This window comes from Motacilla alba, chromosome 15, assembly GCF_015832195.1.
Source record: "Motacilla alba alba isolate MOTALB_02 chromosome 15, Motacilla_alba_V1.0_pri, whole genome shotgun sequence".
Lineage (NCBI taxonomy): Eukaryota > Metazoa > Chordata > Aves > Passeriformes > Motacillidae > Motacilla > Motacilla alba.
Window position 1 is genome coordinate 4,413,361 of NC_052030.1, and position 70,347 is coordinate 4,483,707.

General features: G+C 50.9%; 1 protein-coding gene across 4 annotated transcripts; it reads right to left on the bottom strand.

The window, feature by feature from the left end:
• Nucleotides 1-1,327: 1,327 nt before the first annotated feature.
• Nucleotides 1,328-46,055, bottom strand: TBX5 (T-box transcription factor 5). Of its 4 annotated transcripts, XM_038152735.1 has the most exons (10): nt 43,396-44,367; nt 43,119-43,200; nt 38,076-38,251; nt 36,612-36,706; nt 33,978-34,097; nt 32,732-32,879; nt 30,587-30,739; nt 22,210-22,301; nt 12,060-12,286; nt 1,328-3,499 (listed from the first exon to the last, which is right to left on the bottom strand). In XM_038152735.1, the coding sequence occupies exons 3-10, from the start codon at nt 38,220-38,222 to the stop codon at nt 2,922-2,924; spliced, it is 1,560 nt and encodes a 519-aa protein (XP_038008663.1). In that variant the 5' UTR covers nt 38,223-38,251; nt 43,119-43,200; nt 43,396-44,367; the 3' UTR covers nt 1,328-2,921. The 4 variants fall into 4 exon arrangements, with proteins under 4 accessions (XP_038008663.1, XP_038008665.1, XP_038008664.1 ...); XM_038152737.1 differs by lacking the exons at nt 43,119-43,200; nt 43,396-44,367 and adding an exon at nt 45,779-46,055; XM_038152736.1 differs by lacking the exons at nt 43,119-43,200; nt 43,396-44,367 and adding an exon at nt 38,397-38,426.
• Nucleotides 46,056-70,347: the final 24,292 nt, after the last annotated feature.

Sequence of the window (70,347 nt, forward strand, 5' to 3'; positions counted from 1 at the left end):
CACCCTTCCAAGAGACTGATTTTTCAATAAACCATCTTTTAAACACCTCTTCAGCCAACCCCGTCTTTCTGTGTCCTGAACAATCCTGCTGCCTTTCTGTGCCTTTGCAGGGTGTCCTTTGGTGTCCCTGCCATGTGGGACAGGCTGGGGACACCTCCTCAGCTCCTTCCTAGGCATGGCCATGCTCTTCCTGCGGTGATCCTGGCCAGGCCGGGGACACCTCCTGTGCTCCTTCCATGCTCTTCCTGCGGTGATCCTGGCCAGGCTGGGGACATCTCCTGAGCTCCTTTCCTTCCATGCTCTTCCTGAGGTGATCCTGGCCCAGGATGGAGACATCTCCTGGGCTCCTTCCATGCTCTTCCTGCGGTGATCCTGGCCAGGCTGGGGACACCTCCTGAGCTCCTTTCCTTCCATGCTCTTCCTGAGGTGATCTTGGCCAGGCTGGGGACATCTCCTGGGCTCCTTCCATGCTCTCCCTGCGGTGATCCTGCCCAGGCTGGGGACACCTCCTGGTCTCCTTTCCTTCCATGCTCTTCCTGCAGTGATCTTAGCCAGGCTGGGGACACCTCCTCAGCTCCTTTCCTTCCATGCTCTTCCTGCGGTGATCCTGGCCAGGCTGGGGATACCTCCTGGGCTCCTTCCATGCTCTTCCTGAGGTGATCCTGGCCCAGGATGGGGACATCTCCTTGGCTTCTTTCCTTCCATGCTCTTCCTGAGGTGATCCTCAGCAGCCACACAGAGCCAACTTTTCTGCTGGGCTTCCCAACTGCAATCTCTTCATTGCTCTGGAGCTGATTTTCCCACCGGGTTTCCAGTTCCCAAAGCATTTTCCCTCCTTCACCAAGGCTGGGACACAACCCCACAGCTGCCCTGGGCCAAACACCACCAACCTCACTACCCTGGGAACAGGGTGGAAGTTCCACCTCATTGGGCATTCCCAATGCCACCCCAGCACCACCAAGGTCACGTTGAAATCTGCCTTGATGGGAGAGTGACCCCGGGAGAGCAAGGCCCTGGGGGACCCAGGCAGCTGTAAGAGCAGACAAGGCCACAGCCCCAAACTCAGCTCAAGCTCAGCCCATCCCTACCTTCCCCCCTGTGGTGTTTCACCTCCTCTGCTACAGCAGAAATCAATAAAAATTCAATTGTAGGCATCAAGTAGAAACAAAAAAAAACCCAAAAAACAAAACAAAACAAAACAAAACAAAACAAAACAAAAAAACCCAAAACATCAAAAAAAAAACCAAACAAAAAAAAAGCAGCAGGTAAAGTCGAAATACAAACTCAAAAATACATTAAAAGTAGGTGGGCACTCCCTTGCTATTGAGAGTGTGTGGTATTTATTAGCCATAAATTGGCACACAAAAATGGGAGAGCACAGCTAGGTTGGGATTATGTTTTTCTCCTTAGCTCCATGGCTTTGGGCATTAGTCTGTGTTCCCTCCCAGATCAGAATTCCCCCACATTCCCAGAGGCTGACACGCAGGTATAGCTTTTTAGTTAATTAGAATTACTTTTAATTAAAAATATATGTAAATTATATAGAGTGTGCACAGCTTGGAGAGGGAAAAAAAAAGAAGAGAGCAAACTTCCATTTCAATAAAAATTTGAACCTCTTGAAATCAGCTGCTTTTGTGACATCCTTGGAGTTATTGGAACTCCTACATATAAATAAATAGGACCAGGAAATTTTACACCTGAAATATTCTGCAATAGACATTTTTCCTTGCACAATTTTGCTTTTCCTTCTCTTTTTGCCTCCACCACTCCCAGCCTCTCATGATCACTTTCTGCCCCTTTTAAACACATTTATTTAATATCTCACTTCACACACCCAGACTGAAATCCCTTTTTCTTTTTTTTTTCTTTTTTTCTTTTGGAGAGGAAGCAAAGGAACACAGGAGTAAATGAAAGCCTGGGATTACAAACAAGCATCATCATCATTTTGGTGAGCAAACTTTTTCCTCTCAGCGTCTGCATCCTCTCCACCCTCTCCCCCTGTGGCAGCTGGCTCAGAGCCTGGCTTTCCACACGCTGCTAAAAATCCAGCAGGACTCAAGCTGGGGATGTTTGCAAGCTTGGAAATAACCCCATGCTTCTGTCAGAGATGGCTGAGGGACCAGGAAAGACCAGGAGATGGGAAGGGAAGAGGAGTTAGAGAATGACAAGTGGGAAAAGAGATGAGGGAATGGTTTATGGAGTGGTTCCTGGAGAGAATTTTGGGGAATTTGTGAGGAAACACAGCTCCCTATGGGAGTAATTTCACTCTTGGGACAATGCCTGGGTAAGGTAGGTACTGAATTTATTTATTTGGGGGTTCTCAGTACCTCTTTCTGTTGAAAAGTAAAGCTAACACTACCTAAAAAAAAAAAAAAAAAAGAAACACCACTCCAAAATTCATCCTTGGTAAAAAGGGCCGGTGTCTTTTTTTTTTTTTCTGAGAAAATGGAAAGAAAAAAATATATATTATTATTTATTATATAACATTGTCAACATCAACACCACAAAAAAAAAAAAAGTAACATCCTAATTGTTCTTGTTCAAGCATTCTGACCGTGGTGAGAAAGGCAGCAGGAGTTTGGTGTCCCTTGGCGAACAAAAAGAGCAGAAGGGCAGGGGAGGGACAAGGGTGGTGGCAGCAACACAAACTGGGAGGGACCATGGAGGGACAGAAGTGTGCTGGGCTGCTGGCTTTTCTTTTGAAAGAAAAGAAAACAAAGGGGGGTCAGGGCAAGTCACACCGAGGCCGATGACTTCCAGCCGTGGGTTCAGTCAGTGTCCGTCCCTCTTGAGTGCTAGCGGTGAACATTCACTTCAAGGAGTCTTGCAAAACACTTTGTTATCAACAGGGGGATTATTTTCCTTTTCCTTCTCCCGTTTGCTGGGATTTCCCTGTGGCTCTGGCATTCCCTGCCCCCCGGTTAGCTGTTCTCACTCCACTCTGGCACCATCCCCATGCCGTGCACCGAGTGGTATTGGTGGGGCGACAGGGTTCGAGGCACGCCGTGGGAATACAGGAATTCCGCTGGCTGGAGGCTGCTGGGAGGGGACTGGATGCCCGTTTGAGGTCCACACTGCCTCACGATGGGCTGGTGAGAGCTTTGGTGCTGGAACATACTGTGGGTGTCTGCGATTTGGGGTGATGTGTGGTTGGCCACGCTGCCCAGGCGGGGCATGAGTGGCCCCGAGGTGAAGTGGGCAGAGAAATGCTGGTAGGGTAACCTGTCCATGGGCTGCATGGCAGACACTGTGCAACTGCTGTACGAGGGCACACTGGGCCACGTGTTACAGCTGATGTCCTCCAGGCTGGGCACGGGCTCCGTGGGCGGCGCCGAGCTGGCGTACATGCAGGCCTGGCGCTGCGCCGACTCAGTCCTGTATGACGTGTTCAGTCCCTGCTGCTGCGGGTAACTGGACCTGTAGAAAGGGTCCTCGTCTGCTGGAGAGGTTTCCATGTAGGGCTTCTTGTAGGGATGCTCGGTGGTGGAACATTCCTCATCTGTTGGGAGAGAAAAGTCCTGGTAGCTACCAATGATAACGTGCCCGCAGCTGAACCTCCCTCTCTGCAGTCCTGCTTTTACCGAGGACAAGCTGACACTTCCCTTGGTGTAAATCCCCATCATTTCCCTGTAACTGATCTCATCTCTCCTGTGGAGCCAAGCCTTGCACTTGGCCCTCTCTGCTGGAGTGACGAAGGGATTAGCCAGGAGCTCTGGGAGGAAAATCAAGATGCTGAAGGGATCCTGAGGTTTATCTTGGTCATCCCCTCATATACTCCCCATCTCCTTCCTGCTGCCACTTTTACCTGAGAAATAACATCTGCCTGTGACCTCTGCACCTACCAGGATCCTCCCTCTCCCCCAGGAGGCTCAGAGCTGATGCTGTCAACTCGAATCCTTTACAACAAAATATTTCCATGATAAAATATAAATAATAAAAAGAGACAAAAAAGGAGCTCATAATAAAAATCCTCCCGAGAGAGCACCAGCGATGGCACGGTTGGAACAATCAGCTTTGGAGTTGGACAGCCCTAGCCTTCAGCTGTGCCAAGGCAGCTGGGCACATAAATCCACACAGGGCTGTGGGCACATAAATCCACACAGGGCCGTGTGCTGGAGCCAAGGGGAACAAAGGAGAAAAGTAAATTTCACAGCTAGAAACAACAAGGCACATCTTGCAAAGCTCTTTGTTTCCTGCAGCATCCCAGGCCAGCAGAGGGAAGGAGATAAACAATTTAGGTGAAATCTCCAGGGTGAGGCCAAATGAATAAATGAATGTGCACTTATTTATTCATTCACAGGGTCATCAAATGAAATCCAGCTCTGCTGGAATGGATGGCAAAATTCCCGGGGATGAGCACTTCACCAAGAGATTTTAAGGACAGTGTGGCAAGGGAAGGGGAGCTGTTCTGACATGGATTAACTTTGCTGCTGCTGCTTCAAAAACAAGATTTCTGGTGCAGGCAGGAAAACATCCCACTTGGTTAGAGCTGTCCTGGCTGCACCCTTTGAACAGGCATCAGATTTGAATGCAATTTGGAACAGGTTACCCTTTACAATTTTTCTCCACCAACATGTTTTGAGCTGTAATTTTTTTCACCCCCAAAATACAGTGGGGAAATAAACCCCAAACAGTTTCACAGAAAGAAGGACTGAGAGCATCTGCCCCACAAGAGACACAGAGGTGTTGCTGCCAGGCTGCTCCAAGGGGAATGCTCATGTCACACCTTCAGGAGGGGCAGGTGGGCAGTGCAGGCATTTTTTGTTTCTTCTAAACACACACATGCACATAACCCTTATTGCCCTAAAGAGCCACGAGGGCTCTCCTGGAAGCTGTACCCTCTCTGCATGTAAAATAACCTCTTGTTCCCACCCAGGGGTCTTCCAAGTCCATCTGGAACAGCTGCTGCTGTTCATCTTGGTGCAACAATGCCACAAAGAACAGGTCCTAAGGGACACCATGGGGACGTCCCCACAGTGGCCTTTGGCTCTGTGAGAGCATAAATTCAGCTGGAAAGCCACAGTCCCATTTTGTTCTTCCTGACAACATCCAAGCCTGGCTCCTTCACCTCAGCAATGCAGAGCCCTGATAATCAACTTTCTCCTCTGCCTTCCCCGTACGTTGGGGTGGGAAGCAGGATGAGATAAACGAGCAATTCCATCCCATTTTTGAAAGCAGCTGAAACAATGAGCAGGGAGATGCAGGAATGTGTCATCCTCCTCCATCCAGCTCAGGTCCAGTTTATGTAAGAGCAGGGGAAAGGATGGGGTCCCCTGAAAGCCAAAAGCTGGAGGCACAGGTCTAACCTCTCTCCTGATCTCAGCTCCATGACAGGAGATACATCTGGAAGAACAGCCCGAGCTGGAGCTTTTATGGACAGTGTAAAAAGTTTGGATTCCTGACCCACCGCTGAGTAATAAGAACACTGGGGCGGAAAAACAATGTCTTGTAAAATGCAGCATTGTTCTGCTAATAAAGTTTTCAGTATTAAACCGCATCACTCTGCTGGCACCAGAAATCATTGGCTTGGGGTTTGACTGTTTATTTTATTTTGATTTTTTTAAATATACAACACAAACCAGTCAAACTCTGTTTTTCCATGGTGTAAAACTGCCTGACTTACAACCTGAGCTTGCTGATTTTTCCATTTAGCCCAGACATTTCACTGCCTGCCACAGCCCAGCTGGGCAGAGCCACAGTGTCACAGAACCACTTCCAGAATCCATCACAGGTGAAGAGAAAAAACAAAGCCAACCCCATAAATGCCCTCTGTCCTTCTGTAAGCTCTCAGGATCACTCTGCTGGTCCCTCTAGAGCCAGGTTCCCTGATGTTTTATGTGGAAAGGGATTTTAAGGTGGGTAAGGATCTTGTTCCCATCTCCAAACAGGACCTAGGCACTAGCAAAGGATTCCAGCCTGCCCTAACAGCTTCTGCCTGTCCTCCTGCCCCTCTTCCCAGTGATTTTCCTATTTATGGAGCCATGAAGTGCTAGAGAGGGAAGAGAATGGTCCATGTGCATCCTGAGATGGGATGGTGCAGAGCAGAGAGCCTCAGCTGGTGCTGCCTGAGAGATTTACAGCAGTCCAGGCTCTCTGGTCTTGTCCCACCACTCCTCACCGAGGAGATCAGAGCCAGCACCAAGCGGCTGGAGGGCATCCCCAGGGTGTGTGGAGCAGCTTTAGGGTGAAAGGGGACATCTTCAATGACAAAAGGAGCACAAGACAAACAGGTCTCTCGTGCAATGCCAAAGGCCGCAGCTTCAATTCATCCTCACGGGCTCTGGAGCCTGGACAGTGCAGCTCAAGGGACAATCCTGTCCCTGAAGGTCCTCTTACCTCCTCCTGTCAATGTAGGCAGGACACTGGGGATATGTAACTGCCTGCTCAGGGTTTCATTCCTGTTGTTGGTTCCCTGACAGCAGCTCCTTGTCCTTTTCCAGGTGCCACTGAGCCCTCAGAGGAGTTGCTGGCTGTCCTGGGAGATATCCTTACCATCCCCGCCTGTTGCTGCTATTCTTGGAAGCCAAGGGTGGTGATCAGCTCTCGGGAGCAGCCCCTTGATGCTGCACAAGCCTCAAAAAGCAGGAGGTGCTGCCAAGCAGGGGGAGCTGCCAGCACCAGGGAGAAGCAGCTCTGAAGTGAATCCAAGGAAAACGGAGCCTGAAGAATGGGGTGGAAACTGGCTCCCTCACAAGGAATTTGATGATCTATCTAATGAAGGAGCTTGAGCGAGAGCATGAGCGCTTCCAAGATTTCCGGTATTTACTACTTCCAGCTGGGTTGTAAATACCACGCAAATGGCTTTTTAAATGGAATTTTCCCAATTCCAAGATTCGGGCCATGTAGAAGGAAATGCAAACATGGAAAGCCTCTGGACTTCAGGGTGTGCTGGGCCTCCCTCTCCCACCTGGTGTAAATCAGGAGAGCTCCTTCCCCACACATTACACTCATCTCCCCAGGGTGGAAGACAATGAAGAATGGGACACGACTCCTTTGGTTTTCAGAGCTCACCCACATTTCCAGGGTGTTACAGGAGGTTCATACTTTGTGAGGGACACACAATGGGTGATTATCACTAACTCTGCTGTTTTATCCAGTCTGGATTCCAGCATGGATCTGGCACCAGCCTGAAGAGCCAATACCAGGGTGCAAGAGTGACAAAGGTTATCCAAGAAGAAAAGAACAAGGCAGATTCAATCAAAATGAACGTCTCTAAAGGGAAAATAAGTCCTAAATCCTAGGACATGGGACGTAAGACATGCCAGCCATTCCAGCTGTATCTCGCTGTTTGTGATATGGCTGTGTTGTATTGAACATGACAGAGTTGTGGGACAGGGACAATCCAACCTCCAAAAGCTGGAATATTTTTGACAGGCAGCAAGCTGTCTGCACTCCCTGCAGAGGCACAGGAGGCACCTTTGACAGGAGAGGGGGATCAGAGAATGGGTCAAGTTGGAAGGGACCACACTGGGTTATCTGGTCCAACCTTCCTGCTCCAGCAGGGTCATCCCAGAGCACGTGGCACAGGATTGTGTCCAGCAAATTCTGGAATATCTCCAGAGAGGAGACTCCACACCCTCCTGGGCAGCCTGATTGGAAAGAAGTCCTTCCTCATGTTCAGGTGGAACCTCCCAGGCATCAGTTCCTGCCTGTTGTCCTGCTGCTGGACACCATGCAGCAGAGCCTGGTCCATCCCCTGGCACCTCCCTGCAGACACTGGTAGACACTGATGGGGTCCCCTCCTAGTCAAGACTGGCCCAGCTCCCTCAGCCTTTCCTCTTAAGGGATATGAAACTACAGCACCACAAGAGTGTGGCTGCTCAGCAAGAGGTGGGTGCACCCCAGCTCCCTGAACACCTCCTCCCCACGCAGGGAGTTCCTTCCTCACCCTCAGTGTCCCACAGCCACCCTGCCCTGGACTCCACCGCATCTGTCCAGCTGCAGCACAGCCCGAGCCTTGGCCAGCTCATCTCATTTCCAAACATCTGGGTGAGCAGCGTGTCCTCCAAGGAGACCTCCCATGCCTGAATTGTGTCCTCCAAGGAGACCTCACATGCCTGAATTGTGTTCTCCAAGGAGACCTCCCATGCCTGAATTGTGTCCTGCAGATTCTTTGAGTGAAAAAACAAAGCTGGGTGGAATGTGGGAGAAGTTGGTTCAGTCAACAAAGAGGTCTGTGCACACTGACTGTGCCTGTTCTTGAGGAGAAGGTGGAACGGCATTGCTGTACCAGCACCGACCTCATCAGAGCAGGAAGGAGATGAAAGATAAATCCTTCGGCAGGGTTGTGTCCAAGTTAGGGGGCTGAAGGACACGGTCCTCACTGGTTGGAGCCAGTGGATTCTGCCACGTCCCTCTCCTCCCTCCGAATGCCAACTTGACAACTTTTATAACCTCCCCAGGGAGAGGCTGTTCCAGTTGCCTCCTGTTCAGCAACACAGGCATCCCAGAAATCTGCCAAGTGGTTGGGATTGTGTAAGGCTTGGAGGGAGCAGAGGTTTAGAGGGATGACTGTTTAGTCCACAGGATATCTGAGAGAGAGAATAATACAAGGGAAAACAAGGCCCAGTATGCTAACTGGGATGTGGGGCTAAATGAAAGATAGAAGGCAAGCTGCCTGCTGGTGAGGCCTTTTGGGCTTCTTCAAGCACAGTGGGAGAGGGAGAGGTGGAGAACAACCAGAAAAAAAGACAAAGCTCCAACTGCTCTTTGTGTCCGCCTAAAAATCCACATCAAGAGCTGAGCCCACTCCTTGATGAGATGCAGGGTTGGAGGTAGTCCATCCTCTGAAGACCAGTGACATTGTCAGGTGCCATCAGCAATCCCAGTGTGGGGCTGGGGTACGAGGCAGGATGATTCTTGCCATTCCCATTCCTGGAACAGCAACCCCATTGCGGTGCACCGGTGTCATTCCCAATGCTGTGACCCTGCCCTCCCACCTGCACACGAGGGATCACCAGATTAGGAGCTCTGGGATGTGTCCTTCCTTCCTTCCTCAGCCAGGAGAGCATCACCTCCATGAAGCAGGGGAGCCTTCAGAGATAACATCCCCTGGCAGCCCTGCTGCTCTGCCCTAATGTAATTCCATATCAGATCTCCACAGCGAATCCATCTTGCCTTGACAGCTAAGAACAACACTGCCAGCCACAGAGAATTATCCTTGTCTTAGGTCACCAGGAAAGCAGAAGTTGAACAAGGTTCCTTTGAGCTGGGTGAACGCAGACCTGTCCCTAACTGAGTCTAACCCAAGGCTTGGCTCTGATTGAAGAGGAGGCAGAGAAAGTTCAGGAGATGTCAAAGCTGGAAGGAGACTGGCTTGGAATTCACCCCAGAAGATGCAGACAGCAGCTGGTCTCAAAGCCAGCTGAACTGCCCTCTGCCCCCGAGAGCACTTATGGGTAACCACAGTCTTGGGAAAGGAAATAATCCACTTGAGATAAATCCTAAACTGAGGAGGAGTCAGTGCTTGGGGAGTGGATAGTCCAACACAGTCAATAAGATTTCCAGCCCAGAAAATGGACAGAAGGACAGTAGGAGCAGACAAACTTCTGCTTTTGAGTTTTCTGAGGGGGTGAGGCTTGATAACTGTTAAGCACAAAAGCAGGAGAACTGTGAGGGAAAACTCAGAAAGGAGAGGCTGGAACAGGAAAAAAAAAGAGGAATATCATACATGGGATTATTTTCCCATGTCCAACAAAGATCCTTGCTGGTGCTGGAAGGAAGTTCCACGCTCAGTGACATGAAACCTTGGATCACGCTCTGATTTATCCAACCCGAATCGCTCATCTCTAGTGAATTTTTTTTCGTTTTAATTAATTTCACTTCGCAAGGAGCTGCTTGGCAGCTCAGGCTGGCTCTCTGGTTCCCATTAACTTTGTGTTTCTTTCCTCTAAGCCCTGGTGGCTGTTTTCGATTTACCAATGGCACAGGGAGGGGAGAGAAGAAGGCTCCGGGAGGAGAGCAGAGGCTCAGGCTGTCGGGACACCCAGCCTCGAGGAAGAAGCCGCTGATGTCGGGCAGGACGCTGCTCCTCTCTTTGATTAAAGCCTTTGGTGGCTTTGATAAAAGGCCCTTAACTGCTTGTGCCACTCCAGGCATGGCAGAGATAAGGAGGGGCCATCGGCCCGGCAGACAAGGCCTGCCTCGGCCTGTCCCCCGCGCCGGGCCACGCAGGCCGAGCGGGGCCGGGGAGCTTTATTCCAGGGCTGATAGCTGTGTCTTTTGTGACAATAAGAGGAAGTGAGATAACTGGGGGATTGAGGGAAACCACCCATGGAGACACCACTTAGCGGGAATCCCAAAACTGGAAGGAAACCTCTGTTGATTCCTTATCACGTTACAATGCAGAGGCGAATGATGAATTGCCCCGCGGGGCAGGGACACGCAGCAGTCAGGGATTGTCCCAAGGGCTGGTTGTCATCTGGGCCAGCTTGTTTTGGTTAGTTTTGGAAAAGGGGGAAGAGGAGAGGTGAGAGCTCAGCTCCCAGGACAGAGGAGCTGAGACAGGACTCCCAGGAGCTGCAGCTCCCAGCGCTGAGGAGGGATCACAGGGATCACCTTCCACCACCAACAGTGGGACTTTGCAGCACCCAGCACCTCACCCCCAGAGCAGTGCCAGGGTCAAACAGGCCACACACACCCTCTCTGACCTGGGGGATACTTTGGGCACGTCCTTATTCCCTGCCGTATAGCCAGCTCAAAGCCAGCATGCCCATTTCCAATCCCTGCTCTGGCACGTTCTCTGTGAGCACAGTCACCGGGTCAGCTAGAGGGGACAGAAAATGCCATCTGTTTTCCATTGTTTACCTCAATCTTGGGAAAATATTAGGATTTCTCAGGGTTTTGTTTTTTTTTAACTTTGCATACCTGTACACAACTCATGTGCTCCTACAGTATCTGGGGGATTCACCAAGGACGTGGGAGAGATTTCCACTGCCCTCCTGCCTCCTCTGCCAGCACTTCCCAGCCCTCCCTACCTTAGACTCTCTGTCTGCACATCCCAGTGCTCCAGGGGTTATGTTGCTAAAAATAATGACATGTGCCTTACTGATAGGGTCGTGCAGGGAAGTGGGAAGGGCTCTACTGGAGGGAGAAATTTCTGCTGCCTTGGTGCTTGCTGCCTTCTGGTAGCTTCTCCATAGAGGAAATCCCAAGAAGAGCAACAGGTTTGGCAGAAACCAGCCTCTGCCCACCCCTTGTTGCATCCAGCCCTGGAAATCCCCTATTTTTTTCCAAGTAAAACTGAGCTAAAGCTTTTGCTATCTCAAGTCCTACAAGTGGTGCTGCATTGAAGCATTCCTGCTGCTTTGGGAGAGGAGGGCAGAGACCACAAACCTCTCATAGCCTGCCCAGAATGATTATTCCAGCACTATCAGGAGGCTCTTCACGCCAGGACGAGCTGAGCAGTCACTGGAAAGCCCTCACAGTTTGATCCCTAAAGCTCTGTCAAAGCAGCTCAGTGGCAGCAGAAGGGAAGGACCATGGATATCATAGGTCCCTTCATATCAAGGCACCCTTCATTAGCCCGAGCATTTCTGCAGACAGAAAACTGTCTCCCAGCTGTGAGACAGGCCTGAGTTGAAAACTGGGCAAAATACAAACTGTCAAGGTATCTCCACTTGGAGATTAATCCTGTCTGAGGGGCTGCAGATAAGTCATCTTTATCTCCAGCATCAGCTATCTTTCCAAATTAGGATTCATTGTGGGTGAAAGGCACTGCCAGCCCTCCAAACAGCTCATTCCCAACCCGGCAGAAATGGGATTTTAGAGTTTCCAAGCCCAGCCTGGGGGAGCTGCCCGCAACCCTCATGCCTCACTCATCCTCCAGCATCATTTGTTGTGTGCTATTTTTGCCAAAAAAATCAACTATTGGAGGAGGGAGACAGAGGAAGTATTTTCTCACTGAATATCTAAAATACTCTCTTTCTTTCACTTTGATGTTTTTCTGCCCACAAAAGCAGTTATCATTGGAGCTGTCCAAGGGGAAACATCAGGAAACAATGCTGACAGTCATGTTGGGAGGGGGGAAAACAGGAAGCAGGGAGCAGGCAAGCTCTGACCTTTTCTCTTGGTGCAGTGGTAGATCTGGCCGTGCTCCTGGGAGATGGGGTAGGGGTTGGCAGGAGGCAGCAGGTCCTGGGAGGTGCTGGACACCCCGTTCTCACACTGGTACTGGGAGCCCAGGTTGGAGGAGGCAGAAAGGACCCTGGTCTCGCCGCTGAAGGGGCTGTGATTCGAGGACACTTTTTGTCTCACTGTGCTCCTGGGAACAACCGGGTACTCCTTACTACAAGCAAAGAAACAGAAGAGAAACAAGTCAGCAAAGCAATCAATTAATAAATAGAGCAGAGGATTAATAAATGAAGGCAGCACATTAGTGTCATGGAGTTTGTTTTGGCTTTCAGGGAAATGGAGATATCCCTCCCAGGAGCCTGCAGCCCCGTCACACTTTATCCATGCAGAACTCATTATTCCCTTTCCTTTTAGTCCCCTTAAATTCAAGCCTTTTCAAACCACCACTATTTTATACCCACATATAAAATACATAAGTGCAGTTTCAGCAAAATAAACAAGATTTCTATTTACATATTGTAGCATTTATAAGCTGTATACTGTTTGTAATGTATTTGCAATATGCACGTGCATGGAAATAGAAACATCATTTCTGCCAAGCTGACTTGGAAATTAATTAAATATTTAGGTCTACTTTTTTCCCTTATAGTAGTTGTCCCCATTCCTTTTGCCTGGAGTCTGTCAGCCTGCTTGTCCTGGATGGGGGATCCCTGCAGCACAGACCAAGCTCAGAAAAGAGAAATAAATAAATCACTGAGATTTGACGTGCACCAGAGCCTCAGCAAAGCCAGGATGGAAGGGAAAGCCTGGATTGTTGTCTTGCCCCCAGATCTGGTTTGAAGTCAGGATGCTCTGCCAACACAGGCTGGAAAATCCCCTCTCCTCAAAGACTCTACTGTGTTTTTTGGAGATGTTTCTCCAAACACATCTGCAATGTGGCAACCCCAAAGATGATTCCTGCTCTGCAAGGAGAGCTGAAGCTGAACAGGGGGTCTCAGACACTTCAGGTGAGGTAAAAATCTCCTCCTGAACTCAAAGGCTTCCTAAAATGCATAAAGATCAGGTAGTACATCACCCCAAAGTGTCGCCAGGCTCAGAGCAGCCACAAAGTTCTAATTCCAACACAAGTTTTTTCCTCTGAGTCTGTAACCGTTGGACCAAACTGGTTTTGAGGTACCCCCCTCACCTGTCCAAAATCATTGTGCTCAAGATCTTTAAATGCCATCCACAGGTTCACCTGGCCTCTTCCATGCAGAGGAAGAGCTCTGAACATGCAGTGACATCCCTCAGGGAGGATCTATCACTGTAGAACTCAGAACTTATTTACAAAATTTAACAATAGCAATCATATAAACCTACACCAGCAGGGAGCTTTCATCCAAACCACTGCTGTGGTGACTGCCAGAAATATCAGCAACTGAGCTGGAATGGAAGGGAAATTCACCCAGGAGCTCAAACCCAAAGAAATGTGGCTCTGGTTGGGCCATGAAAGATTTCCCAAGCCCAGGAACTGGGGGCTTGCCAAGGAAAGCCTGCTCCAAAGGTGGGGTTTCATCCCCTGGAAGCAGCATTTGCTCAGAACTAAAATCCAGGCTGTGCACAAGGAACAAAAGACAGATGGACTTAGAGGAAGCAGAGATTTATCCCTCAGATAATCAGGGCAGCAGTGGATGCCAGGATATGTATTGGGATTCAGAGGACCTGCCTGTGGACACCCAGCACTTAATTCCACCAGGAGATTTAACTGAAGCAGTATTGGTGGCTTCTGGGGAAGGTCAAGAGCTGTGGCCATCAAACTTCAGACATGATCCTCAGATCTTCTGGGTTCGAAGGGATCTCCCAGTCCTCCCAGGTGATAGTTTTGAGCTGCCTGTTCCACCTTCACAACGTGATCCTCAATGAAAATTTTACCAACACAACACCCCTAAGCTGCATCCCCACCTTGTTTCCCTTCCAAGGAGATCACCTGCAAGGAGGTGACTCCTGGATGTTCCTCCTTAGCTGTCCTTCCTGAGGAGAGGCTGCATGGGTTGGCTGGCTTCATCTCTCTTTGCCCACACAACCAACATCCAATTCCCAAAAAATGACAGAGCCTCGCATTGTTTCCCAGTGGGAATGTGAGAGCTCCAGTGGAGGAGAAAGAGGGACATCTCATGGCATGATGCCAGGCCATGTGACACTTAGGAACATCTTTCACTGGTAGATTTGGCCACAGTGAGTAAATCTTGGATGAAATCCTTGAGGAGTTTTCCAACCTCAGTGATTCTAGAACTCTTTTCAAAGGACAACTCTTTGCAACGTGATCTCCATGGGGGTTTCTAACCATAAATTCTCAGTGGACCCCATAAAGACCCTCGCTGTGCCAAGCCCCACACAAACACAGGGCAGCCATCCCCACCCCAGATGCTTCTCACCCAAACCAACAATTTTCTCTCTTTCAACAGAGAGCAGAGAGCAGGAAAAAGTGAACAACCTGATTAGGGCTTTTATTTCTTGATGAAAAACTATCTTCCTAGAATCATGAAGGTCAGAAGAGATCTCCAAGATCGAGTCTAACCTTTGATCGACACATTGTCAACTGAACCAGAGCACTGGGTACCACATCCAGTCATTCCTTGGACACCTCCAGGGATGGAGACTCCACCACCTCCATGGGCAGCCCATTCCAAGGCCTGACCATCCTTCCAGTGAAGGAATTCCTCCTGGTGGCCAAAGTGAAGCTCAGCTCCTTTCAGGCCAAGGAGGAGCTGTTTGTCTGCAACAGCAATACTTGAACCCCAAGTGCCAGAGCACAGGGGTGTTGGGTTCCAGTTTCCTTCCAGACTGCATTTCCCAGGGAACAGGAGACTCTCCAGGGCCAGAAGAGAGGACTGTGGTGCTCTGGGGAATGCAGCAGGAGCTGAGAGGAACACAGGAGAGGGAACAGGTTGGAGTCACCAAGTTTCCAAACAGCAATTCCCGGGAGGAATAGCAATAACTTCTCTCCAGACTGAAATATTTCCATTACAGTCAAAACACGTTGGGTGCCATTTTTGCCAAAAAAATCAGCTACTGGAGGAGGGAGACGAAGGAAAGTGTTTTCTCACTAAATATCCAAAATATTATTTTTCTTTCACTTTGATATTTTTCAATTCACAAAGGCCGTTATCTCTGTAATTCTGCATATTCCTCCTTACAGGAGCTGAGCTGAAACAAATCTTGGTATCTTCCAAAGCAACAATCATCTCAAAATATTTCTATTTTTTCCAGAGCCCACTCAACATGTAAAGTGCACGCCTATCATTTCTAAAGACTGAAGGACAAATTAAAATCTAGCAAATTCTTTTATTTTTCTTAAAGTCACTATTCCCAAAGTAGTGGTTGTCATCCTGAGCTATAGTTTAATAGAATGAAAGGTTTCTGTCATATCCAGAAATTTTGCTGTCCAAAAAAACCCCAGTAGCAAAGTAAGAAGGGGGGAAAAAAGCATTAAAGCTTGACTTTAGCAATGTAAGAAATTGTCCACATAGCAAGGATGAGGTTGTTGATGCTTCTGGGCCAGAACATTACTTTTACATAGAATATTAATAGGCTTCTTTCATTTTTGCATTAAGAATTGCAAAACTAAAATAAATTTCTTTTAAAAGTTGATTGGGAAAAGAATTTACAAGGAAAAAACCTGTCCCTGGTCTATTTAAAGTCTGTTGGAGGCTAATAACGAATATTTAGTTACTATATTAGAATAGCAGAAGGGGACAGGGAGAAGCAGCAAAAGTGCTGTGTAATATTTTGGTTTTTGTAAAAACTTGGGCAAAGAAATCATGGATGATGTCCAAAACTATCGGTGCTGAAGTCTGGACTCTGTTTTTGCCTCTCACTTGGCCAGAGGTTTCCCAAATCCACGGGGCTGGACAGCAGCTCTGCAGAACTTCCCAGTGGCACCCACATTCCACTTCAAATTCCTCATAGAACTCCCACCCTACAGATCAGGCCTGGCAAGTGAATCCCACCTCTCCCGGGTGGAATTGGAAACTCGCTCTCATTTTCTTTCATGACAACTTCCCCTTTCCCTGGCCAAGTGATGCTCTCACCATGACAGACTCGAGAGTTCTGTCAGATCACTTCTGCCACAAACTCGTGGCCAGCAAAGAGTTCAAAGGAGCAAATTCAAGATGATTCTGCAATCTCAGAACCAGAAACCTTGTTGGCCACTGCAAATTACTAATAACTGAAAACATTATAAATACAGACCTGCACAGAGCAACATCCAGTTCCCTTTCTTGCTTATTACTACACTCTAAGAGCATCAATTTTTTCCATATATTTTCATGTGCAGATGTGAAGTTTCCTGATGCACCAGCCAAGGCATAGTAAATGAAGCTGCCAGACAAAACCCTAGTTAAAAACCTCTTCAAAAATCCACAGTTTAGAATCAGGGAGCTCCTGCATTGAAGCATCCAACTCCTACTGGCCCTAAACAAGTTATTTTAGAAGATGGTCCTGATATTTCTGCAACAAAACATTGGATGCCTCAAGGCATTCCAGAGCTGCTGTAGCTCATGGCAACAAGGCTTCAAAAGACTTATTAAATATCAGATCCCAAGGATCTGTTGGAGGTCAAGGTGAAGCATGACATGGGAAAGGATTTCCTTTCCATATTTTTACAGCAGCCTTGGAAATCCCTGAATTGTCTAAATCTTGTTCACAATATCAAATCTTGGTCTAAAACCTGACCCAAGGTTGAACACAGGGATTCCTCTCCACTCTTTTCAAATTTCAAGGAGGTTTTAACTCCTCCTTGGGCAGTCCCAACAAAAGGACAATTATTTGCCACCCCATCAGCGCTGTCCCCTCTATCCAGCACAGAATCAACCCTGAGTTCCAGATGTGCAAACACAGCTCAGTGGCTTTGGGGTTTATAGTTCCCAGGCCACCAATTGTTGTCCTTCCTGCTGAGGCTCAAGAGGAGGGAAGAAGTGGAAGTCAGCCATAGCAGACACAGCAAAAGGAAGAAGGGGGGGAAAGTAACTGGAATAAACAGATCATCTCCCAGTGAAAAAAATCAAACCAAACCCAGTTGTCAGTGTGCATTCATTTCAGCTGATTTCCAGCATAGTGAAATAAAATTGAACCCCTCTCAAGAGGCTGTCTGGAAGGGGATAAACTAGAGCAGGAAAGTACGTGGTAGGAGAGGAATTGCTGAGGACTTCCTGCAGTCTCAGCCCCTGATTAACCACAGCCCCTCTCTGCGTGGGGACTGCAGAGCAGCCCACAGAGAATAACACCCGAGACTGGATGCGCAGCAGCACCAACCAAAACGTCCACTGAGGAATACTGGAGTCTGTTCAGTGCCCCATTCTCTTCCAACACAGCAGATGGCCTGACCTTCCTGCCAGGACCTGAGGGGCTCCAAGATCCCTGATTTGGGATGGGAATCTCAGGCAGCTGAACAAGGCCAAGCGCTGATGCTGTGCTGGGGTGAGGGCAATCCCGGGATCAATCCAGGCTGGGGATGAAATGATGGAGCTGCCCTGGCGAGAAGGGCTTGGGGGTGCTGGTGGGCGAGAGCTGGACATGCCCCAGCACCCAAAAAACCTCCCATGTCCTGGGCTGCCTCCCCAGCATCATGGGCAGCAGGACAAGGGAGGGTTCTGCCCCGTGCCCTGCTCAGGTGAAACCCCACCTGCAGAGCTGCCCCAGCCCTGGGCACCTGGAGCTGCTGGAGCAAATCCAGAGGAGGCACCAGGATGGTCAGAGGGACGGAGCAGCTCTGCTGGGAGAGCTGGGATTGGAATTTGTCTCTGGAAAAGAGAAGGTTCTAGGGTGACCTACAAGAGAGTTGGAGAGAGACTGTTTACTGGAGTGACAGGAAAAGGGGAAATGGCTTCACAATGACAGAATAGGTTAAGATGGGATATTTGAAAAAAATCCACCACTGTGAAGGGTGGGCAGGCCCTGGCACAGGGTGCCCAGAGCAGCTGTGGCTGCCCCTGGATCCCTGGCAGTGCCCAAGGCCAGGCTGGACAGGGCTTGGAGCCACCTGGGATGTGGAAGGTGTCCCTGCCCATGGCAGGGGGTGGGATAAGATGGGCTTTAAGGTCCCTTCCAACCCAAGCCATTTCATGATGATCCTGTGGTCTGTTAGCAACTCCTCTGAGCAGTGCAGCCCAAAGCCATCTCTGCAGCCAGCCCAAGAACCAGCAATGAATAGAACCACGTAGAGACTAAGAGCTCTCATTAGCAGCAAATAAAAAGATACATTTCTCCAGAAAAAGACGCTGGAGTAAGAGGAGCACACGAGGAGCTGGAGAATGGATGTGGGCCAGAAGCAGCACCTCATCCCTTTGTGCTGGGCTGAGCTTCTGCTGATCAAACCCTGCTGCTGAGATCCTTAGAGGAAGGTCAGTGACAGCTACCCTGTGTTTCTCGAGTGGCTTTCTCACTTCAAAAAAGCTGTGAAAAAGTGAGGTCTACCCAGCTACCTTTTGGATTTCATCTGAATTCTGTCAAATTCTACAGAACACATTCCAACCAGGACCAGGAATATTTCCTGGGGGGTGTGTGCTAGAGGGAAGCATCCCCTCCACAGCAGATATTATAATGCAAAATCTCACACTGAAAACATTTCAGACAGAGGGTGACTCCTGGGAGATTTCAGATTTCCCAGAACCTGGGAAATGGAAGTGGATTAAAGATGCAGCGAGAAGACACAAGAAGAACGTGGTGGTTTGCAGCAGACCAAGACTGATATGCTTGAGTCAGCCTGGTGCCCATCAGTCCAACAGGAGTTTGGAATGCCAGGGAACACCAGAGCTCATCCGTTTCTTCTGCTGGCACCCCAAAATGCACTGTCATCTCTGTCACGCTGGCTCTGACTCATGGAGCTGATTTTGCATCCTCGGTGCCTGGCCCTGTTTCTGCTCTTGATGACACATGGGAATCTCTGGAATAATTCCTTTAGAGCCAAGAGGATTGCTGTGGATTAATGCCAAAGGCAGCAAACTGGCTCGTGATCCTTGACAGAGAAAACGCAGCCGCAACGTCAGACCGTGCTGTCGCTCTTCCCTGTCATGTGGAGCATTCTGGACTTTTTTGTCACTTTTCAAGGTCTCAGAGTACCCACTGAGGGAGCCAAGAGCCATCATTTTATGGCATCATCATGCCCCTTAAAAACCTTCACAACAGAAGCTTCAAGGGCTGAACTGCATTAATTTACAAAATTAATTAAATTACAAAGTATCCAGGGCCTTCCAGACTACCAGAAGCTCCTCAGCTTCCAGAAGAACCACCACAGACAACAGGAGCTGCAGTTGAGCAGCAAGAACTGGTTACAGGGTTGACCAGAATTGCTCCCTCATAGTGCTCCAGACCAACACACGTAGTAAAACTCACATCCCTCTATGCATTTTCCGTCCTTTAAATGTTTTGGGGGGTATTTTCCCTAATCAATAAAGTAAAAAACTCAACCTCATGCTCAGAAATTTGAAAGCTTTGATAAACCTCCTGTTCCCAGAGGGTCCATCCTACCAAAGAGACTGCTGAAGGCACCTCTTGTGCTTCAGGAAGGAAAGGCAGCCGGAGGAAAATGAACATTCACTGGAATTTAGATCTCTCTGGAGCTCGTGGCTCCTCTTTTGTAGTGAAATCCTCTGCTGTTGAAAGTCTTCACACCACTCCTGAATGAAGTTCTACCTGGACAGCCTTATCAACATCTTTCTGGGAAATAAGAGGAAAAAACCAATATGGGAGGCCCTGGAAAGGAGAAAGCCATGGAGAGGGATGGACTCAAAGCCATGGTGAATGTCAGGTCAGAAGTTTCTGGTACAAAAGGCTCTGCACTGTTATAAAAATGTGGGGGTTTCCAGCTACTTTTTTCATAAGGAAGGAATAGCACTAAAAATGCATCCCACCATATTCTCCAAGGGCATAAATGGGCATCATTCCCCTAAAACCAGGATAGACTGACTGGTCCATCATGGGGAAATAACGTCATAAACATACATTTATACATTAAAATATATAACATATCAATTTAGTTACATTTTAATGTATATTTATATGTTTAATCTATATAAACCCACAAAAGACAGGGCATAGTTCTGCAACATTTTCAAGCCTGAATGGTTCTTTATCTCATAGACACAACCTATTTTTAATAGCTACAATTTATTCACATATATAACTGGTTTTATATATTTTCATATATAATTTCAAATATATTCATATATCTACATAAAAAACCCACAAAGGTGGGCACATATTTGCAACCTTGAATGGGTCTTTATTTTACTATAATCATCTTATCCTGCCCTCCCTTAAAAAAAAAATGCCACCTTTGTAAAGGCACACAGCCATTCCTCTGCTAAGTTATTAAAATGAGCATCAGAAATTATCCAGTAAAGGCAAGGATTTTAACCCTTACAGCCCTGCCAGGCCTGAGTGTGTGTATTTGTGTATTCCAAGTGTTTCTGTTCCCTGGATCGCCAACCGCAGTCCCTGCATAAAAATGCCAATCAATTTTTAGCACGGGCTCAGCGTGGCTTGATGCCATGCTCTTCATATGGCACTGAGCCCTTTTAAGAGTCCTCCCTGTTCCATCTCCTCCCTCCTGCTCCAAAAAAAACCCCCCCCATGAATCCAAACCTTCAAATCTTTCCAGTGACTGTAATGAAAGGGTGGTTTGGCAGCAAAAAAAATACTGGCTGGAGGGGAGAACACATCATCACTCAAGTTTCAGTAGAAGCTGGGAGACTGGCATGGCGTGGGGGGAGCTATTTCAAGGGGTAGTGCCACCATAAATAAATAAATATTGACAGATCCTGCCAGGATCTCTTGGAAAGGGCAGGCAGGGAACACAGGGCACATTCAGGAGCCCACAGAGATGATTTCGATGGAGCAGATTAAGTGCTGCCTATACCTTTTTTATACATCTATCGCGGCTTTTCTGAGGCTGAGTCTGAACATGTTTGTACACAGGAGGACATTTGCCCAGTTTGGGTGGGTTCCAGGTGCGTCTGCAGGATTGCAGGAATTAGTTGGTGCCTGACAGCACAATTTTCCTGGCTATGGAGGGCCACGCTCAGACCATCAACTACAACAATCGGAAGTGACCGCCTACAGCTGGCTTCTGGGTGGCAGTGGGAAAAACCCTCCCATCAGAAAGTCCCAAAGCAGGTCCCTCCAGCAGGAGCCAGAGAATAAAGGATCTGAGTGGCTCCTCCCCGCCTGGAAAACGCTCTATTTGAGAATCTGCATCTGTCTTAGTTAGGATCGTGGGTATGGCATCATTCCTGCAAAACATTTGTACCAGGAAGCAGCCTGACACGCGGAGAAAGTTCCAAGTGAAGGGAAAAGCATGAAGTTAATTACCAGCAGGGCCTGACATTTAGAAAAGGACATTAAACAGGATTTTCAAATAAGATTTAGGCTTGGTTTTCAGCTTAAGTACTTGCAGCCAAACCTGAGATTTCTAAAAGGTCTCGTCAGCCATCTGGCCCTGGAGATCTCAATATTTTCTAACCTTTCCTTCTTCAACCTGAAACCAGCACACCTCTGCTCCTGCTCTGCACATCCAGAGCTGAGCAGGCAAACACTCCCCTCCTGCCAAAGCCCCTCCAAAACCAGTAACAACAGAGCACGGGACTCTCCACCACGACCTCCAGAGTAAAAACCCTACTCCCAAAACAAGGCCGGGAGCTTTGTCTTTAAAGCGCTGTCACCTGGGAGAAAGGAACACTCAGGAGTTCTTCCACAGTAGCCTGGTGGCCAGAGCTTCTCCCAGCTACTCCAAGTTTTTAATGGGTCTACGTCTACGTGCAGCCTCAGAGAGGAGAGTTTAGTACAAAACTAAAGGCTGTTCTGGATGGAGACATGTCTGAAAGAAATGCAAAGTCCCTGTGGCCAAGACAGCATCCCACAAGTGAGGTCCTGCCTCTGCCACCCAGCAATCAAGGAATTCCCCTGGGAGCAGAGGGTCCAGGATTTTGGCCCCATGTCCTGGGAATAGTTCAACAAGCTGATGCAGAACACCCGTGCAGATGCCAAGGCAGGGAGTGGCACCATGTCCTGGCTCTGGCCAGGCCACGAGGGACGTGCCAAGCGTGGCCCAGGTGGCTCTGGTGACCCTGGGAGGGTCCCCATGAGGGTGGCACACTTTACCTCTGCATCCTGGACATCCTGTGGAGCTCCATGTCATCGCTGCCACGGAAGCCTTTGGCAAAGGGGTTGTTCTCAATCTTCAGCTGGGTGATCTGAAAGGGAGGAAACGCAACGGGGTCATGGCCAGTCCAAGGCATGGCCTGGGACAGAGGGGACAGTGGTTTTTAAACCCAAGGCAGGTGGGATGGGAGGGAAAATACAGCTTGCAGGAACTCCAGTCATCCCTCAGCTCAGGCACTGACCACTCCAGATGGGCCTTTCCCTGGAATGCTCCACAGGAAAAATATGTCCTGTCAATAGCCTCTCGCTTCTCCCAGGCTTGTCCCATAACTAACATGTGGGACTGCTCACACACATTTTGCTCTGGAGAAAGTCTGCTTTCTGAGAGTTCTTACTTTCATTTTGCTGTTGGGACAGAAAGGCCTTCACTGCTCTGAGGACCAGGGATGGAAGTTGGGTCTGAACAAATCCCAACAAGTATTTTCTCATCAATGCACAGACAAGACCAAAGCCTCACCTCCCAGACCCTGCACCTTCTCTCCCAGCCCAGTGAACCTCACCCTTTGGGTGTTTCAGACCAGCTAAATGTGCTCCAGGCGCTCTGCATCTGCCATCCTGCCCCACAGCTGACAGCACTGCATGGAGTAATTACCTAATTTACTTTGAGGGCAACTTCACCTGTGACCATCAAACCCTGGAGGATTTTTTGTCTTCCCATCACTTCCAGTTTGTTCACTAAGTGAGCTACCTTGAGACCCTAAAGTTTAGCCAAATGAATCCCCTCAAACTCAACTTTGGTCCTCTTAAAGCATCTAAATTTCACATTTGAAGCAGCTTCTAGACAGACCATGCCCTTACCCAAAGGGACTGTGCTGCTCCAAGAGGTTCAGTCCCCTCCTGCACTACTCCTCCTGAGGGTTTTGGTGAGCAGGGCTTGTCATTTAAGCCAATATTCATCGTGGACCAGCAACACCCTCAGCTGCTCTGTGGATTTCGTAAAAACTCCCTCTGCTGTGCCAAATCTGATGCAAATGCTTTGGTGCCTAGGCAGAAGAGGACTGAGCCTGGACCAGGTGTGATATTGCTGCAAAGCCCCAAAATTTGGGCAGAAGAGGGAAAAGTTCCCTTTTTTTCCCCTTTTCTTCATCACTGCCTGGCAGCCTGAGCTCTCAGCAAGGAATCAGGAGAGACTCTTGACCAGGAGGAAAGACAACCCCGTGTTTGCCACTGGAGGAGCTTCACCCTCTCACCACATTTTATGGAAACCCCATCCTTCCTTCCCATTGAGCGTTGGCCAAGGGGAAGGAAAGAGCTCAGGATCAACGGAGTGAGAACAGAGAGAGGTTCATGCTCACTGAGTCAAACACAAACAACCGGGCCCACCTCCCTGCCAAAATCCAAAGAGGAAAATCTGGCTCGCCCAGTGTCAATAGCAAACCTTGCCAGGTGTATGCACAACCAGATTATTTTGCTCTTTTCTTGTCTTTTTGCATATTTTTTTTCCAAGGGCTGCTTGTTTATTTGCCATTTCTGCCTCATTCAGCCCCAAACTCCTCACAGAGCCCCCCACCACACTTACACTTATCTCCACAGGCATTCCCGTTAAATCAGGACCATACTTCAGCACATAAACAAGCCCTTGGCACTTTTGGCACCTTTTTTTTGTCCCTCATTTTAGATTTCAAAGAGAAGGCTAAACAAACAATCTTTTGGGGTCAATTTGCCAGTTGAGCCATTCTCTAGCAATAAAACAGAGGTGCATTTTGTAATTAAAAGCCCTGAATTATTACACAACCAGCTGTGTATTTTGCAAAGCAGCTGCCCATCGGTTTGGAGGTGGTGACTCTTCTAGAATGAATAATAGGCATTATTCAACATTTTGAATGTTCCTGAAGCCCTGTAAATGTCGGAGTTGTCCTCCCTTGCCGACCCCAATGGCAATATTTGCTCACATAAGTGAAGTCCTTCAGTGAGTGAGGATTTATAGGATTGGCACCAGCACACAAGGGCACAAAGGACCGGATTCATCCCAACCTGACCGAAGGCATTTTAACCAAGGCGCCTGCACTGGGAGCCTCAGCTCCCTGCTGGAATAAAGGGAGGGAGATGGGGACTGCCAGAGGGCTCTGGGGTGGGTGGCAGTGCCTTCACAGGTCCCCAGTGCACTCTGGTCACTGGATGAGGAACTAGCAGTGCTCCAACCCCTCGTTTAAGCCCCTCAGTTGAATGCCCCGTTTGATTCTTCAAGCTTTTAATGACCCATGAAATAGCAGCCAAAATATCAAAATGGGACCTCAATATTGCAAATCTGTTGATTCAGGAGAAGAGAAGTCCCCTAACCCACACTGAGGAACACACTTACAAGCAAAGGTGTTGATGCTGGTGACCAAAAGGCCCAAGAGAATCACGGCCAACTTCAGCCTCCTTGAAATTAAGGATCTGCTGGATTGGAGGCATCTGAAAATCAGGGACTACAGGTTTAGAATTAATTCTACCTTTGGTGTCCTTCAGATGGATTAGAGCTCCCAGAACAACGTTTCCCCAGGTGACAACTCGTGGCATCAGCCACCACAAAGCCAGGAGAGCCCAGGCCAGATTTAACAAAACTGTACACAACAAACTAGAAAACAGAGAAAAAGTTGGTGTATCCCTGCTTTAGCAAATAACCTGTAGAAGATATTCCATTTGGCCACTTTTTTGCCTGACTTCCAAACTATTCCAGAGGTGGAAAAGCAAACGCAGGGGTGGAAATAACCTTCTTCTGGATCAACTTTGCCACAGCAAAACTGAGTTTAATTGACTATAACTCACGGGGGGGCAGGAGGGGAGAAAAGCTGTCGGAAAGTCAAATGACAATTACCTCATGAAAAATAAAACAAAATACAATGTCCTGCGAGGTCATTAAGACAGAGTGCCCGGGGCTGAATTGTACAGCACAGGTTCAATAAAACTGAAGGGCTTTGTTTGCGTATTTGTTACTGACAGCAAAGCTTCACTGCTTCTGAAGCTGCCACAAACCCTTGGAGAGCAGAGCTTTGCAGGGGGAAGCCTCCCAGGTTTCCACTTTTTAGGGCTTGTGTGACCTATGAGTTCATCTTCACCTTAATGGGAAGTGACAGTTCCCAATGGAATTGGGAATCCCAAAGGAATCCCTGGGCTGCTCCCCTGCACTCCATTCTCTGGGCTAATTGGCCACAAAGCTCTTCTGCTGGGACCTTCCCAATAGCATCCTTAGCTCCAGCATGACAAAATCTAGCTTTGCATTGAGTTAGGCTGAGGAAAGATGCTTTATTTCTTTTTCCTTCTCCACGGACATGCATTTATATGGGATTTGTGCCTAAGGGCTCATGAATATCATTATGGCCAAAATCAAAACTACCTTTTTGTTGTATTCTTTATCAAGAACTTGCCATTATAGGGTTTTTCTGAATTGTTTTTTTCAATTGTTTCTCACTTTAGAAGTTGGAATTAAGTTAAAACTTTGTTAGGGGGGATGTGCTCCACACCAGGTGCCCTGGGCTTTATTTTATTTATGTATTTTGCTATCAACTTCTTTCTTTCTTTTTTTTTTTTTTTTTTAATCATTAAGCTAAGGGGAAACACTTCACCCTGATCTGTTTGGGCTCTTCTGAAACTAAGAAAGGTTGGGCATTCTGGAAAAGGAATGTTCTGCAAGGAATGTGGATCCTTCATTTCTGAGTTCTCACTCAGGTCTGCTTGGACAACTTAAAACTGATTGGGGGTTGGAAATCACCATTTAGTGATGAAGAGGTGCAGGTGGTCACCCTTGAGAAGTGCGGAGCACACAGACCTCCCCTTTCCATGGGGATCCAGTTCTCCCTGGCCTGCAGGTGGCTGTGGTCCTGCTCAGGGTGGCAGAGAGGGACCAGTAGCTGTGCCACCGCTGGAGCTGGCAGTGCTGGGAGCCACAGGAGGCTCCCCTGGGGCTCCAGAGCACAGAGACTTCTTCTCCCAGGCCCTCACATAGCCCAGGTGGGAACCAGGGCAGGATGGAGGAGTAAGCCAAACCAGAGGAGTGGAGAGGAGAGAAACAGATGCAGACAAGGAGCCTGCTGAGCCCAGGGAGATCTGGGCCAAGCAGAGGAGCTGGATGAGGAGCTGGGACTCAGAGCCCCAGGAGAAGGGAGGGGAGAGAATTGCTGGCAGAAGGGAGAAGATGCTGAACCCAAAGACAGTGAAGGAAATGGGAGGGACTGGGAGGCTGGTTGGAGATGCTGGAATGAGAGCCTTAAACTGGGACACAAGGACCAAGGATGGAAAGAGAAACCTGGCACAGAGTTTTGGGAGAAGGAGATGAGTCTGCAGGGAGGATGGATGCCAGATCCAGAGGGAGTCTTGGCCAAGCTTGAGGAGAGGGGCTGCTTTCAGGACCAAAAGGGTCCAGGCTCTTGGGGCTGGCTGAGCACCCCATCCCAGGGCTGGCAGGGAGCAGGGACAGGACTGGGGACAGAAGGAGACAAGGCTGGTTCAGCCAGAGTTGTGAAGGGCATGAGACCCCTGGGTGGAAGCACTGTCCCACCAAGGCCTGGAGCAGCAGTAAGGATCATGAGGAGCCCCAGAGAGGGTCAGGGAGGGAGCAACAGCTCCCTGCCATCCTCAGGTGCCCCAGGACTGCACAGAAGCCACCAGGTCTGGTGATGAAGAGCACCTTGCTGAGCCCCAGGGAGCTCTGTCTCTCCCAGCACTTGGGGGACCCCTCTTTGTAGAAGAGTCTGCCCAGGGTAAGGAGAGGGGCTGTCCCCTCTTGCCAACCAGGTGGAGAACCACAGGGGCAGTAACCCCAGGCAGGGCAGGGAGAGCCTGGGGGGGCTGCACAGGGGAATCCCATGAGATGCCAGCCAGGCCACCACACTGGTGGTCTCTGCTGAAGTGGTGGAGGTGGCCACCTGCAACCTAAGACAAGGAAAATGGAGCTCCCAGGAGGAAAAAACCCACAGCCAAGGACCTGCCCACCTCCAGCCCTCAAAGACAGTGCCAAGAAGCCACATGCTCAGAGGGGACAGGCAGCTCTCCAGAACTCCCAGAATGGACACCAGCTGACTCACCAGCATGATTTTAGCACTGGGTCCTCTTAGGGAAAGGATGAACCTCTCTATTCAGAAATCCCACCAGGTATCTGGCAGTGAACCCAGTCTTCAGCCATGCCCTGCCCTGCTCCTCCCTGGTGCACACAGCATTTCTGGGTGCCTGTAACTTCCCACCCAGGGCTAACATTTCCTTAAAGGAATTTTGGCTACCAAGTATGTTAAATAACTTAGGGTGGGGGGGAAAAAACATCAGCATAAAACCGGATATCCTGAGCAGGGGGAACCAATATAAAGCCCCAGTCCAGCTAAGGGGGAAAGTAGGTTGTAAAAATTAATGAGAATAATTGTTGTGAATTCTTGCTTTTGAAAGAACACTCGTGAGGGTAGAACCTTAATTATTTCTGTCTATTAGGTTCATTTCCTGGTCCTAAGCAGAGAGCTCATACCTAATAAATACGAGCCAGTAACACAATGATTTAAGCTACAGCAAAATGCTGCTTAACTGCAGGAAAGTTAATATTTGGGAATCAACTTGATTGCAAGCACCCATTGTGTAAATGGCAAGGAAATGAAATGTGCATGTGACCCTTTTTAACACCTCGGTATTTCTGGGGTGTTTCTAAGGGTAGCAGAGAGGGGGGAGGTGACCAATGGAGCTGCTGACAGCCACCCTGAAAACTTCACCAAAACTCTCTTCGTAGCTTAAGCCTTTTTCTGGGGAGTAGGACTGAGGAGAGGGAGATCCCAGGGTGCTTAAATATCTTTTCAGGCTGTCTAAAATATCGGGGGAAATAAGCACAAGCCCTGCACTGGGATTGCAGCTGTGCTCTTGAAATAAATTGATCTGTCTGGAACACGGCAGGTATTTCTATAAGCTGTGTAAGCATGGACTCAAATGCATTTTGGGGTGAGTCACACAATTCATTCTGTAATAGAATTCAGCTCTAACAGAGATCTTGAAACCTAAACCCCATGAAGGGATGAATTTGTGTGTGTGTGCAAAATACACGGGTATATAAAACTCTGTAAAATATGTCAGAGGCTGGGTGGGGTGGATGGGAATGATTGCGTGAGGGATGAGCTACAGGTGAGAGAGAAAAATGGGGAAAAATCAGCAGTGCACTGACAGCAAGAGCTGGAGATGCCCCACATGTGGAGGGCTGCCATCCTTTCTGACAGAGGGAAATGCAGCCTGTGTTACAAGAGGGAAATCTGGTTTTCCAAGCAATTTCTCAGCTGTGAAAGCTGAGTTCAGGCTTCAGCTGGTGGAAAAGACCCCAACCCAGTTTCACCCACCTCAGCTGGAGGGTGTTTCTCCTTGGCATTTGCATCAACCCCAATATCATTCCCTGTCTGCGCTGCGGTGAGCTGCAACTTTTATTCCCTTCCCTGCAGGGAGACGCCATTTAGGGAAGATCATCCCCTGGTTTATTTTTATGGCTCTATCTTTTCCAATTGGGATTTTATCTTGGGGTTACAGCCACTCTTCCCCTGTTGCCCCACTGATTCCAAGCGGCACGGGGAGGAATGTGTGTGTCAGGGGGCAGAGGGATGTCAGAGCCTGTAAAACATGTCAGGGGTGCGTAAAATGTGTCCTGGTGTGTCTGTGGGGATTCCTGCCTGTGTCAGATACGCAGATGTCATTTCTTATCACACAGATGTTACTGATTTGCAATCAAATATTCCTGCTCCTCCTAGCATGGCAGTTTTCCCAAACTACTGTACTTACATGTTCCTGCTTTGCTTTTATTTTATTTGCATGATCATTTCTTTTCCTATAAACCAGCCCCATTTTTCTTCAAAGGAGAGCAGTTCCATTCACGTCTGTTTTCTGCTCGGGAAATGCCTTTAAATCAGGCAGTGTGTCCTGTTTTATTAACTCCCGCTTCTATTAATATTATATTCTTTCTGCAAATCCATCAAGCAGAAGTTAAACTTGATTTTATAGCATCCACAGTGGAGTTATAATTTAAGGCATAATTTGGCAAACACTCGGTTTGGATTCAGTTTGCTTGTCCCAGCCATGCCAGCAGCTCCTATTTTAAAGGGCAGGGAATTATTTCCCTTTCTCCCTAGTTATGGTGGAACACTCTTTCTTCTCCAGCCCAGCTCTGCTCTCTGCAACTTGCTGGTCAGCTGATGGATGGAGGAAATGCAATCATTTTACACAGGTTTAGGAACCTGCATTTCCAGGAAAGAATCCAGGATTTCTTTGGGGTGTTAAATGACATTTCTCTGTTTGAGAAACAATTATTCTGTCAGGTACAAAGGAGCCATCCTACCTGCCTGTAAGTACAAGTTTATAGTAAGTGCTTTTTATGTGATTAGGAGAGGAATTTGCTTTTTTGCTGAAAGAAATTGAGTTTTCCTGGGGCTGTGGCTAGAGACAGTTAGTGAAAGACATCCCTCATCCATCTGTGGAGAACCACTCTGCCTTCAACACTCAGCCTTCCTCCTCCTCCTCCTCCCCTGCTGGGTGGAGAAGTCCAAACCCAAGCAGGGAAGGAGCAGGAGCAGCGGGCTCCTCACAGAGGGGCAGCGACAGCCCCAAGAAAACCCTTATTCCACCCAACCCTTTTCTATTCCAGCAGAAGGCAAACCCATCCCGTTCTTTTCGTGCTTTGTTTGCCTGATCTCGGGAGCTGAGCCTCCCTTTCCTGCCCGGGCCTCCCTCCGTGGGCAGCCGGGTTATCAGCGCCCGGCCGCGGAGAGGAGCGCCCGGCTCCCTGCTCCAGATTAGGAGCCTTTGACCCATGGGGAGGGGGGAAGATAAAGCAAACTTCCTCGGTTGGTCGTCTCCGTGTGAGCAAAGCATCCTGGTGAGCTCATTCCCCCTCCCCGGCTCGCCCCGAGGTGGCTTTGGATGCTTTGTGTGGCCAGGAATAACAGAGGGGATGGGATGGGGATGGGAGAGGGGAAAGGGGAAGGGAGGAGGAAAATGGGCAAGGGACAGGAAAGGACCAGAAGAAAGGACAAGGGGACAAGGAGAGGAAAAAGAAGGGGACAAGGAAAGGAAAGAAAGGGGAAGAGAAAGAAGGAAGGAAAGGGAAAGTACAGGGAGGGGAGGGTAGAAGAAGAAAGGACAAGGGGAAAAGGAGAAGAAAAGGAAGGAGACAAAGAGAACAGAAAGGGGGAAAGGGAATGGAGAAGGGGAACGGAGAAGAAAAAGGAGGGGGAAAGGAGAGAGAAGGAAAGAAAAAAGAGAAGGAAGGAAAGGAAAAGAAGGGGTGAAAAAAGAAGTAGGGATGGAAGAGGGGCTGAGTGTCTCAGGAAGAGGGAAGGAGCGGGATGTGGTTGCCGAGGCCAGCCCGGCCGGCCCAGCCCCTCACCTTGTGGTTTTGGTAGGAGGTGACGGCGATGAAGGCGGTCTCCGGGAAGACGTGGGTGCAGAAGGCGGTGTTCTTGGAGCCGAAGCCATTGTTCTCGTCCGCTTTCACGATATGAAGCCGGGGCTGGTATTTGTGCATGGAATTCAGGATGATCTGGGCAGGGGGAGAAGGAGATGACATCCCGTGGGAATGGAGGGGGCACAGCACGGCGCATGCCCCCTTCCCAGGGGAGGAGAAGGACGCACCCCAGCAGGAACCCGCAGCCCCTTCCCCAAAATGTTTGCCCTTTTCAGGACCCCCTTCGAAGGGCAGATGGAGGTGCTGGGGCAGGGGCACGGATCTCTCCAGAAACTTGGGAGCCAGAAGTTTGGGAGCCCAGCAGGGCCGGGAGGTGCTGTCAAAGGTGCTTCCTCACTGCTCCCTCCTCCCCAGCCCTGCTCCGTCCACACAAACACCTGAGGGGCCAGAGCTGTGCCCCCAGTACGTGATGGGGGCAAATGGGGGCACCTCAACATCCCCATCCCATCGCAGGGGGGTAAAGAGCGAGGGAAGAGAGCTGGAGGGATTTGGGGGTTTAGGGACATCCCTCCCGCCAGCCACCCGCAGGGAAGGGTGGCGGAGCCGCGCGGGGCCGTGGCGGTGTGTCAGATAAAGAGCGGGCCCTGCTCGGTACCGGCTTAATCTCGGGGGAGGATAGGGGGCGGCGGCGGCGGCGGGGGGCCGCTCGGGCCCGATAATGACTGCCGGACCCTGGCGACAGCGAGACGCAGCGCGTCCCGCCGCCGCCTCCCCCGTCCCGGGGGTTTAAGCAAATTGCTTTGACATCCAGGAAAGTCGTAGACATCAACGGTGAACGATCTAATGGTTTTTAATTTCATTACGGCGACTCTAATTGAGAGGCTCCTGGCGCAGTTCTTCCTCTGAAGTCCCTTATTGTCCCCTCAGCGTCTTCGGTTTGTTTGGAGGGACTTTGTCCCTAGAGCCGCCTGTTCCCAGCGGGGATGACTGGCTCCTTTCCCCCGGGCCGGATCCCCCCCTTCTCCCCCAAAGCACCCCAGGGGTGGGATGGGTTCCCCCGGCTGCGCTGCTTCCCTCCCCCTTCCCGCAGGAAAGGTCCTGATCCCTGGGAAGCAGCCCTTGCAAACCCCTTCTGCGCTCAGCTCAATTAGAATTAAAATAAAATTCGAATTCTAACAAGAAAAAGGAAATCAACCCCCGCAAATCGAGGTGCAAAGGAGAGCTTGTAAATGATGCTCAGCATTGGGGTGGGCTGGGGACTCCGCTGGCTGCTCTCCCCTAAAGTCCTCTCACTTCTTGGCTACCACGTGGGCGAGGTAAATTTATCATTAAAAAGCGAAGAAGAAAAAAAAAGAACATCTTGGGAAAAATGAAACTGAAATGCTGAAACGAGACTGGAGAACAACCCACTCTTGGAAAGGGCTGGCGGGATCTAGAGTCACATATTCGTTCAATTATATATTTTATATATACACACATATATATATTTTATTCGTACATGCACATATATATTTGCTCAGAGGAACTCATATCTTTGGAGACCTTTGAAGGAGAGCTGTTCCTGGCTGCAGAATTCACACAAATTTTCACGGCCCCACGAGTCTCGCAAAGACTTTTTTAACGCCCAAGAAGTTCTAGTGGGACTTCAATTTCTCTAATTGTCTTTAATTATTGTTACTTTTCCTTTTTCTTTTTTTTTTCTTTTTTTTTTTTTTTCCCAATCGAGGGATCCACATCGTTTTAGGTCCTATTTCCTCCGCTAATTATGCCTGATTGATTTTACCTGTTGGGCAAATTCCCGGAGGCAGCGGGTGGATTTTAACGATTGGGGACTCCGCATGCGATTAAAATCAGAGTGACCAAATCCTCAGCCACGCCAGGAGAGTTTCACCCACTCGCCAGCTCCAGGCCCCGGGGGTCTGTCATCAATTCCCACCAAACAACCCGGCTTTAAGGTTCATGCTTCCATTTTTGGGGGGTGCTCAGTGGGGTTCATCCCGCTCTCTTAGGGGTGCAATCACACCCCAGCAGCCCGGGGTTTGAGGCTGGGCAACACTGGCACGACCTCGGCGGCAGGGGACAGCCCCCATGGATGCACGATGCCGTTGTCCTAGCCCTGGTACTTACATGTCCGAAGGGATCCAGGTGGTTGTTAGTGAGTTTGAGCTTCTGGAAGGAAACCAGCTGCCTCATCCAGTGCGCTCCGGTAGCGGGGGAATCGGGGTGCACGTACAGCCTGCCGGGCATGGCCGGCTCTGCCTTGCCTGTCACCGACCTGCGTGGGACACGGGGCTGAGCTGCGGCCGCGTGGGGACGGCCCATGGGCTCCTGCCCCCCGGCCATCCCCTCCTGGGGCTCCTGCTCCCTTCAGTCCCCTCCCGTGGGCTCCTGCCCCCCGGCCATCCCCTCCTGGGGCTCCTGCTCCTTTCAGTCCCCTCCCGTGGGCTCCTGCCCCCCGGCAATCCCCTCCTGGGGCTCCTGCTCCCCGTCCATCCCTTCCCGTGCGCTTCTGCTCCCTTCCATCCCCTCCTGGGGCTCCTGCTCCCTTCAGTCCCTTCCCGTGGGCTTCTGCTCCTGCCATCCCCTCCTGGGGTTCCTGCTCCCCTTCCATCCCCTCCTGGGGTTCCTGCTCCCCTTCCATCCCCTCCTGGGGTTCCTGCTCCCCTTCCATCCCCTCCTGGTGTTCCTGCTCCCCGTCCATCCCTTCCCGTGGGTTCCTGCTCCCCGTCCATCCCTTCCCGTGGGTTCCTGCTCCCCGTCCATCCCCTCCTGGGGTTCCTGCTCCCCTTCCATCCCCTCCTGGGGTTCCTGCTCCCCGTCCATCCCTTCCTGGGTCTCCTGTTCCCCGTCCGTCCCCTCCCGGGTTCCTCCCGTGGGTTCCAGCTGCCCCTCCGTCCCCTCCCAGCCAGGTACCCCGTGCCGGGGAGAAAAGGTATTTCTAGCATGGCTGGCTCGGGGAATTGCCGAGCTCTTTGGCACCTTTCCCGTTGGAGATGGCTCTCGCCGCTCGCCCGTTTAACCCCATCCTTCCCCCTTTCTCTAATTAGCGGCCAGGAGCAAAGCACCAATCCTTAAAGATTTTCCTGCCCGGCGATATTCCCTTCCTTAATATAATTAAACCATCAGCACCACGATAGCAAATAATCTCATTGTCAGGCAGGATTCGTTAATTGCGACAGAATTCCTGCGGTTTTTCCTTTTTTTTTTCGGGTGCATTTCTCCCCCAGGGGCTGGGGGAACACCCAGGTGAGGCTCCTGCAGCCCAACATTTTGCACGGAAAAAGAAGGACGGAGCGCTGATTGAAGGATTTCTCCCCCCACACCACCCCGGGCAGCCCCAGAGGTCTCGCCCCTCTCCCCCACGCGTGCCTACCATTTATTATCCGCGAATTTGTATCTGTGGTCATCCGCCGGTACGATATCCATCAACAGGATGTACTTCGTCTTTGGATTGAGTCCAGTGACCTTCACTTTGTAACTGGGGAACATTCGCCTGTTGAAGAAATAAATAAATAAATAAATAAAAGTATAAAAGCAGAGTTTGCCAGGGTGGTTTTCTCTGTGTGCGAGGAAAAGACACTGAGGGGGAACATTTCACTTTTGTTAACCTCGTTCCCAGGTGGATCTTCCCCACCGTCCCCTTGGTGTGTGGGACAAGTCTGGGTGCTGCTGGGTCCCATCCGAGGCGAACCGGGTGATTTATCAAAGCGAAATCGGAATTTCGAGGCTGGCGGGTTTGTTTATTCACTTCCTCGTGTGTCTGCTCGTCTATTTGTATTTTTACTAATTATTTCTTTCACCAAGGCTTTGAATCTCCTTTTTTTTGAACAAATCAGAGCGTGAGAACTTTTGGAAGCGAGTTACTTCCCTCCCTCCATAAACCGCTGGAACAGGACAGGAAATTAGCCCAAAAAAAGAGTTTTATTTTAAAAGTTATAATATAGATATTTCTATAAAAGTTATATTTGTATATCTTTCTACAAATGTATATGTTTATAGAAATATATTCTCATATATTACATATGTAGAAATAGAAACATTTTAAAATGCATTTATATGGACACCTTGAGGTTCTAAGGACAGATACGGAGCAAGAAACCTGCACGCTCTCAGGTGTAAGAGAAAAATCTGTGAACAGCCGTGCGATCACCCCGAGACAGCGGCAAACACACCTGACAAATCCTTGGAAACCCTCGGATACACACAAGGCTTTTCGAAATATTTTCCATTCCAAGGCAGGCGCTTAAACCGCTGCTGTTATTTTAGTTCGAGCTTTCCAAATATTTAAAAATAAAGCAGATGAAAATGGAGCCCTGGACTTAAAACACGCATAAACACAAAAAAAAAGAAAAAAAAAAAAAAAAGGAAAAAAAAGTGCCACACCTCTAAAAATACCGGGCTCTGCTCGGGATCTTATCGCTGCCATAGGGCACCTGGGCTGGGCTTTAATTCGGTTCTAAAAAGTTGAAGGGGAGCGAAAAGCGCCCAACGAAGGAAGCGGGTGTTGAACTTAAACTTTTTAAGGGAGAAGAAACCAAATTCCGCCTGGAGATTAATCTGTAATTCCGTCGAAAACACCTGAGCAGCAGGACCAGGGACTTCAACGAGAACCACGGGCAATGATATAAAGAAGGAAACCGAGCCCGCATCTCCCCTCGAGCCCCTGCCTGTAAATGTCTCTTTTATTGCTCTCCAGATGAGATCTCTGTCCACAGAGATTTTTGTTTGAAATTTCTGCAAGGTGGTTTCTGTCTCCCTTCGAGAGTTGGATTTTTTTTTTATTATTTTTTTTTTTTTGTCCCTGTGAGCCGGGTTTTTTTTCGGGAGATCCCATCACCGACTTCATCCCATGTCCCCTTGGCCACAAACCCCTTTCAAATCCATTTTCGCAGCAGCGAGGTTCAAGGGGAAGGCGAGATCTATTCGCTAAAACTTTATCCAACCAGCTCGATATTTATTTTCCCCCACCCTCTTCAGGCAAATTTTGGAAGACCACAACAAACACCAGCTGACGGAGCAAAATGAAAGTTTGATTCTGCCTTGTTGATTGTGTCCTTACAATCTAAAACTATTCCTACACGTGGAGGCTTTTTCCCTTTTTCTCCAAGGATTCCAATTGAAAAGCACAACGAAAAATCTTCCCTCGGGCTGCCCCCAATTTGTTGATAGGACTGGAGAGACTCTTTTACTGCGTCTCGCTGGCCACGCTTCAATTTAACCACCCTCCACCACGTTAATATCCAGGATAATGTAAAATCCCCTAAAAATACCCACGTCCACACATAAATATCTGCGGGTCAGGTTCACACAGCCGGACATGGAATCGATTAAACCCCAATAAAGTTGGATTTGCAAGGCTGCATATTTTTCTGCACACCCACCCAGATAAACACCCGCAGAGAAATACACCCACATATTTATTTGCCGACGCATCTATCTCTGCATCTAAACAGCCTTGTTACCTCTCTATAAACAGTAGCTTAAGGCCGCCTAGACTTTTAAAAGGGGTGAAGTGGCTGAGATGGGAATATTCGCTCCAGAGTGAGCAAAAATAAATTAAAAAACGCTGTAAAACGGCATAAAACTTCGGGGGGGGGGGGGGGGGGAAGCAGAAGAGCCAAATTGCAATAATAATAATAATAATAATAATAATAATAATAATAATAATAATAATGGCCCACCGAGCTGCTCTAAACAAAGTTTGCCTTTTGGCCAAGTGGTTGCAACTCGCGCTCGCCTGGAAAGTTTCCAAAGGCCTGAAGTCGGAATTAATGACCCAACTGTTCTGGTTAAGAAAGAAGCCAGAAGAAACAATTTCTGCCGCCTCTCTCCAGGCAGGGAGGGCTCTCCACGGCCGGGCAGTGGCGCACACACACGGGGGGAGGCTCGGACACGAGAGGTCTGACCGTCCCCGTGCCAGGGAGGTGCTCGCTGCCCCCAGTCCAGGCGGGTGTGTCCCCCCGTCCCCGCAAACACGGAGGGGACCACGGAGCCCCCCCGCTCTTACCTCCCGGCCTTTGTTATGATCATCTCCGTGCCCACTTCGTGGAACTTCAGCCACAGCTCGCGTTCGTGCAAAAACACCTTGATGCCCTCCATGCCCTGCGGAGCGGGGAGGCACAGAGCGTCAGCCCCGAGCGGAGCGGGGACAGCCCCGAGAGCAGCGGGGACAGCCCCGAGAGCAGCGGGGACAGCCCCGTCAGGCCAGCCGGGCCCCGCACGGCCCCGCCGGCAAGCTGGCAGGGGCAGGGCCGGGCTCCGCGGGCCGCAGCTCGGGGCATTCCCGGGATAACCCCGCCGCAAAGGCGGCCGGAGGGGTTTGCAGGCCGGAGCGCGGTGACGCTGCTTAGGGCAGGCCTGGAGCGGGAGCCTGCGGGCCGCGGGACTCGCGGAGCGGGAGGCGATGGCAGGGAGCCCCCGGAGCCGGCTCCAACCGCATCCTCGCGGAGAAATCCCCCGGCGCCCCGGCCCGGCTGCTCCCAGAGCCAAGCGGAGGAGATTTTCACCGTCCCACGGGTGATTTACAGGCCAGAGCGGCGTGGGGTGTCGCCCTGCTCCCCTCGCCCCTGGTTTTCTCTTTCCCACCCAAGAGCTGCGAGCCCTGCGCTCGGGGCAGATGCCACCGTGGGGACCACGCATCCCTGCACCCGGGCTGGGAGGCGCAGGGGACAACCCCGGCCAAACCAAGCGCTTCTCCCCCTCACTAAAAAAAAAGCCCCGTCAAACTGCGGGGGTCGCTTTCCAAACACCCCCGGTGGCCCCGGTGCCCACCCTGGCCCTGCCGAGCCTCCTGCCGCCCCCATCGGGGATACCTGCCAAGGGGACCGCGGTGGAAAATCTCCTTTGCCCGCATGTCTCCCGTCCCAGGGCTGCCCCAGCACGGGGAGAAGCCGAGGGCTGGCTCGAAGCACGGAGGTGCCACACGTGTGCTGGCAGCGCCAGGGCGGCGAGGGCTGAAGGAGGGCACTGGGGACCCCCCAAGTGTCGCTCTTGGGGTTGCCCAGGCGTGGCTGAGCCCGTGCTGTGCCCGCTGGGGGTGCGGGGCGCAGCTGTGCCCGCCCGGGTGTCCAAAGGGCGCCCAGATGTGGATACGTACAAAATATTCACTTTATATCTAAATATAAATATAAAGGCATCTCCGCTCTGCGGGAGCTCGCCCGTGCAGTTGCCCACCCGGGCGCGGACGCTGGTGGGTGTGGGGGTGCCGCTGCAGGGCGGGCTCCCCTGGCTGTGCTTTGGGGTCCTGCTCCCCGCCTGCTCCTCCGCACCCCCAAAACTCTCCTGGGCGCATCCCCGCAGCTTCGAGCGCTGCCTCGAACAGCGCGGAGGCCGCGGCCAGGTGAGGCTTTGCCCTCGCGTGGGGCCTAAACTCGCCCGGCCCCGCAGCTGGGGCGGGGGAAAACCGTGGGGAAAAGGGGCAACGAGCGAGTGGAGCAGGGCCGGGGCGGAGGGGAGCAGCCTGGGCGCTTACCTGCTGCGTGAAGGCTGCTTGGGGTGAGGTGGGCGACTTGCTGGTGGCCCCCAGCTGCGTGTCCTGCTTGCCTTCGGCCTGCAGCTCCTTGGCCTCCGAATCCGCCGGCGTGCTGGGTAGCCCGAAGCCTTCCTCGCTATCCGCCATGTTACGAGCTTCCTTCGCCGAATCCCCCGCTGCAGGCACACGTCGGGAGAGAGCAGAGATAAGAGACGCACGAGTCAATGCTGACGTTTAATAAAAGATAGATTTTTATCGAGAGGGGTGGCCCCGAGCGAGCGCAGCGCCGGCCGGAGCTGCCCCGACCATCCCGACACTCACTTCCAGCCGCCCAGCGAGGGAGAAAGGCCCTTTAACTTTGGGAGAGGGAGAAATAAAGACTTTTATTTATTATCGCAGCCCGCAAGGGATGATAGGATTTGGGGGGGGGCTCGGGGGGGGGGGGTGGGGAGGGAGGGGAAGGGGGAGGAGGTATTATTGAATGCATCTTTTGGAAAAGGTAAACAGCGCATTTTCGGGCTGCCTGGCAGCCCGCGGTGAGAGAGGCACCCGAGGGGCTGTGGAACGAGCAGCTCGTGGCACGGATGACTCTGGAGGTCGGGGGATTCGAGGTGGGGGCTCCAGAGCCTCCCCCGAGGCTTGGCCACCTCTCCAGTTCCTCCCGGCTCGCTGCGGCCCGGAGGGTTGCGAGTCCCAACTTTCCTCCCAGGGAAGTGGAAGCTTTCACCCCGCTCCGGCTCGGAGCAGGAAAACACCACTGACACATGAGGCCACTCCTAGCACCCAATTCCCAAGGAAAATTCAACTTCTTGCACCTCTTATAGAACATGAATGATTTGAAAAGCCTGTTCTTCTCTCACCCCGGGCAGTCACAAGAAAAGCAAAGGATGGACGAGAAAATGACAATATAAGTGCAAATAAATCGATCGGACAAACGCTGTGCGAGGTAACGAGGACTTGGGCTGGTGAACGGGGGGTGGAATTGGGGCTGGAGCGAACTGAGCCAGAACATTTAGGATAAAACTGCACCAGCAGAGAAAACGAGCTTAAAAATTACAAGGGTTATATCTGATGTGAGTAACCGCAGTGAGTTTTAAAACTGTATTTTGACTTAGCTTTAAAGGCGCTATCAGGAATAGTAAAAGTTTCATAGCAACACACACAGAAAAAAAAAAAAAAAAAGAAAAGAAAACCAACCAAAAAGATAAAAGCCATTGAATTATCTGTTAGGTTTTTATTGTTCTTAAGGAGTTAGGAGTTCTAGCTGCTTTTAAAAAAATATATTTCTTGCATGTTTCAAAGAAGGAGATTCAGTTTTGAAAGGCCAATCATATGGAGGCAATATTTGGTTTAAATACATGAGAATGTTTTTGAATGAGTTCTTCGCCCTGCGACGATATTTGAAAGCTGTTCAAAATCAAGCAGAGAGAGCGAGAAGAAGGCAATTCTCCTTTAAAAGCGAAGGAAAATTGGGAGTGGAAAGGAGGGGGGAGAAAATGATCTTCCCACTAGCGGCGGGGAGCGCACACAGGGACGGATATATCATTCCAAAGGACAAAAAGCGGGGGGACTCCCGCTCCGCACCTCTGGAGCTGCAGCCCGTGCAGACACGGCCCGTGCCCGATCCTTCCCTCTCTTCCCTCTCTTCCCAAAGGTTTTTTCCCCAGCGCGCACCCAGCACAGAGCCGAGGGCGAAGCGAAAGCGCGGAAAGTGCGCGGGGCGCTGCGGGAGCCGCTGCGCCGGGCCCGGGGCCAGCCCGGGGGGGCAGAGCCGCAGCTCCAGGGACCATTTAAGGCTTTTCTCTTCCCCTCCTCCTCCATTTTTTTTTTTTTCCTCCTGGACTGTTGTGATGTCTTGTTTGTTTGGGTTTTTTGGGTTTGGTTTTGTTTTTTTTTTTTTCCTTTGGGAAGTGCCGCTTATGCATTTTTTAATCGATTTCCCTCCAGCTTGGAGCTACGATTCTCCTAGAGCTGAAAAGGTTAGGGGGTAGAGCGAGGGAAAATAATAATAAAAAACCCTAAAGCACGTTTATTACAACAAAGAGGGACCCAGCCATGGCAGCGCAGCCCAGCCCAGCCCAGCGAAGTCTCCTCGATGCTCTCCGCGCCCAGACATGATTAAGCAGGTATCAAAATAATAATAATTTTAAAAACAGAGGGTGTGACGGCAAAAAAATAAACCCCACAACTAAGAGCATTTGGCGATCCGTGGCTTCTAATTTCTTTTCTTTTTTTTTTTTTTTTTCTTTTTTTTTTTTTTTCCCCTTAAAAGAGCTTCTGAGAAGAAATGGAGCTTGACAGAACCAGGCCGCGGTGGCTGGATGAAAAATGCATCTCGCTTTGCTAAAGTAGCGCCGAGTGTGTTTGCGGGAGGAAAAAAAAACACAAGGGGGGACATTTTTAAAAAAAAATAAAATCAAATCGCCACCCTCTGCTTTTGTTGCAGTTTCGCCCCGGCCCCCACCCCTCTCAGCCGCTGAGGGAGCGCTGGGCAGGGCAGAGCAGCCCCCGCTCCCCCCGGCTCCCGAGGCCTCGCAGCCCCCGGAGCCCCCGGGCAGCCGTTCTCACTGAGCCTCGCTCACGCACCCGCACACACGGAGGACAGACCCCGACGGACAGACATGGCAATGGAAGAGCCGTTACCTTGCTCGTCGAGTTCCATGCAATCAATGCATCTCCACATATATAATGTGTGGCTCTAATTCCCCCGTTTGCAATGGAAATTACAATGGGATCAGGCTTCTCGTGTGCATATTTCCTTTTATTTATTTATATTTGCGGATCAGCATGTGAAAACCCAGCCTGGAAGAAAAAAATCTATCCAATGCAAGCCTGCTTCTCTCTCTCTCTCTCTCTCTCTCTCCTGCTCTCTCCAAACACTTCCAGGTTGTCAGACGCACTAGAAAGGATCCTGAGACCAAGATAAAGCCCCCACCCCCACCCTTTTCTCAGCCTGATCTGATGCAGCTCTCCCCGGCCCACTCTTGCTGCTGCCCGGCTAAAAATAATTTTAAAATTAAAAATAGTAATTAAAAAAAAAAAAAAAAAAAAAGAGAGGGAGAGAGAGAGAGCGCGAGAGGGCGAGAGAGCGGAAAAAAAAAAAAATAGCACCCTCTCGGAGAAAAAGAAGAAGAAGAAAAAAGTTTCGGCCGGCCGGTAACCCCCGCTCCTCCGGGCAGGTTCGCGGCGCTGCCGCTGTGCGCGGAGCCGGGCGCGGAGCGCGGAGGAGCCGAGCGGAGCGCAGAGGTGACGTGGGCTCGTCCAGCTCCGCTCGCCAAGTGCCGGGACCCACTGCCCAACCAGCTGGGATCCTGCTCCGGAGAGACTCCCTCTCCCACAGCCCTCCCTCCCGCCCCCTCCCCCTCAAACCTCCTTTTCCAGCCTATTTTTCTGGCCGGCAAACAAGAACAAGGCACAAAGACAATCATCAAACTCCCCAGCAACCCTCCCCCTCTCCTTTACCTCCTTCCCCGCTCCCTCCCTCCTTCCCTCCCTCCCTCCTCCATCCATCTCTCCCAACCAAAGAGAAAATTCAGCGTCTGGGAATATCCTGCCCCCCCAGCCCCGAATAAATCGCTGGCTCCGCTAACCTCGCACCACCCCCAGTTCCCCCCTCCCGCCCTCAAAGGCAGCCCAGAGGTGTGGATTTAAACCCAGCTCTAAATTTGCTGGTGCTCACAGAGGCCTATTATTGGGGGGTGCGGGGTGTTCCCCTAAAATAGATTTTCCTAATGAGTACAACCCCCCAAAAAACCGCGGCGGAGCGGGACCGAAGGCCCCGGGCTGTGCGCGCGGGGCTGTGTCCCTTGTCCCCGCTTGTGGCCGCGTCCAGGCTCCTTCCCCTGCCCACTGCCATCCTCTTCCTCGCCCCTCGCCGCGCTGCCACGGCCGAGGGCCGCAGCCCCCCCGAGCTGCAATAATCAAGCCGTCAGCGAGGAGCGGGTCTGGGGATTTGTCTGCATCTTCCTTCGCTCTCTCTTTTTTTTTTTTTTTCCTTTTTTTTTCTTTTTTTTTTAATGTATTATTGGGAGGGTAAAGTTGAATAGGTCAGCGCAGGGTAAACAGCCTCCCTGTCGCATTCTGCAGGCTGAAGAGAACCAGATTGGCGAGGCGGATTTTTGATAAGGCTTGGAATAAATGGCATGGTTCAGATCTGCTCTGCCCACCCTCCTCCTCCTGCTGCTGCCCCCACCCTCTGCTCGCCGCTCTGTCCCGTCCCTCAGACCATTTTTTTTCTTTTTTTTTTTTTTGCGTTTCGAGGAAGTTTCAGCAAATCCACCCTCGCTCCCAGCTCTCGCAGGGCGCGATAACACCGGAGCCCTCTGAAAGTTTGAGGTGAGGAAGGGGAAAGTCTGGGGGCGAGCGGCTCTCGGGGAGGGGGTTGCGGCCGCGGGTGTAGTTTGGCATCTCCCAAACCCTTGCCATGTGCACGCCAGTCCCAACAGCTACTTGAGAAGAAACAGCCAACAGTAAACGCTCGCAAATAGGAATAATAAAATAACTGCACTTGTAGCCGCAGAGAATAAGCCAGAGAATGCTACTTAAACAAACAGAGCGAAGCTTGTCACATATTTCATTATTTTTCGAGGGGAAAGGAGCCGTGGAGCCCTTCCAAACACAAATAAACGCGGCAGCGGAGCGGGCGCTCGCTGCCCCGAGGGGAAGGCGGCGGCCGCAGGAGCGGCCCCAGCCCCGGCCTGGGGCGAGCGAAGGCTCCGGGGAGCCTTTCCCTGGCCTGGGCCCTGCTCCGAGAGCTGCAAAGCCGGGGGAAAGCGGGGCAAGGCGGTGGAGCAGGTGCGGGGAAGCCGCGGGAGCGCAGGGAGCGCGGCCGGCCCCGCACCGCACAACCCCGGCGAGCAGCCCCCCCAGCAGAGCGGGCTTTGCCTTAAAAACAAAACAAAAAGAAGCAAAAGCAACGAGGAGAAAGGTTTCTGGCAGAGAGAAAGGGCTTCCCTCCCCTCGGCGGAAAGCAAGGGAGAAGTGAAAATCCTGAAGTTGAGAAGAGCGAACCCGAGCACGGCCGCTGCCTAGAAAAGCACTCACCTCTCCAGTGCCAAACTAGCTCTCAAACACCTTGAAGACAAGTTGAAAACGATGAAAATAAGTTTATCGAATTTATTTCCGTCTGCAGGTTGGGGGAGGAGGAGTGGACAAGGAGGGAAAGAAAAAAAAAAAAAAAGAAAGAAAAAAATAATAAAGCAGCTGGGGAAAAAAGAACGGCAAATTCAGGCTCCCCCAGGAGTGGAAGGGCAAGGCGAGGAGCCTTCCAGCTCGAAGCCAGTTTGTGGTATCAGACAAATTAAATATTACTGTTTATTACCAGCCATACTCCGATAAAATAAAGAGAGTTCAAGGCGATAGCTGCTATCTCACGAGCTTTGCTCCTATAGGACACGGAGACGTCACCAACCACGCAACTGGCCTATTCTGTCATGGTTGACTGCAGCAGTAATGGAAGGTTAATTTGTATTATTCTCCTCCTTTTAAAGCTCTATCAGGGAGATTCCTGCGCTTTTTTTTTTTTGCTTTTTTTTTTTTTTCTTTTTTCTTTTTTTTTTCCCATAAAGAAATCCATTCGGTGAAATGCAAAATAACCGTGGCTGGGGGTGTGCGACCTCTATATGATGTATGTTTATATATACAAATATAGATATTCACGAGGCAGACTTAGACATGAGGGTGTGAGGGGTTTTATATCACACACGAGCAGGCGCGGAGCCGCTGGAAACGTCAGGGAAGCCCACCCGTCCTGGGAGCAGAAAAAGGGGAAAGCAAAACTCCCTCTTCACCACAAGTTTAAATAATCCAACCGGATTGGCATTATTCAGCTGAATTTCTTTTTTCTAAACAAATAATTCTGTGCGAGTGAGCAGGAAACTTGTCCAACGAAAGCTCAGGCACCTCTGGAAGCAAGCACGCTGGGCTATATATAGTAAATGATAACCTGGTTATTTGCACGGATTCGAGTGTGCTTCGGAACCAATTATTTGCTCTGATTAAATTTAAAAAAAAATATAGGTGGAAATGAGAGGGGGGAAAAAAGTAGTAAGTCCAGGCGATTGTTAGCCAAATGAGATTGACAAGGGGGAAAAATAATCTAAACCCTCCAGATCCCTCCAAGTACAGCCAGTGGGTGCAGGAATGCCCGCGTCCCAGCTCTCCCTCAATCTGGAGGAATTTTAGGATGCACAAGCGGTGGTAGCAGGAAGATTTAACTCATTTTTTTAAAAAAATTAAAAATATAAAAAAAGAAAAGAAAAAATATACACGCGCACATATAGAGGAAAAGGTGCTAGAGCGTTTTTTCCTCCGGCAGAAAAAGAGAGGAGGAGAAACAGGGAGCGAGGAAATAAAGAGCAAGAGCTGAGGAAGGGCGAGGAGCCGTGCGGGAGCCGGAGGCTGCCAAGGGGTTCCCAGCGAGCATCCCAGCCCTGCTCGGGCCGAGGGGCTGAGGCAGCACCCCCGTACCCCCAGCCCTGCGGGCTCTGCCCTGAGCTGCCCGGAGCCAGCTCTGCGCGCTCCGGGGGAGCCGGGCCTGCGGGAAAAGCACCAGCAGGGACGGCGGAAAAAAAATTAAAAGGAAAAGGGTTAGGGAGGAAAAGGCCCCCTTAACCCTGGTGCGCCCCATTTGCTGGATCTGGCCGTGCTTGTCAGCTCGGAATCCTCCCAAACGTCCGGGATGGAGGGGAAAAAACCCTGACAGAAGGGAAAAAAACCCTCCGAGGACGGTTCTCCAGCTGGCGCCGAGCGCCCAAAGCGCTGGCAGCGGAGCAGGATAGGACCTCCCGCAAAATGAGAGCTAAATATTCCCCCCCACAGCCGGCATCACCTCCTGGTGTCCCCTGAGGTCCCCCCGCAGCCTCCGAGGGATGGGAATCGCTTCCCTCTGCCCGCTCTCGGCCTCCGAGGCTGGAGCAGCCCGGATCCTGCGGCTGCTGCCGGGGAACGAGAGGCACACCCGGCAGCGGCAAGGATGAGGGGCCACAGAACCAGCACACGCAGGGATGCAGAGAAATACACGCGTAAATACAGGTATTGAAGCACAGATGTGCATATGTGAGTGCGGACACCCCGTTTGCAAACACGCCCCCACACAGGATGCCTCTTCGCTCAAGCCTTTAAGCGCTTTTATATCCCGTGTATTCCATACATTATTTATTTGGTATCTTTAAACTAAATGTGCAGTGCGCCCGCACGAGTGCTGAGATCCAAGAGCTCCTCGTGAATAAGCGTGGCTGTTTGCACACAGTAATACCCACGGGCACGGCACAAAAATCGCGTGTGTGGATGTGCAGGTGATGAGATCCTCACGAACACTTGCCCAACAGCGTTTCCGCCAGCTCAAGCCATCCCCGCCCCATCCGCTATTGCTTTTATATGGATATTTACGTTCTGCCCGGGGTTTAAAGACGGATTTTTGGGTGCACACAAGCCTTAATCTGCCCCCAGTCCGCTCACAGCTCAGTGGGAGTGGGCACAAATCTGCTCACCGACAGAAGGCAGGGGAGAGGATGAGCGTGGATGCACCGCCTGTGCACCACACTCTCCCTATATCTACATCTATACATCTATATCTATATCTATATCTATATCTATATCTATATCTATATCTATATCTATATCTATCTATATTAGCCAGAAATGGAAATCCCCCACACGCATTCTCCAGCAGCCACGGCCCCAAAACGCCGTGGAGCACTTACCTCCGTGGGGGTGGCGGGTGCGTGGCCGTCCCCCCTCAGTTTCCGCGCAGCCCTGCCAGAATCGATCCCGGTTTTTCAGCTCCTCGGGCTCGCAGCACCCGGCCCGGGCAGCCCCGGCCGCACCTCCCGCTCCCGGCTTTAGAGCCCCGCATGGCCGGAGCCCCGCACGGCCCCGGTGCCCTCCCGCTGCCGCTGCAGGGTGTCGCTGGCCCCGGAGCTTTCTCCTTGCGGGATTTCCCCGGGACAGCCGCCGGGGGGGATGGCCGGGGTGCTGCCTCGCGGTGGGGTCGAGGTGTCAGCAGTAAGAAATAGTGCCGAGCGTGAACTCACTCTCCCCCCGCCCGCCCTCCACACCCCTTTAAAATCACTTTTTGGGTCGGCTTAACCAAATCGAAGAGGCTTTCGCGTTTCTCTCGCGGCTCCTCGGAGGCCGGCCTGCCCAGGGCCGGGGCAGCGCAGCCGCCCGCCTTGTAAAATACAGAGACATCAGCACTTGTGGCTTCCCAAAGCTCTTTTTTTTTTTTTTTTTTCCTCCTTGCCATATTTTCGGAGAAAATCAGCTTCCTCCTAGCAGAGATTATTTTTTTTTCTCCTTTCCATTTTTAGATAATTTACTTCCCCTCTCGGACCCGTTCTCTCTTTGCTTTGATTTCCCTTTTGTTGGCCGCTTTTCGCTTTGGCGAAATACGCGCCTGGGAGCAAAGAAGTGTTTAAAATAATCCTCCTCTCTGGAAGCATTTTTGTCCATTCACTTTCTAGGATTTTTTTATATGTGTTGGGTTTTTTCTCACAATTGTTTCCTATTTTCTTTCTCCTCAGCCATGGGGGCAGGGACTGGCTGCATTGATCTGAGAGTTGGTATCAACAAAATATTTCTATAGAAGCCCCACCAATACAGTTCTGTCGTGTCATTATTTCCATTACAAAATCCTGCATTTAGCGCTGGAGAATTGCTTCAGACGAGCCTCCGGGGGTAGATACCTGATTCGAGCTTTTTTCTTTTTTTTTTTTTTTAATTTTTTAATTTTTTAATTTTTTTATTACAGGTGAACAGCGTTTTTCTTTTAAAGTTTGTGGTTCCGGCTGCTTTGGGTTTGGTTTTTGTTGGCTTGTTGGGTTTTGGTTTTTTTTGGTTTTTTTTTTTTTCCCGCCCTTCTGGCTACCTTAAAAAAAAAAAAAAAAAAAAAAAAAAAAAAAAGTTTGCAATTAAAACCCTTTTCCCCTCCCTGAGCCCATTAATTTCCCAGGTGAGCTGCAGGCTTTAAAACAGTGATGAAAATTAAAAAGAAGAAGCGTGGCAGAGGCAGAGCTTGGCCAGGCTCTACCCTGCCGCACCTCCCACGCGTGGGGCTGAGGATCCCTTTCCTTCCTGGCTGCCAAGCAGAGCGTGAGGATCCCCAAATTAATCCCCAATGGAGCGGAAGGGATCCATTCTCTTTTCCCCGTTCCCTCTAAAAGGGAGAAAAATCTTTCAGGGAGGGGAGTCCGGAGCGACAGGGGTTCCCCTCCCCAATTTTTCCCCGGTGTTGCCCAGGAAAAGAGGGATTTGGGCTGCGTTTCTCTTTGCGCCCACCATCGTGGGTGATTTTTTTGGCACAGGGCGCCCGTGGGATCCCCGCTTCGACCAGGGCTTCAATCGGGGCCTTATCTCGGCCCCGAGGAGAGAAGAAAAGCTGATAAGGGCTTCGCTCTCTGGGAAGAAACTAAACGGGGGCGAAAAAGAGAAAATCCTCAGCGGGCCGTGCCTGTCCCCGAGAGCGAGCCCGCCGTGACCTTGGAGGGCAGGCGGAGGTGGCAGCAGGAGCCCGGTCCCGCGGGGTTTGAGGCAGGCACCGATAAAAGGCCCAAAGCATCACCTGTGGATGTTTTCCCCTTCCCGCCGGAGCGCGGCTGTCCCGGGCAGGGGAGCCCCGGGCAGGGGGACCCCCTCCCCCCCCGGGCATCCCCAGTTCCCTCATCCCGGCCGAATTTGTTCCTGCCTGTCTCTCCAGCTCATTTTTCTTTCTCTCTTTCTTCGTTTCCAAGCCCTCTGGCCTCTTTTCTCCCCCCATTTTCCGTTTCTTCCCCCTTTTCTCGCCCCCGGTCGCTTTTCTTGCCCTGCCCTAAATAACGCCGAGCGACAGCGCAGCGCGGCCGCTCTGGGCTGTCCACATTGTCCTTTGTATTCACGGCTATCCACGGATTTTGGGAGCGGGAGACGCTCCCAGGGAGGCAGGGGGGTGGCACGGGCTCGGCCTTGGATGGGTGTCACGGGCATCCTAAAATCCATTTTTATCTCTGCAGGAAAAATAGAGATTACCTCAATAACCCAGAGAGTTCTTGGGATTTCTTTCGTGTGCGTGTTCAGAAAACGTTAAAAAAAAAAATCACAGGAGGAATAAAAAAGGGGAAAAAAAAAAAAAAAAAAGAGCATTTCCCCTCTTGTTCCAGGGCTGGGTGAGGTCCCCAGCTGCAACTTCAGGGCCCTGAGCTACCCGAATGCAGAAGAGAAATCGGTTTCGGAGGGGCAGAGCCCCGCGGGTTATCAGCGATATCTGGGAGCAGTGGGATGCCCTATCCTGCTTCCCCAAGTGTCAGGGAGTTAATTCTGAGGGTAGCAAGTATCTTGTCTGGAGAGCTTTTCCACACAGACAGAAGTGGGAATAGGGGCTGAACATTTGTATGGTACTCGGAGTGGTAAATGTGATTTTTTTTAAAAGCCCGCCTGTGCTTCCATCCATACCATCCTATAGATTTATACCTGTTCCATGGATATCAACAGTTCCTGTCGATACGTGCTTCTCTGTCCTGTGATTTCAGGCACAAAAAATTTCCTGCTTTCACCCCACTGGAGAAAATTTCAGGAGCTCGTTTCGTTGCTGCCTGGGATTTTTGGGGGGCGGCCAGGCGTGTTTACCTGCCCCGCGTGTGTCTGCCAGGCTGCCACCACAGGGGCCGTGGGTTAATGCTTTTACCAGCTCGTTTTGGCTCGAAAATCGTTCATTTCCAACGAAAAGTTCCGTAGAGGGGAAAGGAGCGCTCGAATCCCTGCGCAAAAAAAGCTCCCCCGGAGCCCGCATGGGACCTGCGGAGCCGAGCCCGGGTCCCCCCGCGGGCTGCGGGCACAGGAGCCACCAACCTCCCCACTCCGGGGGCCGGAGGAGCCGCCGTTCAAGACAATGTCTATTTTCTGTCATTAATAACTCGTTTCTTCCTTAAAAAAAAAAAAAAATCTCGTTTGGATCCAAGATTGTTTTTATGATTCAGTCGGACAAGACGGAACACATGTTAGTTTAAGCAGGTTCATGAAATAGCTGTAAATCAAATAAAGTTTACGAGTTTAGCAGGAAATACTGAAAAGATGAGGGGGAGGGAAAAATAATCCGCCGAGGCAGAGAGCAGCAGGCTGAAATAGTCGGTAGAGTTTTGTCCTGCTCTGTGTTTCTCTCTGCTCGCTTGTGCATCTTGCCGATTAAAGGCCTCGAGACCCCATGTTGGCGCCAAGTGGCATGTTATTAATCAGTTATCCCGAGGTTCAGTCCACAGAAGAGAGAAATTTAATCACCAGAAACCAGACCCGACATAAAAGAGAAATCTAAAATCAATTCCCTCCCGTCGTCCCGTCTCCCCCTCCCCTTCCCCACCTCCGAAGCGAGCAGAACGAGCAGGAGCAATCAAGACCGCGCTCCCTCTGCCTCTTAATTGCGGCCGGAGAACCGCAAACTTCTCCGAGCTTTCCCCCGAAAAGAATTTGGGGAAAAGAAAAAAAAAAATACAGAAAAAAAATCCCTAAGACCCGCCACAAGTTTGTCCTTATCTCGCTATAAAAACGTGATGCGGGAGAAATGTCCCCAGCGGAGCCTTTTGTGACGGAACCAGGGGCTGTGGGACGGGGGGGTTGGGGGTGCGGGTGCGAATCCCATTTATCGCGGGGCAAATTTTCTTTGGATGCTCCCAGGCCTGGCGGGAAGGGGTCCCCTCACCCCAGATGCCCCCCAGTCTCTGCCTCCTTCCTCCAGCCCGGGTTTCACTCCAGGACGAGAATTCTGAGGGAAAGGGGGAGGTCTGTCCCCAAAGCTGCGTGTCCCCCCCAAAGCTGAACGCGCTTGTGGACATACCCATGTTGTCCCCATACAGCCCTTCCTGCCAGGGCGTTTTGGGGTGAGAATTCCCAGATTTGGGTCGATAGGAAAAGAAATCCTCGGCCCTCCTTGCTGGCCCGGGACAGGGCAGCGGGGCCGGTGCCACCCTCGGGGAAGGACCGGAGGTGACAGCAGGGCAGGAGGGACCAAAAAAAACAATTCACTCCCCCCCCCAAAAGCCTGCTCGGAGTGCAGTGAAAACGGAGAGCGGTGGGGATCGGCCCTACAGCTTCCACGCGTGTTTCCATGGGGGTCACCCCGCCCCCGTTTCCTCCCGGCTCTCGGGGTCGCGCTTGTCCCCCTGGGCTGCGTGAAGGGCACCCGCAGGAGCTGCGAGCCGGGCGGCCGCCCCGGGGCTATATTTGGAAAAGAATTTGGAAGCCCTTCCAGCAAATGTGTGCGAAAGGTAGCGGGCCACTTCCCCGAGCCCCACCAAGGGTCGCCCTACGCCCTGTGGCACCGCTGCTGAGCAGGCACGGTCCTGCTCCTCTCCATCCCCGTGTTTATTCCTCGAAAGAGAAACGACTCCGCAAAAACCCCGGCTCAAAGTTTCGCCTGCCCAAGCCCCCAAAAGAGGCGACTTCGCCCCCCGCCAGCCAAGGCTCTCACTTCGTGCCAGCCAGATTTGCTTGTTCTGCCCTAAAAACAATAATAGCAGGAGGGAGTGCTGCGGGCCTGGATCTGGGGGGGATGAGGGCGAGGGGGGAACAACTGCCTCTCTGCCCTCTTTCCAGCCCAGCAAAGCTGCTTGGAGTTTTTTATTTAACGAAAACCATCTTTCCCCCGCATTTTTCTCTTCCCCAACAGCCTCTCAAAAACTTAGAAAGCAGCGCTGTGAGTTGGATTGCCTGGTGGGTTACTTTTCCCCCTCCACGCTCTATCTGCTCGTTTTCCTACAGCCCGAACAGCCTGGAAACCACAGAAAAAATAATCAAAGTGCAGCATGTTTTCCCACAGTAGGAATTCATGTTAGCACTCTCTCCACGTCTTGATCCTCCGTTTGCGTGTGGGGATCCGGGCGGAGGCGCCTTCAGATGCACAGACACAGATGCAGGAAGAGATTTTTGGGGTGTCCACAAAACAGCCAGCCCCAGCACGGCCTCGGGAGGAGGATGGATCCCCGCGGACCTGAGCATTTCCATGTAAATACGGGAATTTCAGTGCACAAGAGGGAATGGAGCCTGCTCCCACCCACCCAGCAGCCCGTGGCTTCCTCGGTGCCCGTGGGTGCCCCTTCCCCACCCGGCGTTGCCCCAGAAACTCCTCGGCTCCTCTGCCACCTGGCCGAGCCGCCCCCCCGCGGCATCACACCGGGGAAAAAAAGGGTGAAAATAAGAGGAAAAGGAAAATTTTGCATTCCGCACCCAGGCAGACTGCGGCTAGGAGAGCTGGTGGGCTCTGGGGGGAAGAGAGGTGAAGGGAGAGGGCTCGTTCTGCAGCAGAAAAGGGTTTTCCAAACCCCCCTGGCTGTCAAGCCCATCCGAAACTCCTCCTCTGTCTGCGGAGCGGCTCCGCTCCCCCTCCCGGCTCCCGCAGCTGGGCGGCGTAGGTAGCTCCAGATAAGTGAAAGTGGTATTTTTATAGGCTGATAAAAGGGACTTATCTCGGCTTTCCCGAATCTGACAAAGATTCCCTAATTGGTCATTTGCCCACAGCAGCCTTCCCCAGCCCAGGGCCCGCCCGGCGCTATTTTCAGCCTCCAGCGGGGGTGTCGCGGCCGAGGTACCCCCTGGGCTGCTGCTCCCCGGCCTCTTCCTCCCCGAATCCACGGCGACAGCTCCTGCTCGCTCCCACCCTGCAGCACGGGCTGGGGAAGCCGCGGAAGTCCCGCACCCGGGAATCACAGAGCATCATCCCCAGGGACTGCCCGCCGAGGGTGGCTGTCCCACTGAGCACCCTCTGTGTCCCGGCTGAGCACACCCACAAGCTGATTATTCGGCCTTTTAGTGACACCAAATACATTTTATCGCACAAATACATTTTATCAGCTGGGAAAAAAAACCCCGAAAACCAAAAAACCAAACCCTATCGCATGCAAAGGCACATTCAAGCAGCCAAAAGCTCTGTACAGACAGAAAACGGGTGGTGACGCTGAGTTCTGCACCAAACCTTCCTCCTCCGACCTCCAGCTGCCAAGATGAGATGGAAAAGGAATCCCTGGGGTTAAATGCAAATGGCAAAGCAGGGAGACCCCATTTCTACCACAGCTGCCCAGGCAGCCAAGCTCCCCCTGAAACAGGTTACAACCACCACACCACCAGACTGCTCCACACATCAGCTGACATTTCTCTTCCTTCCAAAGCGTTTTAGTCAGCAGGCTACTAAAGAAGATCAAAACCAAAACCAAACCCCCAAAACCAATCAAACAAACAACAACAACAACAAAAACAAACAAACAAAAAAACCCAAAACACAAACCCCAAAAAAACCTAACTGAGGAGGAGGAAATGCATTTCTGAACACCCAGAGCTTGCAGCCAGCTGGCACCACAAGCCTTGAAGCGAGCTGGGAAGTCACCCACTAAACTTATTTCTCATTTTCCTTTTTTTTTTTTCCTCTGTGGAAGGGGGAAGGGAATCTGGATTAACAGCCCATCTGACCTACCAGCGGTGTTGGGACATGAATCAAACACAATCAAAGGCTCCAGTGTCAGCATTAGCTTGACCCCTACAACTGCTCGGGCCGGGAGCTCAGCGGGGCCAGTCCTGGCCAGAGCAGCGTGAACCTTGCCCAGGGTTATTGGTGCCTGCCCAGGGCTCTGCCCAACCCAGCCCAGCCCATGGGGTTGGGGTTGCAGCCACCTCAGCCCAGCGGGGTGCAGGGCCCTGCTCTGCAGGGTGCAGGGGATGGAGCCAGCTCTGCCCCACCACGGCAGGGTGGCCCCACTCTTGAGTGAAAACAGATCTCCCACCCCCCAAACCATCCACTCCAAACCGTGGAGAAGAGGAAGGGAGGTGTGGGCTTACAGGGTTTTTCAGTAATTTTGGGGTATTTTTGTTTCTTTGTTTTTCTTTTCACGCCTTTTTCCTTTCCAGGATTTTTTGGGTCTGATTTCTCTTGATTTCCCTTGAGTGGGCAAGGCCCAGCCCCGTGGGAAAAGGCCAAATCTCAGTGCCACCCTGGGGACTTGGGACTCACATCCCAGACAATGTCTCCAGACCCGGCCTTGAGGCTCAGCAGGTGCTGAAAAATGCAGGAACTGAGCTTTATTAAAGCCCAAATATCCCATGTTATCTTCATGCACAGGATGGCACCTGAGCACACCCTTGAATATCCTTTTTCCGTCACAGAAAGGAGGACAGAGGAGCACATCAATTATGCCTAAATGAGGTCTCCAGCAGGAGAGTGGTTCTGTAGGAGCTGATTTTGATCGAGGTATTTCAGGAAAAAAAAAATCTGGTTCTTTTTCTTTTCAGTGGGCCTTTCTCACGCTCAAAAGGGACACAAAAATCAGCAAGGGATCATCAGCAGGGAAAGCTGTACTACCCTTGCTCTGCAGGAGCAGGCTCCAAAGGGGATGGATATGGTCCTGTCAAAGTTTCAAGTTCACCTTCCACTTAAATGTCATTTTTAATGGAAATGGTGCAAGCTCCCCTTCTCTCCACCAAGCCCAGCACAGGCTATTTTTATTCCTTGTATGCACCTCTAACTTAACACTGACTTGTGCTTTTAACCTGCTCTTTCCAAACACATAGAAACAAAATCCTCCAATTAAAAAAAAAAAAAAAAAAGCCAACACTCTCTCCACAACACTTGACTCTCCAGCTTTACCAGATGAGCTGGCATTAAATCTGTTGCTGTATTTTCTGCAGCTGCAGGGTGAGAGAGGGCTGGTTTGGAAATGGCCGGTGAGAGATGGGTCTGCTGGATCTGCTGATGCTCCTCCTGGTCCGAGAAGGGAGCCTGCAGCGAGGCTCCCATCAAAGCCAAGCTCAGCATGCCCAGAAATCAGCCTGAGAGGGAATTCAGAGTGGGGATGCCCACCCAGAGCAGATCTGGGGCCAGGCAGGACTGCGAAACTGCAGCTGCTTGAGCAGCCTCGGATGTCACTGCCGGACAGGCAGGGATGCTGCAAACACCGTGCTGGCCGCAGCCCTCCCTCTGCCAAAGCCTTCCTGCCACCAGGTTTCAGTGGAAATTGGATTCCAGGGCACAGCTGCTGCCCCAGCTGCCTGTCAGACACCTCCTGTGGCCACAGAGGCTCTTCAGCTCAGCCAGAACACAGCCTGGGGGATGGCCAGGAAGGACAGATCTCTCCATGGAGAACCCCACGGCTGCAGGGCCAAGACCTCACCCTAAGGAAGTCTCCAGCCAAGATCATCCTGCCCCAAATTTTTGTCCATGGCTTCACCCACAGACCTGAACATAACAGTCCTCTGCATGTGTCACCAGTGTCATGACACAGCTGTGGGATGCAAATTCCCACATTTCAGACAGTTTGGGAAGCCCTGGGTGCTAGAGCTGCTGCTCATCCTGGCCAGCAGATTCCCAAATGGATCAGTGGTGTCTGTGCAGTCCCCAGTGCATGATGTCCTTATTACACATGTGTCCTCAGGGCCAGCAGCACATCCCACACTTCCAGAGTTCCCCAAATCAGCATCCAGTAATTTTAGCCCTGATTCCCTTCCTTGGAAAGGCAAAATTTCAGGGTTTCTGACAGAAAATTCCAACAATTCTGCGTGATTTTGAGCCCTTTTTTGAGCAATTGTGAATCTATCTGTGAAGTGACAGAGTAGTCTAATGCCTTTTGTGACGCCATTTGGGTGGGAAAAGGGCTTTGAGATTTCATGGTGACCTCATCCTCCCTGAAAATAAGGAATTTGAGCATCACACAGCTCTGCAAAAGGTCAGGAAGAGAGCAAAACAATCTCCATCCATTCCCTCCCAGCCCCTCTTTATTCCATCCAGAGCACAGAGCTGGCTTCTTCAGCAAGGCTGGAAGCTCTAATTTGGATAAGTCTTTCTGGCAAAAGCTCTGAAATCCATCTGCTTCCACAGACACGGTGGAACTGCAGCCTGAGAGGGCTCTGAGCGCCACTGCTGCCTGAACTGAGAGCAGAGAGTGCAAGCAAAGGGTGGAAAAGAGAGAAACAGGCTTGGGACTGCAGGAAACAGAAGCAAATTTGCCTTAAGAACGAGTCCTTCAGCCTCGTTAGTGAGGCTGAAGTGGTGCTTGGGGTTTTTACAAGCCCTGTGCATCAGAGAGTGTTTCAGCAGAGGCACAGAGTGGCTGCTTTGTGCTCAACCAGCCCCGATGGATCTCCAGCTCTGAGCGAGGTTCCTCAGGCCAGGACCTTGAGGAAACCCTTCACAAAGCCTTGTCTCGCTCCCAGAAGGTTGACATTGGTTCTAAGCCACCAATCCAAGGCACCACAGCTGGTGGGGGACTCCTGCAAGGGGAAAAAAAAAGCAGCTCCAGCGAGTCAAAGCTCATTTCCCAAAAAATCTGGGGTGTTATAGGGATTGTCCCTCCAGCACCAGCCAGGCTGTGTGGGGTGGAGGTCCCTCATTCATCCTAGCATCTCTGCACAGCTCTGCAGCCTTTCCAGTCTTCCTTCTACAGAAAGTCCCCGGCACACATTTGGAGCAGTTTACAGGATGATGATGACAATGTGTTTCTCCTAAATAAAATCAATTTTTAAAGAGTACATATGCAATTACTTTGTGTTTTGGCCCGTATTCAGGAAAGAATTTCCCCTCGGGTCAGATTTGGCAGGGACTGATGGGGTTTTCTTGCTTTTCCTCTGTAGGGTGGGCCACGGTCCACTTCCTAAGATGGTCTGGACATTTTCACCTCACAATTTCCTTGCTACTGCTGGGACCCAGGACACTGGCAATGCCCTTGATCTCTCCCGCACGTTCAAGGTTTTGTGGCTTTTGGTCTTATGTACTAAGGGTCTTAAATTTGTTATAGGGTGTTGGGAAGTGTTTTATGACCTACAGCCTGTGGTAGATGTGCTGGGGACCCCAGTGGGTTAAGCAGCTCTTCCATGGTCACCTGTAAGTGCGAGAGCCTGTGCTCCACGGGGCAGGTGGGTCCTTCCCAGGCTCTGCCAGCCCTCCCTGATCTTGCAGCAGCAGGGCTCTGCCACCTGACTGCCAGGAGTTCTACCCTCAGCGGGGTCAGGTGGGACATCTCCCCTCGCTCTCGTTCGAGGTGTGATGCTTATAAACCAAGGTGAGAGGGGGGGATTGGTGCCATAAACAAGGTGGAACTCCTGGGACTGGGAAATTACAGAACCTGGGCTCTGCTCTTGTCTTGCAGGAGACTTCGCTCTTCACTCCTCCTCCTCCAGACCACACTGGTTACTCCAGGCTCACCTGAAGTCAGAAGAAAGGGCTTTTATCTACTTTTGGGACAGAGAATCCTGCACGGCTCTGTTTTAAATCACTAAATTTCAGCCCAGGCAAAACCAATATCTGTGGATCCAGGAGACTTTAGGGATGAGGCATTGTTCTAAAGATCACACCTGCCTGATCCGAGTTCTTCTGGTGCTCGTGCTCCATTTACATCCCACCAGCACCAGCAGTTTTGTTTAAAGCTCCTTCAGATCCCTACAATCCCCCACCCAGGGAAGCTACAGCTCCAAGATCACCTCCAGAAACACAAAATTCGCAGTGGATTTTGGACAGGATTGCTGGTGGGTGTGCTTGGGATCAAAGGCTGTGTGCTCAAGACCTTGGCCATGTCCTGAGCTCCACTGCTCAAAGAGGCTCTGCACAGCCAGGAAATCTGCTCCAACCTGGCGCCAGAAACACCCCCTGCTACCAGATCCAATGTGCAGCACAGATCCATTTCCCCCTTATCCTCCAAAGAGCAAAACAAACAAGCACACAAATGCCAAAACACTAACTACTCCCCAAATTACTCAGCCTTCTGCTAATTAGTAGAAATTTACAGCAGCTGCACTACTGGAAGTGAGCTCAGCCTTTAGCCCTGGAAATTCCTGGGGAGGATAATTTTCTACAGTTTTTCTGGACTTACAGACGTCTCCAGGAATGTTCCAATATACTAACTAACTTCAGCAGCATTTCTAAGCCTTCTTTATTCTGCTCCTGCTGGGGTAACTGTGGAGCTCACAGGCATGAAATCCACAACTGCCTTCCCTCTCAAAGGCTCCTGTACACAGCCAATCCAGGGATGTGTGTCCTGAGAACCACAGAGGAGAGGCTGTGGAGCTCTCTGCCTGCTGTTTACACCTCATTCGTCAGCTCCTCCTGATCAGCACAGATCAATGCTCAGAGCCCGCCAGGGGTTCCTCACGTTTGGATTTCGTGTCCCAGTTTCCTGATGGAATTAGCAAACAGTGATTTTCTGGGTGCATCCCGAAGGCTGGGGCTCAACAGAACACAATGCAATGTGGGTTTTTTTTGGCAGGATGAGCTCTAGATCTGTTGGTCACTGCTCTGTGGAAAGGTGCTCTGGGTAATACAATCCTGGAGAACACAATAATTCACTGGTTGAGAGTGCAGCATCCATCAGGGTTTGCCATCACCCACCTGCCTGACGGGTCTCAGTGAGACAACTGGGCTTCTGTAAATAAAATGCAAATAAAATATAAATGAAATGAAACCACCCATCTGCCATGGCATTGGCCAGCAGATCATTTGGCCGCATTGAGTCCCCAGTTATCACGCTCTAACAGACTTCCCTCCCTGAGTAATCCTCACCCATTTAGAACCCACTTTCTGCTCCAGAATGGTAGACAAGCTCATAAAAAACTCCTGTGTGCTCCAAGACCGGATCCTGCAGGAACAGCAGGTAGGCAGCCAGGTAGACAGACAGACAGACATGATGATAAGCCATACATCTGGCATGTGAGGATCATGGCAGTGGAATTACCATTCCCCAGCCAAGTTTCACGCTTTGGGGAGTTGTTTTGACATGCTGTCAATGCTGCACCAGAAAAACCTGATTTATTTCCTTGGTTCTCTTTGAAAAGGTCTATTTGGTGCCATTTATTTTGCACTCACTTACTCGCCATCCTATCAGGAGGCGGGAGGTCAGCAGGGTCACTCCTGAGAGAGTATCACGTTCTGTACAGAATAGGGAAAATGCTCCAAGTTAGTGGGAAGGGAAGAATTCGTGCTGTGGCCTCCTTTCAGCCTCTGCTCTCCCACAGTGGACTCACAGACCTCTTCCCTTCCCACATCCTTGCTCTTCCTTTCAGATGGAAAAGCCACTTCCACTGTCACTGATATCCCACCAGTATCAATCTCTCTGCTTCAGTTTTGCTTCATTTTCACCTCTGCTGATCCTTGGCTGGGAATTCTCAATCCATCCTTCGTGTATCACACCATAAAACCCCTCAGTCTTTTCTGTCTTTGGATCTGAAATGGATGCCGGGTCCCAAGTGGCTGCGAGAGGAACTGGAGGCACAGCAGTACACAGCAGAGAGATGCAGTGGTCATTTCCACAGAGATCGGGATCATTACAACAGGCTGAGGCATTTTTAGGGATAAAACATGTGCTGAGTACCCATACCGGTGCACACACACTTGTAAGCACAGCTCATGCTGGTGTCCAGCTTGGGTCAGTGGCCACACTGGTTTTGCTCTAGGATGTCAAATCTCACATCCCTCCAAGCCCACCTCAACCAGGCAGGAACCATGGAAGCAAAAAACTGTTGTGGCAACAGATCTGGGGCTGAGACTCCCTGAACCCAGGGTGCATCGCAGCAAAATGGACTCTGTGACCACGACGCAGCAGCTCCAAGGGCAGGTGACAGGAGAGAGAAACCATCCCTCAGTTACAGGACCTTTTCCTTCTTCTGGAGCATCTCGTGGATGGGCCAGGAGTGGAAATAGTCAGAGCCTGATGATCCATCTGCAGCAGAAGGAGCAGCCCAGGGAAGCAGAGAGCTCAGGCAGCAGTCCAAGGTACTTGAGTTCAGCAGCAGCAGCTCAGAGCTGCTCAGTAGCAAGGCAGGATCTCCCTCCCTCTGGATAAATCCTGTTTTTTATCGCTGCCTCCCACACACAACCTGCCTTTTGCACTCTTCCCATCAGTCAGGAACATTCCCTACATGAGTGCAGTTGAGGCTCTAACAGCAAAATTTTCACTGGAGGCTTCAGCTGGCACCTTTGCTTTGTTTAGCTCCTTAGCCGGGGGACATGGAAGCTGAGCCCGAGGTGCTGAGCGGACATTAGCTCATGGAATAACAGAGCTCCGTGCACAGCTGAGAGGCAGCACTTGACACTTGTCTTCTTCCATCCTCACAGCCCTGTACTCGTGCTGCTCCAGCCTGGAGGCCTCCATGCATTTAATCACCCTCACACTTGATAGCTCCTGCCTGCCCGACTGTCCTGGTGTTTCCAAACACAGGGACCTGGTCCTCCCCGCCGAGCAGCTCACAGCTCACAAGCCAGTGGAGCGCTGCCAGAGTTATGTATGCCTGAGATAAGCACGGGGCAAAGCATAGGTATTTATGCAAAGGTCTCCTTCTCCTCAGCAAAGGAGAAAAAGGTGACCTCACTGGCTCAAAAAAAAAAAAAAAAAAAAAAACCAACCAAAAAAAACCCCAAAAAACCCAACAACAACAACAACAACAAAGGAACACCCCAAAAAAACCTCATGAAAAATAAGAAGCCAACAGTCAAAATTAGAAAGGAAATACTACTAGGAATAGAATTTTCTTTCTGTTTTTAGAAAGACTAGCACCCGAGAAGAAGCAGTACAAGAACCCAGGATCGTGATCTAATGTAACATAAAAATAGCCACGGAGTCCAAGGGAAAAGAGGGAGATATTTCCAGCCTCCATGCTGCAGAATTCCCTCTGGAAACACAGATGGGTTTGCTTCATTTCCTCTTCAGCTTTTGCTGAAATATCCAGCAGCACAAAAGCCCCCTCTTTGCGCTGAGAACACAACTGTTGAGTGCAAAAGCTCTCCCCACATCACATCGGGCACTTCTCCATTCGGCAACCAGCCTCTTTTGACTCCCATCCCTGCTTCAGGAGGAGGGGAAGCTGAACTGAAGAGCAGATTTTGACAGTCCTTTATTTGCAAATCTGCTTGTCTTTCAAAGGCATTTCAGCTAGGAAACTTCACTGAATGAGAGAAGAAACCCCTCAGCAATTCCTGCATCTGTCCAGAGCAAGGACTTCCCTAGAGGAGGAACAGAGCTCGTGGAGGAGGTTTCTCCTCCTGTTCCCTGCTGACATGGCCTCTTTCCTCCTTCCCACTATTCAGCCCAAGCTCTCCCACATCCTTATGTACATTCCAGCTGCTCTTCCAGTCTCTCCTACCCAGGCCTGTCTCAACTTCCCCTCACAGAGGGCTGCTGGCAAAGCTGCCTAAGGACCATTTCCTAGGACATGTCTTCCTCTTAAATGAATGTAGCGGCTAGAAACAAAAAAAACAAACAAATCCAAAAAAGGGAGGGAGGAAAAATGACAGCTAAGCTTATAGGTGAGTTTGCAGGACATAAACTGGGAGGCAGGACTGATAACCAGCACTGTCAAACTTGGTTTTACAGGGGAGGGAGGTGTGGGCAGCCTTCCTCCCCGCTTCACAGCCCGAGGAGCAGGAGGGGATGGCGGCCACATTGTGGTAAAACAACCAGGCTGGTTGAGATCCCCAAATCAACCTCTTGAAGTCAAGAATTGAATGGATATTTCAGTACCCCGCTAATTACTCCTTTTATCGTGGTGTTCCGGTTACCTCGAATGGAGGCTGCGAGGGGATTAGTAAATAACGCTTTCCTTTGTTAACCTCTGTCTACTTTTCGCTGCTCCGACACCCTCCAAAACAAACAGAAACCGCACGAATAAATAAAGGCTTCATTAGCTCCGTGAGGTGTCGAAACTTGAGCGCTGAGAGAACACTCGCAGGATTCCCTTTGCGGGATCCCTCCCCAGCAGGTCCCGCAGTGACAGGAGAAGGGATCGCTGGATATTTGTCCTTCCTCTGGCAGGGTGACAACAGCTCCCGAGAGATGCAGGATGTACCTCTGCCCTGCCGAGGACAGAATATCCATCCTCCACCTGACCCCAGGGAAAGCTGCAGGGGCTCACCCTTCTGGGGTGATCTCAGCGTGCTTCATCCACCTCCATCGCCCAGGATGAGCCCGGGGCAGCACCAAGCCCACCTCACCCTGGGCTTTTTTCTCCTCTTCCCACTCTGTATCGATATCCCAGCCCTGTTCCTTGCCAGTTTGCTCTTCCCTGGATTAAGGGAAAGAGGGAAAAGGGAGTTTCAGTGCCCAAACCTCAAGGTCCTTCTGAGAGCTCTCTCCTGCCGCAGAAAGTCCCTTCATCATCCCTGAGATTCACATAAAAGCAGCTGAGGTTAATATTGGAGAAACCAAACCATAAACTGAGAATTACGCTTTAGCCTAAATGAATCACCACCTCCGAGGCCGGCTCTGTGGCTGGGTGGGGAGGGAAGGGGGAAGCCCCTCGGCCTTCCCGGGACAGGCAGAGAAGGGATGCGGCATGTAGGGGCTGAACACCCAGAGGCCTCATCCGCTTCACTGCGATCAACCTCCTCGCTGCTCCCCAACGGGGGTCGGTGCTGGTTTTAGGGGGCTCCTGGAGGGAGAACCCCCCACCCCCATCCCGGCACCCCGGGGCCGCTTCCTCTCTCCCTGCGGGAAATGTCCCTCTAATGATTCCCCTGCCCCGCTGCTCTGCAGTTTGTCAGGCTGCCTGACTTCAAGCCATCCTGCATCTGTTTTGCCTAGAGAGCCACGCTCGCCTACATTCTAATAAACCCTATAATTTACACATTTCCCTCGTACCCTGTAATTTCACCACCCCGAGACGCAGTGAAGGGAGAAAGCGCAGAGCTGGAAGCAGCTTGCAGAGAGCGCTGCCAGAGAATCGAGAAGTAAGTAGAAGGGCTTAAATCTGCAGCAGTAAAATAATCCAGGGGAGGGAGCCAACAATGACTGAAAAATAAACATCTCCCCCTGCGAAAGCCCGCAGCCAGCCCCACTCCTCGCAGCCTGGCTCTGCCAAGAGATCGGCTGCGCTGGGAAACGCGCCTGAGGACTCCGGGAAAAAAAAATGGATGTGGGTTATATAGACCCCTTTTATAAGGCAACTGTTAGCGGTAACTAAGTTTAAATTTATATGTTCAATAAAGCCTCTTTCCCCCCCACCACCACCCCTTCCCAAGTGCCAGAACCACTCAAGGAAGCCGACACACGCTTCCTATTTGAAAATGTGTTATTTGAGCATTTTTATTCTCCGCTTTTGTTCTCGGGGCTGCAGCCCCTCCGAAGGCCGGGGGGGGCGGGGGCATTTCAGCGCCGAGATCAAAGCGGCTCCGTGTATACACACACTCGTGCAAATTATGTATTTGTGATCAAGTAACGCAGCATCGGGAAAAGCCAGGCGGGCATGTGGGAGAATGAGATATTTACACAAGCCTGGCCAGAGGCAGAGGCATTATTTTAAGTGTTTTTCGCCGGTGCCAAGTCATCTGTTCACATATACGTGTGTGCGCGTAAAGATGATGGAGAGAGCAGCTCGGCAGAGCCAGGAAATTCAGCATTAACCCCCCCCCCAGTTCCCAAATGTATCTTGCCGGGACTGCTGTCACCCTCCAGATTCGGGTGTCCGGGTTCAGAGTCCCTGTCGCAGCGAGTCCCGGTCGCACGGGACCCAGGAGTGCAGCAGGTCACTCTCCCTTCCCCAGAGCAGCTTTATAGCCCACATAAATGGATATATATATTTCCCCTATAAAGACACGACTTAACCAAAGTTCTTCGGCATCAGGGAGAATAATTTTTTTTAATAAAAAAAATGGGAAAAAGCAAAAAAAGAAAAGAAATCTTTGCTGTGTCCCTCTCCCCAAACGGGAAATTCGGTCGCTCGAGTCTTGGAGCTGGAAGGGTGGAAAGCAGAAGGTGCGAAGGGAGCACCGCGGGACCTCACGGGCCGGCTCTCCCTGCCTGTGAGGGATGGTTTTCTGCAGTCGGGATTGTTCCCTCCTGTCTTTGCCAGCTGGACGTGGAGAAAAGCTCCCTCAGCCCACCCCTGCAGTCCCGCGCAGCGCCCTGGGCTGCGGCGAGCGAAGCCCATCCCGGGGCAGCCCAGGAAAACCGGCTGGGAAAGAGGAGCCAAATCTGGCAGCGCGTTTACGATGTAAAATTCCGATAAAACTCGCACCGAAATGATTTCGAACTCAAGTCCGGGCGGGAAGGGCTCGAACCGATTGGAAATGTCCTTTCCAGATGGGTGGCTGCCCGAGGAGCCGGCGGGAGGCTGGGTGGGGAAAGCTCCCCGAGGATTATGAAGCAGAAATCTCTGCTCTGAGCCAGCGCGAAGCCTGGGAGGCGCAAACACACCGGAACAGCTCCAACATGAGGCGCAACATCGTGGAGAAACGGGGAGTCCCTCCGAGGGGGGAAGGGGACCCCGAGCCGCGGCGGTCCTGCCTGGGACAGGGACGCGCAGCCCCGCGGAGCATTCCCGGCCCGGCTTCTCCCCCCGCTTCCCCCTTCTCCTTCCACTCAATCTGCATTATTATTAGCAGTATTTTATCCTAGGAAAAACAAACGTCTCCCTCCCTTCCTACCACACGCCGGGGGGGTGAAGGGGTGGCAGGCCCAGATAACAAAGCAGCTGGTGTGGAACGAAGTTGTAAGGAAATAATTGATATGTAATAAGGCTGAGTGAATCTATCCCAAAGAAAATATTGCGTAAGCGGTTATGATTAAACATGCCCGGGCGAAAGGCGCTCTCATAAAGGAGTAATGGAGCTAAGGAAACAAATGATCATTGGGAATGTTAAACACAGAGGGGCATTTCATCACACAAACATAAATCCAGCTTGAAAGAGACTTAACGGGGAAAAAAAAAAAAAAAAAGAAGAAGAAAAAAATGAGAAGAAAGCCCTCTCCCCCCGCCCCGTTACCCTCAGGTTGTGCGACGGACGCTGTTTGAAGATGCTGGAAGTGCGGGAGGGGGAGAGAGGGAGCTTGGAGATCCCGCTGGAGAAGAAGGACCCGATTCTGCCTCATGGGTTCAGCAGACCCCAGTATTCATCCACGCAGCCCCCCCGTTGCCCAGAGCTTCCTTTGGGTCACCCCCACCCCCGCAGCTCCCCCGGATCGGGGCTCCAGCAGCCCTTCCTCCATCCCCCAAGCACGCCATTTCCCTCTCCCCAGCACTTGATATCCCTGAGCAGACAGCGCATCCCCTACCGAATCCCGGCACTTTCCCCGTTTTTATTAAAAAAAAGCAAGAAAATAAAAAAAATAAAATCAATGTTACCCCAGAGAAACGAGAAAAAAAAATTAAAAATAAACGAAATAAGAAAAAAAAAATTTGCCGGAGCCACGCTTCCTTTTCACAGCGCTCTCCCGCCCGGATCAATCCCGGTCGCAAAGCTGAGCAGCGCGGCCGCAAGGTGGGAAAGTCGCGGAGTTTACTGCAGAGCCAAAGCCTCAGTACAGGGCTTGGCCGCAGCCCTGGGCGGCACAGCCGGCCTCGCAAAGCCGGCAGCACAGAAAGGATTCGCCCTCCCGACCGCTTTCGGGGGAATTTTGGCTCAGGGGAAAGCAAAGCACAGCGCGGCTCCCACCTGGCTGCAGCGCCAGGCGCTCCGCCGGCTTGTTATGAAGCATTTTAACCTATTTAAGTTATTATTGTTGGCTTTTTCTCCTTTTCTCAGCCCAGCTGAGGTGGATGTTCGCACCCACGCGGGGCTGCCGTTCCCCCACGCCCGAGCTGGTTTTGAGGCCGCAGGAATTTGTTTTCGTTCGAATTAAATCCGAAGAAGGAGCGGGCGGGGTGGGGGGGGGGAAGGAGAGGGGCGGGAGATATTAGTATAACAACTTGAAATAATTTACCCGAAAAAAAAGGAAATCTGGGCAAGAGTTTATCAGGCAGTTCCCTTTGCCAGCATGTTTAAAATGTATAAGTAATTTTAAAGTGTGTCTTCACTTAATATATTTTCCCCTTTCTCCTTCAGATGACAAGGAAGACCAGTGATTGCAAGATGTCTACAGATAGCGCCCTTTAAGAGTTTCCACATTGTATGGCTGGGGGATAAAAATGTGTTTGCGGTTCCTCCGTCCCTGCCGACAACTTTCTTAGTCTGGGTTTACGGCCCCCATTGTTCGGGCTGAAGGGCGGATTTAAATTACACCGTTCCCCCCGGCCAAAAGCGGTGGGGGGAGAAATTCAGGATCGTTCTAACGGGAGAGAAAAAAAAGATTTACTGTGAAAAGATGGGAGGAAAAAAGAAAAAAAAAGAACAAATTCCCCCAAACTGCGTCCGAAGTGACTCCCCGTAAATACGGGTTTAGCGGTGGGGCTGGGTTGGTTTTAATGGGATATTAGAGAGAATCACTGAAAGTTTCGAGGTTTTTTTGAGGGGGATTAATGAGATTTGTAGGGAATATGAGCAAGGCATCCCTGATCTTGGAAGACGAGTGTTGCGAGGGGAAGGAGCTGCCTGGCCTCGCGATTACAAACCAGCGATCGCTGCCAAATTAGAGCCGCTCGTGAGAGAAATTACGAGAGAAAAAACCCCACCAAACTCACAACTTTTTCTTTTTACCTCCCCTATGGAAAAAGAGGCGAATTCCTTGTTTTCCGCGCAGAAAACATTTCTCTTTTCCTCTGTACCTAATTTAAAGCACGAATCTCTCTCGCCGTGCACTTGCTGGGACAAACCCGGCGGTGCTTTTGGCCAGGGAGAGCTCCCGGGCGGGACTGAGTGTCTGGAGAGTTTCCACAGGTCCTTCTCCATCCCGGAGATGTTTCATTGCTGATCTCCCCTTTGCCTTTTCAAAAGGGGGAGCGGGCAGCGCCCTCCAACCACGCCGAGCTCAAATCAAAGCTTTGAAACAACCTTTAAAGCCAAAGGAGGAACGGGCCAGCTCATTCCTTCGGCTTCCTGGCGAATATTAAGGATATCTGGGGAAATTAGCTGGGGTTTCTGCAGCACGGAGCAGCCTCGCCAAGAGAAGGATGGAGAAAATTGCCCTGGGCTCCAGGAAAATTTTTTTTTTTTCAGATTAGGCAGCAGCGGCAGGCAAGAATTTGCTTGGGCACAAGCACCTACAGCAGGATCAGGCTGCAGAAATCAAATTTCGGGCATGCATTTATTTACCCACGGCTTTCCCACGGCAGCAGCCCAAGCCCTGAAATCCAGAGCAAAACGGGGCTCTGGAACTGCCGTGTATTTGGGTAATTTGGTTGAGTTTGGGCGCAAACATAATTTAGGATCCTGAATTGATTTTATCCGTACACTGGCGAATGTAAGCCAGAAGTTACTCAGGTTTGAGGCTTATTTAAAACCCCGTCCTAAAACCAGCCCTCCTAAAACGGCGTGGCACTTGTTACCCTCGCTTTACAAACTCGATGCTAATTCTCTAGTCCCCATTTTACTCCAAATCACCCCAGTGCAAACATTTATTTATTTTTTCCCCCGGCATAACCGTTTAGCTCATTCCTACCACTGCTTTTCATTTTTGTGAACTACGGGAGATGAGCAGGGGGGAAGCTTGAAGCGCTCGGGCAACGGGAAAACCATCGAGACACATTTTATTCTGATGGATGATAATAATTAAAATGGAAAATAAATAAAACAGCAATCCAAAACCAACTCAAATCTCTCATTCATCCCCGTGTCCCCGAGCTGTTTCTGGGAGCTGGGGATGAATGGACCCCCTGCCCCTGGCACCTTCACAAGATTCAGACAGGTTTTGTGTCACCCGATGGACACACGGAGCCCCCGGGCCGCGGTTCTGTGGTTTTTATTCCTCAAGGGGTAGGAGAGAAGCAGAAATAGCAAAGAAATATATATATATTTATATATTTTAATATATTTTAATTTATTTATTTTTATATTTTATATATGTATAGTTATGGTTATTTTTATATATAGTTATTTTATATATATAGTTACAGTTATATATTTAGTTACATAGTTATATATTTATATTATATGGAAATTTATTTATACTGAGCTACTTCTTGGGCACGGGCAGAGGTGGAGATGCGGGGCAGATCCCTGGAAGGGCCGGGGGGGTTCGGGGGCAGCGCTCCAAACTCCCGTGTGTTCCCATCCCGGCTTCCAGAGGGAATGGAGCAGGAATGGAACTGGAATGGTGAGGGAATAGTGAGGAATGGAGAGGGAACGGAGCAGGATGGAGCGGGGATGGAGAGGAGATGGAGCGGGGATGGAGCGGGGATGGAGCGGGGATGGAGAGGAGATGGAGCGGGGATGGAGCGGGGATGGAGCGGGAATGGAGCGGGGATGGAGAGGAGATGGAGCGGGGATGGAGGGGGGATGGAGCGGGGATGGAGGGGGGATGGAGCGGGGATGGAGCGGGGATGGAGAGGAGATGGAGCGGGGATGGAGGGGGGATGGAGCGGGGATGGAGGGGGGATGGAGCGGGGATGGAGCGGGGATGGAGGGGGGATGGAGCGGGGATGGAGCCGGGATGGAGCGGGGATGGAGCGGGGATGGAGCGGGGATGGAATGGGGATGGAGCGGGGATGGAGGGGGGATGGAGCGGGGATGGAGGGGGGATGGAGCGGGGATGGAGCCGGGATGGAGCGGGGATGGAGCGGGGATGGAGCGGGGATGCTGCGGGAATGCCGCCGCCCCTCCGCATCCGGGCTGGCTCTTCCTGCTCGCCCGGGGGAACGGCGGGGAAGAGCCAGCCCCTCTTATTCCGTGCCAAGCTCCTAAGTCACAGCGCCAAACAGCGCACTGGAAAATAAAATCAACCAAAGAATAATGAATGAATAATAATTGAAAAAAAAATCAAACGCCAAGACTTTGTGCTGTCTCCAGTCAGGGGGTGCTGGATTCCACTGACGGCTCAGGGAAGGGGAGGTGGAGAAAGGGGATGGGGTTTTCTTTGATGAATTCCTAAACACCCCTATTATTAATTTCTTCACAAACCATGGGTGAATAGGGGCTCCAAATGGCAAGATTTGCTTTTCAAAGAGGAACGTGAAATCAAAACACCTGTTCCACATTAGTCCTCTCTCACTTCCACCTCCCCTGTAAGTGAAATTATTTAAATAATGAAAAAAAATATATATACGAGAGAGAATAGGCGTATTGTTTTTCTCTCCTGCCATATGGGATCAGAGCTGGCAGACCGGGTATCACTTCAAGTGAATGAATTCATAATCAAGCACTGAAGAAGCAGCATGGTGAGTTCTACCAGAGCATCTTCAGGCACATTTGCACCCAAAACTTGACACCCATACCTACCCCAAAATCTCCCCCCTCTCCTCTGGTGGGGATGGCCAGCAAGTCCAGAAGCAGCGATCAAACACTCCCAGCCCGTGCACCCCAATTCCCCTGCACCCACGGGTGGGTCCCCAAAACCTCGCTGCCCGCACGGGTGTGTCCTGCTCCTCCTGCTGCAGGATCCGCCCCACGCGCGTCAGGCCGTGCCCACGGCCTCGGGGACCCCCATTCCACATCCCCATCCCCGCTCGGGTGCCCCAGGTGCCATCCCCAGGTGCCATCCCCGGGTGCCATCCCAGGTTCCAGCCCATCCCAGCCCAGCCGGGGGGGTCCCCAGGCAGGGCCGGCCAGGGGGTGCAGCGGAGCCCCTTTACCTTGGTGGGGGGCTCGGCAGAGGTCTCATGGATGCCGAGCAGGCATGAGCGGCCCTGGCAGAGGGCCCGGCTGGCTCCCGGCCCTATTTCCGCTTGTAACTACGAGGGGACACTGCCTGGCCCGATAAGGTATCACAGAGTCGCGGCAGTCGCGGTCAGCACCTCACTGCGAGCTCCCTGGCCCCGCTGGCGGCCGGGCTGGGCCAGCGGGGAGATGTCGAGGCATTTCTGGGAATAATCACATCACACAAGTGCTTACATTCCGGTTTCCTTTCTCCGTATCCCTACCACCAAGTTTGAAGTCACACCTTCTACCGGATTGTTTAAGGTCTTGGGGTTGCAGGGGGGTGGCTGCCAGGGAAGGGGGGGTTGGTGGTTGTTAATCTCGAGGGTTCCTCCAGGCCAATAAAAGGAACGTGGTCAGAAATTTCTTCTTTTCCACAGAAACCTCTCCTTCTCCCCCCACAACCCCTAACCCTTCCTGTTTGTTTTTTTTTTTTTTTTTTTGCCTGGACTCGAGGGTCTGCAAAGAGAGCTGGGAAGTCCCGCGAGCCGCTCAAATTGAGCTGCAAAGTTACAAAAAAGACTTTGTTTGCCCCATATAGACTTTGTTTGCCCCATATAGCCACGGAGGGGTCCTGGTGTACACACAGACATCGTGGGAAATGCACCTGGAAAGGAGAATTCATAAAAATATTTTATCCACGTCCACTGGGATAGATTTCCCAAAATACAACTTGAAGGCCTTAAAGCTGCAGCATCCAGGAGGTTTGATAAATGTGCTGATATGAAAAGGATTGTCAGTAAACATCGGGGGGTGTGCACACAAATACTTCATTAAACATCTGGTACACACAATTTACATATCCAGGCACTGGCCTTAATTAACTCGAGATCTTAAAAGCCTGAACAGGGGAATTTTGACTGGGATTTTGACTTTTTTGACTGGGAGATGGGTATTCCAGTGCTGAAAGCAGCTCTGGAAATTCACATTTTTCCAGCAGAAAATCCACCAGAATCTCTTTCACTGGGCATTTTACTCTATTCCCTCTCTGTTCTCTGTCCAGATTGCTGTGGCTTTGTGCCACCACCTGCTGAGCTCCGAGCTCCCCTCATCGTCCCCTTCGTTGGGGTCTATTTGGGATTCCTAAAAATCAACCTGATTCCCCCTGCTCATGTCTCCCAGCAGGCACACAGCTTGTGCAGCAAGCAGCAGCAGAAGACACAGAATGGTTTCTATATTTTTTCCCATGCCTTTTAAGATTCTGGGGTTTACTGCTTTACAAAAAGGGCGGTTTTGGCACTGCTAATGAAGCATCCAGCACTGACACACTTTGAAAAGGCAAAATCAAGCACATGGAGACAAGTGGTTTTTGCCTGAGGGACACTGTCAAAGGGCAAACCTTTGGCAGTGCCCTTGATCCCCTTGTCACCCTTCCCATCCTTCATTTAGGTAACTTTTTTTCGTGCTGCAACCACCCTGGGACTGCCTCTTCTTTGTGCAGCTCTTGCACCAAACCAGACCCCCCCCCTCACAAAGAAACTCTGCTGTTTCCTAATAAATAACCAGAGCATGTGTGCACCATGCCTATGGCCACAGAAACCCAGCCTTTGGCTGGGATTTCTGGTTGTCACCTCGCGCCAGCAATAATAACAATAATAATAACAATAATAAGAACGTTGCTTTGTGGATTCAGACCTGCCAGAAAGGCACCAAGCCAAGTGTTACACTTGTGGGAGGTATCTTGCAGAGTACTCCAAGGATCTTTTGTTAGGTCTGGCCTTATTTAATGTTTTCATTAATGACCCAATAAATGGATTACACAGCCCATTAATAAAATTGGCAGATGCTACCCAGTTAAGGGAGCTCATGAAAGGCAAGAGAAGATTAAAAAGGAAAGGGAAA

Excerpts from the sequence above, each read along its gene's own strand:
- TBX5 (XM_038152734.1), bottom strand. The coding sequence starts at position 40,758 with ATGTGGAGATGCATTGATTGCATGGAACTCGACGAGCAAG. Across the intron at positions 38,252-40,718 it reads CATGGAACTCGACGAGCAAG|CGGGGGATTCGGCGAAGGAA; the intron begins GTAACGGCTCTT and ends GTGTGCCTGCAG. Across the intron at positions 32,880-33,977 it reads AAATTCGCGGATAATAAATG|GTCGGTGACAGGCAAGGCAG; the intron begins GTAGGCACGCGT and ends TGTCCCACGCAG.